General features: G+C 38.9%; 1 protein-coding gene across 8 annotated transcripts; it reads right to left on the bottom strand.

Moving 5' to 3' along the window:
• Window positions 1–48,396: 48,396 nt before the first annotated feature.
• LOC103978293 (BTB/POZ domain-containing protein At5g47800-like) lies at window positions 48,397–56,515 on the bottom strand. 8 transcript variants are annotated; one of them, XM_009394033.3, is made up of 7 exons: window positions 56,047–56,515; window positions 51,063–51,153; window positions 50,743–50,903; window positions 50,464–50,533; window positions 49,922–50,326; window positions 49,118–49,855; window positions 48,397–49,030 (listed from the first exon to the last, which is right to left on the bottom strand). In XM_009394033.3, exons 5-7 carry the CDS (start codon window positions 50,117–50,119, stop codon window positions 48,617–48,619), a joined length of 1,350 nt encoding a protein of 449 aa, XP_009392308.2. In that variant the 5' UTR covers window positions 50,120–50,326; window positions 50,464–50,533; window positions 50,743–50,903; window positions 51,063–51,153; window positions 56,047–56,515; the 3' UTR covers window positions 48,397–48,616. The 8 variants fall into 8 exon arrangements, with proteins under 8 accessions (XP_009392308.2, XP_064955456.1, XP_064955455.1 ...); XM_065099384.1 differs by having other exon boundaries at window positions 51,063–51,132; XM_065099383.1 differs by lacking the exon at window positions 51,063–51,153 and having other exon boundaries at window positions 56,047–56,146; window positions 56,225–56,515.
• Between the last annotated feature and the right edge of the window lie 15,574 nt (window positions 56,516–72,089).

Here is a 72,089-nt window from a genome sequence, read left to right as displayed (position 1 = left end):
GGGTTTCAAGCTTTGCACTTTCCGAATCAGCGTTTAGACGTAAATCTATTTTTTCGTACGATCATCATATTTCAGTTTGCATTTACGTTTTGATTTCTATCTTAACTGCAAACTGCCTTAATATCCTTGCTTAAGCTGCATCTCACCTAATCAAGTGATTTACGAATCAGCATTTAGACGTAAATCAGTTTGTTCATACGAACGTCATATTTCAGTTTGCGCTTATATTCTGGTTTTCATCATAACTGCAAACTGCCTTCATAGATTGACTTTAACGTCATCTCGCTTGATCTTAAGTTAAAGTAATCTTAGAATCAGCTTTCACACCGAAATCATTTTTATCGTTCGAACGTTTTTATCATCGAAAGATATCCGCTGCACTAATTCACCCCCCCCCCCCTCTTAGTGCTCTTGATCCTAACAATTGGTATCAGAGCGGGGTTAACTCTCGAACGGATTAAAACCCAAGAGAGGTGGCATACGTCGGAAACCAAGAGGGCCACTCTATTACACGTCCACCCATATTCAATGGGACGGACTTCACCTATTGGAAGACCCGAATGAGGATCTTTCTTATTTCTATGGATTTTGAACTTTGGAATCTTGTCGAAAATGGATTTTCAAAGTCTTCTCTTCCAATGATCGATTGGAATGAATTGGAGAAGAAGGCGTTCGCTCTTAATGCAAAGGCTATAAATGCCTTATTTTGTGCACTTGATAAAAACGAGTTCAACCGTGTTTCGGTTTGTGAAACCGCATTTAATATTTGGCACACACTCGAAGTGACTCACGAAGGCACAAGTAGAGTGAAAGAGTCAAAAATCAACCTTTTGTTACACTCTTTCAAACTTTTCCAGATGAAACCGAGTGAGAATATTGGCGACATGTTTACCCGTTTCATGGATGTCGTCAACGGTCTAAAAGGACTCGAAAAAAGTTTTTCGGATTTTGAGCTCGTAAATAAGATTCTAAGATCCCTTCCTAAGAGTTGGGATCCTAAAGTCACTGCTATTCAAGAGGCGAAAGATCTAAACAACTTCCCTCTTGAAGAACTAATCAGGTCATTAATGACCTACGAGATGACTTGCAAAGCTCATGAAGAGCAAGAAGACATCCTTCCAAAGAACAGGAAGGATATGGCACTTAAAATTTTAGAAGACCACTTGAGAGAAAATTCAAGTGATGAGGACTGTGACGATGACTTGGCACTTCTAACAAGAAAATTTTAAAAATTCATTAAAAAAAACAAGTTTAAGAATGAAACAAAAAATAAATTTGAACCCAAGAAGGACCAAGTTATTTGCTATGAGTGCAAGAAGCCGGGACACTACAAGAGTGATTGTCCCCAAGTCAAGAAGAGAACATCAAAGAAGAAGGCGCTCAAAGCAACATGGGATGACTCGAGCGCGTCCGAAGAAGAGGAGTCCAACACCGAGCAAGTTGCTCATTACGCCTTAATGGCCATCGGAGAGGAGGTAACGAATTTAATAGATGCAGATTTATCATTTGATGAATTATTAAATGCCTTCCATGACTTATTTGATGAATGCAAGATTATTAGTAAAAAATATAAATTACTAAAAAAGGAGCATGATAGTCTTACTTGTAATTTCGATAAGTTAAAAACTGAATATCATGATAGTTTAAGTTCATGCATAAAGTGCCATGATCTAGAAACTCTCCAAAAGGAAAACTTGCTACTTAAGGACACCTTGAAGAAATTCGAGGTTGGTAGCAAGTCATTGAACATGATCCTTGCAAACAAGGGTCACGTTCCCAAAAGAAGTAGAATCGGATTTGTGAGAAGTCCTCACCAAAATCCAACCACCTTCATAAAAGGCCCTATCTTACATGTTCGACACCAAAGCAAATGCAACTTTTGTTGCAAACTTGGACACAAAACGCATTATTGTCCATTCAAGAAAATTAGTCCAAACAAATTAATTTGGGTTCCTAAAGGAACCATGATAAATTCTATGCAACATGATAAACAATGTAGATCTATTTTTGAGGCACCCAAAAGCAAATGAGTACCTAAAAATCATCCTTTCTTGTAGAAACCTATACCATCGCAAGCTAGGAGCAAGAGATGGTACCTTGATAGTGGATGCTCAAGGCATATGACCGGAGATCCATCTCAATTCTCTAAGCTCACTAGCACAGACGAAGGCTATGTCACCTTCGGAGACAACAACAAGGGTAAAATCATTGGCAAAGAAACCATAGGTAACAAATCCAACTTCTTTATCGAAGATGTTTTGTTAGTTGATGGTTTAAAACATAACCTCTTGAGCATCAGTCAATTATATGATAAAGGATATATTGTCAGATTCGAGTCTAATGCTTGCATCATTGAAAAACCATACAAAAACACGTGTATGATTGCATTAAAACAAAATAACATATACACTATTGACATCAATGATTTGTGTAATGAAATGTGTTTTTCGATTTTGAATGAGGATGCTTGGCTATGACATAGAAGATTAGGTCATGCTAGCATGAAACTAATCACTCAAATATCATCTAAAGAACTTGTAAGAGGTATTCCTCATATCAAGTTCATCAAAGATAATGTATATGATGCTTGCCAATTAGGTAAACAAATTAAGGGCAGTTTCAAATTTAAGAATCAAATAAGTACCTCTAGGCCTTTACAATTGATCCATATGGACTTGTTCGGACCAATCTCTACATTAAGCCTAGGAGATAGCAAATACGCCTTCGTCATTATGGATGACTATAGCATATACACATGGACTTACTTCTTAAAATAGAAAAATGAATGCTTTAGATATTTTACCAAGTTTTGTAAACTTGTTCAAAATGAGAAGGTTTCTATGATTTCGTCAATTAGAAGTGATCATGGTGGTGAATTTCAAAACCATGATTTTCAAGAATTTTGTGAACTCAATGGATATAACCATAATTTCTCTACTCCTAGAAATCCTCAACAAAATGGAGTAGTAGAAAGAAAAAATCGAAATCTACAAGAAATGGCAAGAACCATGTTGAATGAACATAGCCTACCCAAATATTTTTGGGTCGAAGCCGTAAATACTGCATGCTATATTTTGAATAGAGTTCTAGTAAGACCCTTACTCACCAAAACTCCCTATGAGTTATGGAACAACAAAAAACCTAATGTTTCATATTTTAAAGTCTTTGGGTGTAAGTGTTTTATCTTGAATTGAAAAGATAACTTAGGAAAATTTGATGCAAAATCCGATGAAGGAATCTTTCTTGGTTATTCTTTGGTTTCTAAAGCTTTTCATATCTTCAATAAAAGAACTTTAATTATTGAAGAATCCATTCATGTTGTCTTCAATGAGATTTCTGAAATCAGGAAAAATGATTTTGATGATGATGTTAATTTTGATTCCTTGAATTTAAATGAAACCTCGTCTCCAACTAGCAACTTGGATGTATCCATTTCTGAAACATCCTTACCCAAGGATTGGAAGTATGTAGATGCTCATCCTAAGGAGCTAATCTTAGGAGACACATCAAAAGAGGTTCAAACATGTTCTTCTCTTAAAAATTTTTGTTCCAACGTCGCTTTTCTCTCGAAAATTGAACCCAAATGTGTTGACGAAGCCATGAAAGATGATTCATGGATTATCGCAATGCAAGATGAATTAAATCAATTTGAGAGAAATGAGGTGTGGAAGCTTGTTCCTAGGCCAAATAACTATTTAGTTATTGGTACTAAATGGGTTTTTAGAAACAAACAAGATGAATATGGTATCGTGGTTAGAAACAAGGCTAGATTAGTGGCCAAAGGTTTCAACCAAGAAGAAGGTATCGATTACAAAGAAACCTTCGCTCCTTGCCTACGCTAGTAGTAATAATTTTAAGTTGTTTCAAATGGATGTTAAAAGTGCTTTTCTTAATGGCTTTATTTCCGAAGAAGTCTATGTTGAACAACCTCCTGGATTTAAAAATAATAGCCTCCCTAATCATGTGTTTAAATTAACTAAAGCTCTCTATGGTTTAAAACAAGCTCCGAGGGCTTGGTATGAGAGACTTAGTTCTTTTTTTATTGAAAATAATTTCACAAAAGGCAAGGTTGATACTACATTGTTCATCAAGAATTTTGAAAATAATTTTCTCATTGTTCAGATTTATGTTGATGATATTATCTTTGGTTCTACGAATGAATCTCTTTGTGAATCTTTTGCTAAGACTATGAGTCTTGAATTCGAAATGAGTTTAATGGGAGAATTAACATTCTTCTTAGGCTTACAAATCAAACAACTAAGCAATGACATCTTTATTAGTCAAACTAAATATACTATGAATTTGCTGAAAAAGTTTAATATGAATAACTCAAAAGCTATTAACACTCCTATGAGCACCTCCACTAAGTTAGAAATTGATGAAAGTGGAGAAAACTTCGATCAAAAAACTTATAGGGGTATGATAGGAAGTTTACTTTACCTCACTGCAACTAGACCAGATATCATGTTCAGTGTAAGACTTTGTGCTAGATTTCAATCAAACCCTAAGATATCTCATCTCAAAGCAGTTAAAAGAATACTTAGATATCTTAATGGTTCCACAAATCTAGGATTATGATACCCAAAATCAGAGAATCTTGAGTTAATTGCTTATGCTGATGCGGACTTTGCTGGCTGTAGACTAGATAGAAAAAGCACATCAGGAACATGTCAATTTTTAGGACATGCCCTTGTTTCCTGGTCATCTAAGAAACAAAACTCGGTTGCACTTTCAACAACCGAAGCTGAATATATTGCAGCAAGTGCATGCTGTGCATAAGTTGTATGGATGAAAAACACCTTAGAAGATTGTAAAATTCATCTTAAAAATATTCCTATTAAATGTGATAACACAAGTGCAATATGCTTAACGAAAAATCCTATACAACACTCAAGAACAAAACATATTGATATTAGACATCACTTTATACGTGATTATGTTACTAATCATGATGTAATCATAGAATTCATTGATACTAAACATCAACTAGCTGATATTTTTACAAAACCTTTAAGTGAAGAATAATTTGATTTCATAATAAGAGAATTAGGAATGTTGACGTGTCAGAGTACATAAACTAGTTACAATTATTTTTCGGACTTTATTGAATGATCAAATCACTTGATTGTCATTACATGCCAAAATAACATGTTGGAAATTATGTGCTGAATACAAAAATTTCCAGAACAATAAGCATGATTGTATTTGAAAATCTATAGCATAGTCTTGTTCGAATGCATGAAAGTGTTCATTTCATGTTTGGATTCGCTTAACAATTGGTATCCTAAAAATCAGATTTTCTCATACATTTATATGTGAAAAATATTTTTCTGAAATGGATTTGATGAAATGATTCCTGTTTATGAATTCCATCTTGAAATATGAATGATAGTGTTTTTACTTGCAAAGATTTGCTTCACATACATATCTTGATACCTGAAGCATGATTTAATCTCTCACCGGTTTTAACTTCACTCAGTGTAAACTCACAAATAGCTGGTATCACAAATGACCTTCCTCCTTCATGCAAAAAGATTATAACAAATAAAAAGGAAGAAGTATTCAAAGTGATCTACATATCATGCTTGTATAATTGATTTCCTATCACTTACTATTGGAAAATAACATGAACCGAGTAAAGGCATGAACAATTATCACACTGATGCTTAAAATTTGCTTATATTGTTCTCCTGGTCTCACAATTACCATGTTTTTTGTTGATGACAAAGGGGGAGAAATATATGAGTATTAATGTCATGCTCGCATCACCAAGAGATGCTATGATTGCTATAATTTGCATTATGCCTTGTTTGTATCAGGTCAAGATATCAAATAAAAACTTGCATCGTAATTTTATGTATTGATATCTTACCATGTGATGAAATGCAATAATTACTAAAATATTTGAAATGTGTGCATCATGTAATGATATCAAAATCTTACTTCGCAGATTTACATGTTGATATCTTACAATATGATAAATTGCTACTATTACCATCATTCAAACTTATAATGTAAAATTTGAAAATGAATGTCAAGCCTTGATATCATCTTCAGAGAGATACATCATGATGGGAATCATGATGGGAGTATTGATAAGTTTAAATGATTTTAACTTATCAATATGTCTCTTGAATTTAAAGGTTTTGAATTCAAGAAAGACTTATCTCAAGTATGGCATATAGACAGGGGGAGTTAAGGTTAACTCCATTATCAATTGATTGTCATCATCAAAAAGGGGAAGATTGTTGAATCTCGAATTTTGATGATGAAGTCAATTGTCATTTGTTATCTAATCCATATGTTGAGATAAGTTTGCAGGATTAACTACGATAAAAGTAAGACATGCAGTAGGAGTTGCGCCGGAGTCAAGACAATGATCACGTTGGGAGTTTGAGAGTTCGACGGAAGTTCGGACAGTCGTCGGAGGTTCTGTAGGAACAAATCCGAGAAGTCCATGAGCTTGCCAAAGAAGCCCGTCGAAACTCGCCAAGTGGATCGTCGCAAGTCCAGGAGTTTGCCGGAAGTCCGCAGGAGCATCACCGAGGGTTCATCGGATGATCGACGGAAGTTCGTCGGAAGCTTGCCGGAAGAAGCGATTGACGCACCGGAGCAAGTTGCAGTATATGTCTTAGGGAATATTGTAGTTAGCACAATGATTAAGTTGGAAATGGGAGGTGATCCCATTAAATTAATCTTGGAGCAATTGGGCCCTTGAAATACCCAAATTGGGCCGAATGGATCAACCCATTCGGACCCTGATTTCTGCCAAGTGGTTGAACCGCCTAAGGCCAGGAGGTTGCACTGCCTGGGTGTCACGCCCCTAAAAATATCCATGATATTTAAATTTTTTTTTTCGCCACAACTAACCCAAGATCCAAACACACATTTGAGGTCACTAAGAAAACATTCAGATCAAAAATTTCACTTCTATAATCTATCAATTCATAACCCTGTGCAATTCATAAACATAGCACACATCACTCGATAATTTATACAATCTGAACTCAACTCATCAAAATAAAAACCACAATATAAATCCACAAGTGGGGAAATCTATGCAGTCACCACAATCATCGATTTACCATAAGTTCATATCATTACACGAATTTAATTTAACATTCCAAAACCCTATACATGAGGGATCCTTTAACTTACACAAAATCCACAGGTTTAGATTCATAGTCACATTTCATTAGATGCAACGTAGCTTATACACAACTACATATATGCTAACAAAAGTTCTGCCCAACGTCTTCTAAACTTTCCACTGCCTCAGCCCATTCTTAACATTTAAGTAGGCGATACGCTATCCTAAAAAATTTATCAACAAATGGGGTGAGCATAAAGAGCTCAGCAAGTGACTAACATATCCATATCAAAATAGTACAATTTCCAAAGAGATGCAGTTTCAAACACAAAGCAGAATATACGATTTCGTATACATAATATCATTAGGAGCAGAATCATAATTGTCCTTTTTAATCATGCATATTTGGTTCCTGACAGATGGGGCATAGAGTAATTGGAGCATATCAGAAACAAAGGAAACATATCGGAGCTTATCAATGGCATATAAAATGTTCCAAATCACATCAATGACATATGGAACATTACGAAGCAAAATCAGCAGTGAATGAAGCATTTCAGAGCATATCAAACTCATATGTCGTACAGAAGCTCAAACGTCATCCTTGATGTTGCAATCATATCATAACTATCCAGAGCACGAACAGAAATAACTCACCAAAACTCTGGATGTCATATCAAACATATAGAGGGTGTAGTGGGATCTCAGTCAGAATGTGATTCATCCATTTCTGAATGACCACCTGACAAAAGTCTCCCACGTCTGGGAGCTCCATCCACCCACGTCTAGGTGAAGTCAAAGGGGGCCGGCAGAGCATCGCAGGCTCTAAGCAATATCCCACAAAGCGGGACCCCACAAAGCGGGCAAATAAGCGCATACCAGAATATCCCACATAGCGGGACCCCACAAAGCGGGCAAATCAGCGCATACCCTTTACCATTTCTGGTAAAGGTCCAGACAATCCCACACACCAGAGTACAAGAAGGCAGTTTCAACAATAAGTAGCATATAACGGAAGCACACGCGGAACAACCAAACGTACATGTGCCTTTTCAAAAGCAATGTGATGCAAGGAACAAATCTCTCACAAAAGTATTCATTTTAGGAAAGAAATGAAAGCAAGAGTGTACAGGGATTCCAAACAATCATAATCAGCTCAATTCCAATAAGAAGATTAGGCGAATTCAAGTATCCAAAGGAAATGGAACAGAATATGCGAAATCGACCAAAGCTCGATTTCGGACAGAATTCCAATGGCACATCAAACAAATATTTCAGAATAACAATTATGCTCCAATACCCATAAGAAGGCTATGGTCGAACCATATATCAATCTATATTCGGATGGAACAGATTTCATATGAAACAGGGCTCCCAACACAGAGTTACCTCTGATTTGGTAACACAAGGTCAAAATCACAATCACTGTTTTGCAGAATTTATAAGGTCGGATTCAACAGACGATAGGGTGGGCAATTGAACTCCAAAATTTTCAAACTATATGTCAAAAGAGAGAATTTCAAGTCTAGTTTCAAATAAAATCAGTTTGGTACAAACCAGAATTTTCAACAGGGAGTTATAGGCGTTTTAGTATCGAAAGGTCAGAAATCTTGAACTCTGTTTTACAGCATCTATAGGCTCTTTTGAAACAAATTTTTGGGTAATTATTCGGTGTCCAAAATCTACAAAATCGGTGTCAAAAGAAATATATACGAGTCTAATTTCAAACAAAAATAGTTTCTGCCTGAATCCTCATTCTGTACTAAAACTTATAGCTGAAACAGTGCTTAGGAGTCAGTTTACCGAAAAAAAAACTTTCAGAATCCATGGTTTTATGTCCAAGGAGAGACATATCAGTTTCTAAATAGAAATCTTCCAATTTATTTTGAATCAACATAAAAACAGAGTCTAATACTGCTGTAGGATGCGGTTAGAACACTTGCCTTTGGAAATTTTGACCCGAAATGACAAGATTAAAGCAAGAACCCTAAAAGCCCCAATTTTCTTTCTCTTCTTCTTCTTCTTCTTCTTCTTCTTCTTCTTCTTCTTCTTCTTTCTTTCTTTCTTTCCCTGATCACCCACGAGCTGCCTCCTCTGCTTCCTTAAGAACGAAGGCAGAGAGGCTTAAGCGGTGGAATTTGTCATTTAGTGCATTTTACAGTTTAGTCCTTGTTTTTATCATATTCACGATTAGGTCCTTAGGGTTTACATATAGGTCCTCAGATTCTTTCTTTTCTCTTTTTTTTTTGAACAGATCTCCCAAATCTTACAAATAAGTTACCTCTGATTCATACTCTATTTCTTTTGTCAATTAAAATAGATGCTTACGTTATCACCAGAAATTTATACGAACATTCGGAAATGAGGGGTGTTACACTCTCCCCCCCTTAAAAGAAAAATTTAGTCCTCTAAATTTATCGTACCTCTATTCGATGAAAAGACGAGGATACACCTTTTTCATTTCCTCTTCTAGCTCCCAAGTTGTCTCTTCTCCAGAATGATGTCTCCAATTTACTTGAACCAGTGGGATGACCCGATTCCTTAGGACTTTTTCTTTCTTATCAATAATCTGAATAGGCTCTTCCACATAGGATAAATCTTTATCGAACTCCACCAGCTCATACTTAATGATGTGAGAAGGGTCATACATATACTTTCTAATCATCGAGACATGAAATATATCATGGACATGGCTCAATGCTGGTGGTAAGGCAATCCTGTAAGCGACAGAACCAACCCTCTCAAGAACCTCAAAAGGTCCAATAAATCTTGGGCTTAACTTTCCTTTCTTCCCCAACCTTATAATGCCTTTGGAAGGGGAGACTTTTAAGAATACAAAATCTCCGATTTCAAACTCAATATCTCGTCTCCTATTATCGGCATAACTCTTTTGACGACTTTGAGCAGCTTTTAACCTTTTCCTTATAACTTGAATTTTCTCGGTAGTTTCTTGTACCTGGTCCGGTGCTAACAACTTTCTGTCCCCAACTTCCTCCCAACATATAGGTGTTATGCACTTTCGCCCATATAAAGCTTCATAAGGAGCCATCTGAATACTTGAATGATAACTATTGTTATACGTGAACTCAACAAGTGAAATATTCTTATCCCATTCACCTTTCCAATCCATAACATAGGCTCTAAGCAAATCCTCAAGTGTTTGAATTGTTCTTTCTGACTGACCATCGGTCTGAGGATGATATGCAGTGCTAAACTTAACTTTAGTGCCCATAGATTCCTGTAATCTTCTCCAGAATCTAGAGAGAAATCTGGAGTCTCTATCAGAGATGATCTCCTTTGGAATACCATGAAGTCTTACTATTTCATTAACATATAAATCTGCAAGTCTATCAAGCGAATAAGTCATATTAATCGGAAGGAAATGTGCAGATTTTGTTAACCTATCAATGATAACCCAAATAGCATCATGCTTCCTCGAGGTTCTGGGTAGTCCTGAAACAAAATCCATAGTAATACATTCCCATTTCCATTCAGGTATAACTAAAGGTTGCAGCAACCCTCCAGGTCTTTGGTGTTCTACTTTGATTTGCTGACAAGTCAAACATTTTGAAACATACATTACAATTTCCTTCTTCATACCTTCCCACCAATAATGACTTTGAAGATTTCTATACATCTTAGTGCTCCCAGGATGTATGGTGTACTTCGAAGTATGACTCTCCTTTAGGATTTGATTCTTGATATCCGGTTCATTTGGTACACATACTCTCTCCCCAAATCTCAATAGGCCATCCTTTGAAACTTGAAATTGTGGCTTCAATTCTTTTTCTACTTCATTCCTCAAGTAGATTAAATATGGATCTCATAATTGTCCTTTCTTAATTTGTTGAATAAGATCAGATTGCACTTGAATGGAGGCCACAATATCATCGAGTCTTGCTCTTTCCTCAAAGCTTTCAAATCAGAATTTTCTTCTAATAACTTCCATTGCTTCACGACCAGACTAGCCATAAAACTTGTAGATTTCCTACTAAGTGCATCAGCTACCACATTGGCCTTGCCCGGGTGATAACGGATGGCACAATCGTAATCCTTCAGAAGTTCTATCCATCTTCGCTGCCTCATGTTTAGCTCTTTCTGAGTGAAAATATATTTTAGACTCTTGTGATCAGTAAAGATTTCAAACTGTCGACCATACAAATAATGTCTCCAAATCTTTAGAGCAAAAATGATTGCTGCTAATTCCAAATCATGAGTTGGATAATTCAATTCATAACCCTTAAGTTGCCTAGAAGCATAAGCAATTACTCTCCCTTCCTGCATCAAAACACATCCCAAGCCCTTTCTTGAAGCATCAGTATAAACTACAAATCCCTCACTACCACTTGGAATAGTGAGAATAGGGGCACTAGTCAATCTTCTTTTTAACTCTTGAAAGCTTTGCTCACAATCATCGCCCCATACAAATTTCATATTCTTCTTAGTGAGTTTGGTGAGAGGTTGAGCAATTCGAGAAAATCCCTCCACAAATCTCCTGTAATAACCTGCCATGCCCAAGAAACTTCTAACCTCTGTTACATTTGTTGGTACTTCTCATTCAACTACAGCTTCTATTTTCCTTGGATCAACAGATATACCCTTCCCTGAAATCACATGGCCTAAGAAAGCAACTTCATTCAACCAAAATTCACATTTGCTGAACTTCGCATACAACTTCTTTTCTCTTAGTATGGACAACACATCACTCAAGTGTTCCTCATGCTCCTGGTTACTCTTTGAATACACCAATATGTCATCAATAAATACAATTACACAGATATCCAAGAGCGGTTGAAATATCCTATTCATTAGTTCCATAAAAGCTGCAGGGGCATTTGTCAAACCAAACGGCATCACCAAGAATTCATAATGACCATATCGAGTTCTGAAAGCTGTTTTTGAAATATCCTCCTCCTTGATCTTTAGCTGATAGTAACCTGACCTCAGGTCAATCTTAGAGAATACTTGTGCACCCTGCAGTTGATCAAACAAATCATCAATTCTAGGTATGGGATATTTGTTTTTGATGGTCACCTGATTCAACTGTCTATAATCAATACAAAGCCTCAATGTTCCATCCTTCTTCTTCACTAATAGTACCGGAGCACCCCATGGGGACACACTGGGTCGTATGAAACCCTTATCTAATAATTCTTGCATTTGCTTCTTTAATTCCTCTAGCTCGAGTGGTGCCATTCTGTAGGGAGGCTTAGATATTGGGGTTGTACTGGAGACCAGATCAATAGCAAATTCACCCTCTCTATCTAGAGGTAAACCAGGCAAGTCATCTGGGAATACATCAGGGAATTCTTTGACCACTGAAATTTCATCTAGGTGGGTTTCCTGGTTTGAATGCTCCTTTACACACACCATATAACAAAAACAACCTTTCTGCATAAGACGATAAGCTTGAAGTGCTGATATCAAGCAAGGAGGCAAATCAAGCTTAATGCCCTCAAAGAAAAATATAGGCTGATCTGGTATGCAGAAAGTAATTATTTTCTTGTAACAATCAATACTGGCGTGATGAGAAGATAACCAATCCATGCCAAGTATAATATCAAAACCCTGGATCTCTAGGAGAATCAAATCAGCAAGGAGTTCGTGGTCTCCAATAGAGATCAAACAAGATGGGTAGACCAATTTTGTTGCCAATGAATCTCCAACAACAGTTGTTACATATAACATATAATCTAGGGGTTTAGGTAGAATATCCAAGTGACAAGCAAAGTATTTTGAAACAAACGATAAGTTGGAGCCGGGATCAAACAAAACTTTTGCATTTCTTTTAGAAACATGAAGAATACCTTCCACCACTGATTTAGAAGCTCTAGAATCTTGTTCAGTGATAGCGTATACTCTAGCATGGGCTGAGGGTCTAGGAGACAATGGCTCTCTTTTCCTGTTCAGTGGGCAATCTTTTATTTGATGACCTAGCTTTCCACAATTAAAACATGCTCCAGTCACCCGAAAACACCGACTTGTCTCATGATTTAACCCGCATTTTTCACATAACTGAGTCCTCCCCCATGGTTTCCTTTTCTCAAATCCAGATGTCTTAAACCTCTTGTTACTATCTTCGTATTCATTTACTCTCCTGCTTTTGCTAGTAAATTTGTCCCTTTGGTTCTTGCCAATGATTTCTTGAATTTCCTCCATGTCTCTTTCAATTTTCAAAGCTCTTTCTACCGTATCAGCATATGTTTGTAATTTTAAAGCTGACATTCGGCTTCTTATTGCCGGCCGTAATCCCCTTTCAAACCTTTTTGCCTTTCTAGATTCATCATCAGTCATATGTGTGGCAAACCTGGAGAGCTCAGTAAATTTAGATTCATACTTTGTAACCGTCATACTTCCCTGGATAAGATTCAAGAACTCCAATTCTTTTTGCTCTCTCATACATTCTGAAAAATATTTATCGTTAAACTTTTCTTGGAATAACTTCCATGTCATTGGCTCATGTTTGATTTCAAACATCCTCTTAATCATTCTCCACCAGTGTTCAGCTTCTCCCTCCAGCATAAAGGTGGCAAGAAAAACCTTTCGTTCATCAGAGTAATTTAAGGCATCAAATATTTTCTCTATCTGCATCATCCATCGTTCCGCCACCATTGGATCAGACTCACCACTGAAACTGGGAGGACTAAGCTTCTTAAACTGTCCAATTCCCAACCCCGTCTGGTTTGATGTCTCTGTCCCATCATTATTTCCTTGTTGGACAGGTTGTTGTTGTTGTTGCATCACTTGTGCCATAGTCTCCAAAGTCCGCATAATACCACTCAATTGATCAGCAGTAGATGCAACAGGAGAACCAGATGATCTCGTCATCCTCGCTTCCTAAAACATCAAAAGAACATTTTCTTCGATCAATCTCTAAATGGTAGTCAATAAACCTAAAAAAAAACATAATATTCTTAGTGATTCTCAAATCATGCTCTGATACCACCTCTGTCACGCCCCTAAAAATATCCATGATATTTAAATTTTTTTTTTCGCCACAACTAACCCAGGATCCAAACACACATTTGAGGTCACTAAGAAAACATTCAGATCAAAAATTTCACTTCTATAATCTATCAATTCATAACCCTATGCAATTCATAAACATAGCACACATCACTCGATAATTTATACAATCTGAACTCAACTCATCAAAATAAAAACCACAATATAAATCCACAAGTGGGGAAATCTATGCAGTCACCACAATCATCGATTTACCATAAGTTCATATCATTACACGAATTTAATTTAACATTCCAAAACCCTATACATGAGGGATCCTTTGACTTACACAAAATCCACAGGTTTAGATTCATAGTCACATTTCATTAGATGCAACGTAGCTTATACACAACTACATATATGCTAACAAAAGTTCTGCCCAACGTCTTCTAAACTTTCCACTGCCTCAGCCCATTCTTAACATTTAAGCAGGCGATACGCTATCCTGAAAAATTTATCAACAAATGGGGTGAGCATAAAGAGCTCAGCAAGTGACTAACATATCCATATCAAAATAGTACAATTTCCAAAGAGATGCAGTTTCAAACACAAAGCAGAATATACGATTTCGTATACATAATATCATTAGGAGCAGAATCATAATTGTCCTTTTTAATCATACATATTTGGTTCCTGATAGATGGGGCATAGAGTAATTGGAGCATATCAGAAACAAAGGAAACATATCGGAGCTTATCAATGGCATATAAAATGTTCCAAATCACATCAACGACATATGGAACATTACAAAGCAAAATCAGTAGTGAATGAAGCATTTCAGAGCATATCAAACTCATATGTCGTACAGAAGCTCAAACGTCGTCCTTGACGTTGCAATCATATCATAACTATCCAGAGCACGAACAGAAATAACTCACCAAAACTTTGGATGTCATATCAAACATATAGAGGGTGTAGTGGGATCTCAGTCAGAATGTGATTCATCCATTTCTGAATGACCACCTGACAAAAGTCTCCCACGTCTGGGAGCTCCATCCACCCACGTCTAGGTGAAGTCAAAGGGGGCCGGCAGAGCATCGCAGGCTCTAAGCAATATCCCACAAAGCGGGACCCCACAAAGCGAGCAAATAAGCGCATACCAGAATATCCCACATAGCGGGACCCCACAAAGCGGGCAAATCAGCGCATACCCTTTACCATTTCTGGCAAAGGTCCAGACAATCCCACACACCAGAGTACAAGAAGGCAGTTTCAACAATAAGTAGCATATAACGGAAGCACACGTGGAACAACCAAACGTACATGTGCCTTTTCAAAAGCAATGTGATGCAAGGAACAAATCTCTCACAAAAGTATTCATTTTAGGAAAGAAATGAAAGCAAGAGTGTACAGGGATTCCAAACAATCATAATCAGCTCAATTCCAATAAGAAGATTAGGCGAATTCAAGTATCCAAAGGAAATGGAACAAAATATGCGAAATCGACCAAAGCTCGATTTCGGACAGAATTCCAGTGGCACATCAAACAAATATTTCAGAATAACAATTATGCTCCAATACCCATAAGAAGGCTATGGTCGAACCATATATCAATCTATATTCGGATGGAACAGATTTCATATGAAACAGGGCTCCCAACACAGAGTTACCTCTGATTTGGTAACACAAGGTCAAAATCACAATCACTGTTTTGCAGAATTTATAAGGTCGGATTCAACAGACGATAGGGTGGCCAATTGAACTCCAAAATTTTCAAACTATATGTCAAAAGAGAGAATTTCAAGTCTAGTTTCAAATAAAATCAGTTTGGTACAAACCAGAATTTTCAACAGGGAGTTATAGGCGTTTTAGTATCGAAAGGTCAGAAATCTTGAACTCTGTTTTACAGCGTCTATAGGCTCTTTTGAAACAAATTTTTGGGTAAGTATTCGGTGTCCAAAATCTACAAAATCGGTGTCAAAAGAAATATATACGAGTCTAATTTCAAACAAAAATAGTTCCTGCCTGAATCCTCATTCTGTACTAAAACTTATAGCTGAAACAGTGCTTAGGAGTCAGTTTACCGAAAAAAAAACTTTCAGAATCCATGGTTTTATGTCCAAGGAGAGACATATCAGTTTCTAAATAGAAATCTTCCAATTTATTTTGAATCAACATAAAAACAGAGTCTAATACTGCTATAGGATGGGGTTAGAACACTTGCCTTTGGAAATTTTGACCCGAAATGACAAGATTAAAGCAAGAACCCTAAAAGCCCCAATTTTCTTTCTCTTCTTCTTCTTCTTCTTCTTCTTCTTCTTCTTCTTCTTCTTCTTTCTTTCTTTCTTTCTTTCCCTGATCACCCACGAGCTGCCTCCTCTGCTTCCTTAAGAACGAAGGCAGAGAGGCTTAAGCGGTGGAATTTGTCATTTGGTGCATTTTGCAGTTTAGTCCTTGTTTTTATCATATTCACGATTAGGTCCTTAGGGTTTACATATAGGTCCTCAGATTCTTTCTTTTCTCTTTTTTTTTTGAACAGATCTCCCAAATCTTACAAATAAGTTACCTCTGATTCATACTCTATTTCTTTTGTCAATTAAAATAGATGCTTACGTTATCACCAGAAATTTATACGAACATTCGGAAATGAGGGGTGTTACACTGGGCTCAGTCTCCGAGCGAGACTGGGAGGTGCAACCGCTCCAGCTAGGCGGTGGCACCGCCTGGGCTCAGTCTCCGAGCGAGACTCGGCGGTGCAACCTCCACTGACAGGAGGTGGCACCGCTTGGGCTCGGTCTCCGAGCATTGGCTGAGCGGTACAACCACCTCAGTCAGGAGGTTGCACCGCCTGAGCTCGGTCTTCGAGCTCTGGCAGGAGGTGCAACCGCCCCTGACAGGAGGTGGCACCGCCCAGAGGCTCAGTCTTCGAGCTCTGCCAAGCGGTGCAACCGCTCCAATCAGGAGGTGCAATTGCCTGATCCCGGAATTCCGGGAATTGGCAGTTTTGAGCTCTAAATTTGAACTGGGTTGGGGCCTATAAATACCCCACCCATTCAGCACTGAAAGAGCACAGAATATATACCGAAATCTTGATCTTGTTCTGTGATTTTTAGAGCTCAAAATAGTTGTAAAGGCCAAAAGTTCCTTTCCCTCTTTTCTTCCAAGTTCTGAGCTGTAAAGAGAGGAGAGAAAAATCTGTAAGGGTTGTCTCCTAAGCCCGTCAAAAGGAGTGAAACTGTAAAAGAGTGGTTGGCCTTCGCCTATTGAAGGAAGGCCTCTAGTTGACGTCGGTGACCTCGTCGGTGGAGGAAGCCAAAAGTGGAGTAGGTCAAGATTGACCGAACCACTCTAAATCTCGGTTTGCATTTACTTTGAGCATTTTATCTTTACTGCAAACCTCCTCTAAAGCTTACTGCTTTCTGCACATATACAATCGGGTTTCAAGCTTTGCACTTTCCAAATCAGCGTTTAGACGTAAATCTGTTTTTTCGTACGATCATCATATTTCAGTTTGCGTTGACGTTTTGATTTCTTTCTTAACTGCAAACTGCCTTAATATCCTTGCTTAAGCTGCATCTCGCCTAATCAAGTGATTTACGAATCAGCATTTAGACATAAATCAGTTTCTTCGTACGAACGTCATATTTCAATTTGCGCTTATATTCTGGTTTTCATCATAACTGCAAACTGCCTTCATAGATTGACTTTAACGTCATTTCGCTTGATCTTAAGTTAAAGTAATCTTAGAATCGGCTTTCACACCGAAATCATTTTTATCGTTCGAACGTTTTTATCGTCGAAAGATTTCCGCTGCACTAATTTACCCCCCCCTCTTAGTGCTCTTGATCCTAACACGGACGATCGTCGGAGGTTCTGCGAGAACAAATCTGAGAAGTCCAGGAGCTTGCCAAAGAAGCTCATTAGAACTCGCCAAGTGGATCGTCGCAAGTCCAGGAGCTTGCCGGAAGTCTGCCGAAGCATCGCCGAAGGTTCGTCGGATGTTCGCCGGAAGTTCACCGGAAGAAGCGATTGATGCACCGGAGAAAGTTGCAGTAAATGCCTTAAGAAATTCATAGTTAGCACGATGATTAAGTTAGAAATGGGAGGCGATCCCATTAACTTAATCTTGGGGCAATTGGGCCCTTGATAGACCCAAATTGGGTCGAATGGATCAGCCCATTCGGACCCAGATTACTTGGCCAGAGGTGGCACCACCTGGGTCGGTGGTGGCACTGCCCAGGGCTCAGTCTCCGAGCTCTGGCTGGGCGGTTGCACCACCTCTGACAGAGGTGCAACCGCTTGAGCTCGGTCTCTGAGCTCTGGCTGAGCGGTGCAACCGCTTGAGCTCGGTCTCCGAGCTCTGGCTGGGAGGTGCAACCGCCCCAGTCAGGCGGTGGCACCGCCTAAGCTCGGTCTCCAAGCTCTGGCAGGAGGTGCAACCGCCCCTGACAGGAGGTGGCACCGCCCAAAGGCTTAGTCTTCGAGCTCTGCCAGGCGGTGCAACCGCCCTAGTTAGGCGGTTGCACCGCCTAACCCCGAAATTCCAGGAATTGACAGTTTTGAGCTCAGAATTCAAACTGGGTTGGGGCCTATAAATACGCCACCCTTTCAGCAATGACAGAGGAACCAAAAACCACCGAAATCCTGATCTTACTTTGTGTTTTTGAGAGCTCAAAAAGTGTTGTATGAGTTAAAAGTTCTCATTCCTCTTTTCTTCCAAGTTTTGATCTGTCAAGAGAGGAAAGAAAATTCTGTAAGGGTTGTCTCCTCAGCTCGTCAAAAGGAGTGAAACTGTAAAAGGGTGGTTGGCCTTCGCCTATTGAAGGAAGGCCTCTAGTGGACGTCGGTGACCTCATCATTGGAGGAAGCCAGAAGTGGATGTAGGTCAAGATTGACCAAACCACTCTAAATCTCGGTTTGCATTTACTTTGAGCATATTATCTTTACTGCAAACCTCCTCAATAGCTTACTGCCTTCTGCACATTTACGATCGTGTTTCAAAGTTCAGTATTTTCCGAATCAATATTTAGACGTAAATCAGTTTTATCGTACGAACATCATATTTTAGTTTACGCTTACATTCTAATTTCCATCACAACTGCAAACTGCCTTCATAGACTTGCTTTAACTGCATCTTGCTTGATCACAAGTTAAAGTGATTTACGAATCGGCTTTTCTACCGAAATCGCTCTTATCGTACAAACGTAGTTTTAATCGTCGAAAGTTTTTCGCTGCACTAACTCACCCCCCCCCCCCTCTTAGTGCTCTTGATCCTAACATTTATGATTTGGAATGATGCATGCAATACTATGATTTGTTGCTAAAATGATGCATCATGAATGCTTGAGTATCATGTATAATATGCCCATAGTGATGATTTATTTTTGGTATCATGCATGAAGTAAGGATGAAATGTAAGGTTTTGAAATTGTGCATATTTTAATTTGAAACTATAACAATGCACAAATATACTGAAATAAGATTGATACTTTATCTTTATCATGATTTAAAAATTGTTGTAAAGGAAAAAAGAATTACAAAATTATTTTCTTCCCTTATTTTTGACAATGACAAAGGGGGAGAAAGAACTAGCTTACATGTTCTAAAATGATGCAAAATTTGCTAGTTTGCATAGTTCAAAATTAGTTAGCTTGCTTGATGTAAAACTTTCTATCTTATTAGCTTGCATATCTAAAACTTGCTAGCTTGCCCAACTCAAAAGAGAAGGAAAAATTACTAGCTTACACATCCCAGGTAGAAGCAAAATTGCTAGCTTGCACTTCTCAAAAGAAAAGAAAGAACTTGCTATCTTGAACATTACCAAAAATTGCTAGCTTGCCTATCTTAAGAAGTAAAAGTGTAAACTTTACAATCTTGCACATCTTTAAAATTAACGATGATTTGGTGATTAGGGATGTTGTAAAGTGATAAACAATTTGCTAGTTTGTAAGTTATAAAATTTACATATCTCTAAAACTTGCTAATTACACTTCTCTTTTTTATTGATGACAAAGGGGGAGAAGTTATATTAATGATCATGCATGGAATGATGTATTAAAATTTTGATTATGCATGATTTTATAATCATATATTATAAATATTAATGATGAAATATTGCTTTGACTTGAATTCAATTTGAATTCAAGGTTCTATCAATATGGCATATTGATAGGGAGAGTTAAGATTAACTCCCTCATCAATTGGTTGTCATCATCAAAAAGTGGGAGATTGTTGAATCTCGGATTTTGATGATGAAACTAATTGATAGTGTTTATGATTTGATCTATGTTTTGAGTGACGTAGGAAGCTTCGATCAGGGAGAGACAATTAAACCAGGAAGAATCATGTTGGGCTAGAGAGAAATATGTCAGAAGATTGAACGTCGAGCCGAAGGATCGGTCGATATATCGACAGAAGGCCTCGGGCGATGGGTTCGGGCATCAGGCCAAGAAGAGCAAAAATTACACTAAGGAAATCGGAGTTGCAGAGGTCAACTGGCCGATTGGGCAATAGGCCGCAAGATAGGATGATGCGCCGAAGAATCGGACGAAGCGTCGATAAACCAATGACATGCCAAACAACATTTGATTTAAGCCTTATAATAATTATCTAGATCAAAGTAGGTTTTAAGTGTACAAGATTAACTACGATGGCAAAGCATAAAACATAATGAAGTCCCGGAGTCAAGAATGAAATTTCGTTGAGAGTTTGAGAGTTCATCAGAAGTCCGAATGTTCATCGGAAGTTCTATCGGAATTGACTAAGAATTCTAGGAGCTTGCTAGAGAAGCTCATCGGAACTCGCCAAAAAGATCATCGTGAAGTCCAGGAGCTTGCCAGGAGTCCATTGGAACATTGCCGAGAGATCATCAGAAGATCACTAGAAGCTCGCTAGAAGAAACCTAGACTTACTGACTTATTTAGCTTAGTAAATGTCTTAAAATTCGTAGTAAGCACATAATTGGGTTGGAATTGGGCTAACTCAATTAGAGGTCAATTGGGCCAAGTTTGGGCTATGTTGGGCCAAGTGAAAAAGCCCAAACAATGACCCAATAAGTGGAACCAACATGGCATAGTCTCCGAGATTATGTCAAGCGGTGGTACCCCCAGTCTGGGTGGTGGTACCCCTAGTCTGGGTGATAGTATCGCCCAGACTCAGTCTTTGAGACTATCAAGTAGTGGTATCGCCTAGTGTCAAGCTGCAGGCGATGGTATCACCTAATGCAAGCGGTGGTACCGGCCATACCTTGAAATTTCGGGGATTTGAATTTTGGATCCAAGTTTTAAAGCCATTTGGGGTCTATAAATACCCCAGCTATTCTTGCATGGCGCATTAAGAAATGTAATCAAAAACTCTATGTTTCCAAAATTGAAAACTCTTGTAAAGTGTAGAGTCCCTCCTCCTAAAGTTTAGAAATCATTTTAAGGGAGAGTATGAGGGAAGCTTTATAAAAAGAGGTCGTAAAGGTTCCCTCCTAAACCTATCAAAAGGAGAATCAAGTTGTAAGAGTAGTTGATCTTCGCCCATTGAAGGAAATCATTAGTGGATATCGGTGGCCTCGACGGAAAAGGAATTAGCGGAGTGGATGTAGGTCACGACGATTAAACCACTATAAAAATCTAGTTTATATTTATTTTTACTATTTACCTTTATTACAAATAGAATTCTTACTTTTACTACACTTATGCATGCTTTTAAGTTAAGCATTTCCGAGATCGAATTTGATTGAACAAAAAAATTTCAAACCGATATTTTTAACCACTTTACTAATTCATCCCTCCCTTGTAGTGTCGACTAGTTCCTAACACAAAGCTAGATTTTGCATGCAATTGGTGTGATTAACCGGTTTCTCTCTAATTTTAGAAAAGAATATTAGGCAATAGTTAAATAAATTTCATATATCTTAAAAGTACTTCACTGTAAAACCTATGTTAGTTGACTACATAAATGTAAATATGATTGGTGAGTTTGACTTAAAAAGTCTATCTCCTTTTCAACAGAATAGTCAAAACTATAAAAATATATTTTTTTATATTCAAAACTCCCAAGAATAAAAAGTATCTATAAGAGTTGGGACTCAAGCAAGATAAGCTTATTTTACAATAAGTCAAAATGCTATGCATCTCATTAAAAATCTAATTTTTATTTAGGGTCCAAGCATATTGATATCAAATATCATTGAATTTGAGATATACTAGAAATAAGTTATTACATCTTAAGAAAATTCATATTAATAAAAATGGATTAGATATGATGATTAAATCATTGACTTCAAGAAAAACATATTACTTATAGAGAAACAGAGGTAAAAAAAAACTCTCCACATGGGTGTCGGGTGGTCTCTCCGAAGACATAAATGGTGTGACCTATAGAGTTAATTAAAAATCTGAACCCTAACCTAATAAGAGATTAGATGAGAAAAAAAAATTTGGTCATCATATATAAGGAAGAAAAAAAGACTTTCATATGAGAATAAAAAAGATTCAATTCGTTTATATCAAATTATTATGATTTATATATCTCATGATTGAAAATATATTACTATAAGAAACAAGTGGAACAGATAAGATTAGGATGACATGCAAAAATCGAGAAATGGTCCAAATAAGGTAGACTCTCTTCTCCCTTCTCAAGGAACAGACGAGAGAGGCATCAGCAATCGGAGGAGGGAGATCTGCTCTCCTTCCTCTTGCGCGAACAGAGGAGGGAGATCTGCTCTCTTTCTTCCAAGATCGAAGAAGGAGCTCCCCTCTTCCCTCTTCTCATCGGTGAAAGGGGGCCCGGCAACTTGAGCGAGGTTGCCTTGCTGAGGCCCTCTGCTCTCCTTCTTCCTCTCCTCAAGAGGAAAAGAGGCACGGGCGTTCCTCTTCTTCTTGTCGCTGGCGACGCCGTCCTTGGAGGGGAGGTGCTTCTCAGTCTTGTGCTTCTTCTCGGTGGGGGGCCTTCTCCGCCTTCCTCTCCTTCTCCTCTGTCGGCTTCTCGGCGGCAGGCTTCTTCTCCGTAGGCTTCTTCTCGGCCTTGGAGGCAATTAGGGAGTAGGCTTTCGGAAAGCAGGGAGGAGTTGCGTGCGCAGCAGAGAAGCGGCAACTTGAGCGAGATCGCTTTGCGGAGGCGAGGCTGCGACCAGGGAGATCGGGTACGCTCTGCTCTTTCAAGATCGAAAACCTTCTGCGATCGGCCACCTCCTTTTTCATCTCCATCGGCGAAGGGAGGAAGCGGATTTCACCATTGCTGCTGGGCGACGGTGGCGGCGGCTCTCCCAGACTGCTCGAGAAGAGAACGGCAACGGGAAGGCTGTGATCGGTGGCGGCGGCTCTTCCAGATCCCTTCTTCTCGGAGGAGGGGTTTGATTCCAGCGGTCGGTGGTTCTTGCGAGTAGAGACTCTTCTTCTTTGTGGAATAGAAGAGAGGGTTCGCGTAGGGATTCTGCGCAGGCCCCTGCTCGCCATCTTCCCCTTCTCACCGGAGGAACAAAGCAGAAGAGGAACTGCTGAGGCTGGTGGCTCTGCCTCTCTATTTCGGGTGCCCTTCTTCTCAGAGGAGGTGTTAGGTGGAACAGCGGAGGAGCTTCCATCTGTGCGCAGTCCTCTGTTCTTCTTCTCGGTGGAACAGAGCCCCTTATTTCTCTTCTCAAACAGAGGAGAAGAGACAGATCGGCATCCAGCACGAACAGAGGAGGAGAGGTCTCTCATCACCCTCCCTCTTCTTCCTGTTCTCGCCTCTCTACCAGCGGGAACAGAGATTGCTATAGGAATAGAGATTGTAACAGAAAAAGTAAACAAACTCAAGAAGTTTGTTTCCGCAGCCCTTTGCTCTCCGTCGAACAGAGGAAAAGAGGCTTCTCCCTTCTATTTTTTCTTCAGGCGAAAGAGATAGGAAGGAACGGGATCTCTTCTTCCTCTTCTCGCCTCTCTGCCAGCGGGAATAGAAGAGAAGGAAACTGCACGTTGTTCTCCTCCTATTCTGCTCGGTGGAACAGAGAAGAGTTTCTTTAGGGGGCAGCAACTGCATGCAGCCTCTCTACTCTCCTTCTTCCCCTTCTAATAGAGTGTGCAGCCAGAGACATGGCAATAATGGTCCATGGGGTTGGCGACGGTGGCGAGAGGATAGACTCGACGGCGAGGCCCCGTGACCTTACCTCTCAAGTTGCTCCTTCGTTATCTTCTTTCCGACAAGATGTTCTTTCGACGAAGCAGCATCGAAACAGGTCGTGCTCTAGATCACGATCAAATGCTCTGATTTCTAGTGACCCTCAGCCTTGGACTTGTCTCTTCAAGGCTCCAGTTGAAAGTCCGGATCTCAGGTTGGATTTCTTCGCTCCAGAAGTTCAGGCTGATAAGAAGATTGCTGTATATGAAACTACTGATTCTGTAGAGCTGATTAGGACATGGTCTATAGCGATTGTTGGCTATGTGGTAGGACTCAAAACATCCTATTTCTCATTATCCGCATTTATCAAAACTAGATGGGGAACATCAGCATTTGATATTCATATGCTAGAAAATGATTTTTTTTGTTTGCAAGCTATACACTGAAGAAGATTTACAATGGGTTCTTGAAGGGTTCTGGACTATTCGTGACTGATTCTACGACGTTAGTCTCCTGATGTTCGTTTGGAATTAAACAGCATACAGTCTATTCCTTTATGGGTATCCTTTCAAGGTCTTCCTCTACATCTTTGGAGTCGACATTTTATTGCAAAGTTATGCAGCACCTTGGGACAACCACTCTATATTGACAAAGCAACAGCTACGCAAACGAGATTAGCATTTGCCCGAGCATGTGTACTGATTTCTCCTTACGAAGATCTCCCAAATGAGGTTTTTATCGTGATCTTGATGGGAACACTCGTAAAGTACATATCTCATATTCTTGGAAGCCACAATGATGTCAGAGTTGCTTATCTTTTGGTTATACAAATGGAGCTTGTCAGCAAACTCCGAAACCGATTAATAAGATCTACCAACCACGTCAGGTGTCTCAGTAACAAGGTGCGCCTCCTTCAGTGGTAGTAGAACTGGTGGTGACAAATACGATTGAGAATTCTGACTCGTAGGTACAACACCGTGGACAGGACAAATCATAAACTTTATCTCTCGCAATTATGACAGAGCCTTCCACAACGGAAGTTTCCTATGGTACTCGTGGACAGGAGAAGCAGAAGTTAGGAACTTCATCTCTTCCTATATTATCGGATCAGTCCACAATAGGAACTTAAATATCCACTCATCGCGACAACCAGGACTTTGTATCTCAACAAACTCAAGCACCAATAAACCTCGCCAACAAGGATATTTTACCACAACAAACTCAGGCCCCAACAATCCTCGTTAACAAAGATACTCTGCCTCAACTATCTGATGCCCCAACAAGCCACACAAAATAGGATATTACGCCTTAACAATCTTATCACACTTCAAAAAATCATGTCAACCAGGACTACTTGACCAAGGTACAAAGTTTAAACATTTGATAGTTGTGGATGAAGTGGATAAATATAGGAATAAAGCCTTAAAAGGTAAGGATATTATGTGGGAGGAAAATGCAAAATCTAAGAATAAGAAAAAGGATAGTATTATCTATTCAAAGTTGTAAGATAAATACCATTTGTTTTACTTCTGAAGAAGATAATCTGCTGGAATGTTCGTGGACTTAATAAGCTTGAAAAATGTCGGGAGCCCAACAGAATAATCAAGTCTGTCGCATATGATATTGCTATTCTCGTGAAAACGAAAATTAAACAATCATGCGTTCTTGCTAAAAAAAAATTAATATGGCCAGACGCAGAACTGTTTACCAATGACTCTAGTGAAACATTTAGTAGAATATGGGTCTTATGGCATCTTAACTCCATTAATGCTTAGTTTATTTTTGTTACTGATCAATTCATTCATCTTAAGGTGGAGGACAAAAAGGTGGAGGACAAAAAGAATGACTATCAATTCAATTTTATTGGTATATATGCTTCAAACAGTATGCAAGAAAGAAATATACTATGGACCGATCTGACTAACATTACAAATAACTGTCTTAATATGCCTTGGATTGTTCTTGGTGACTTTAAAACTGTTCTATGCACAAATTAAAAAGTGGGGGTTAGATAGCTTTCCGAAAGTCAGCTTCAAAGTTTTAATGATCACATAGACACTGTCGCATTGATTGATATGAAATCTGTGGGTAATTGGCTCTCTTGGAGCAATCAAGATGCTGCTAATAGAAAAATAATGGCTCGACTCGACAGTTGTTTGATCAGTCAAGAATGGTTAACGGTTTACCCTTATTCACTTCTTGAGTATGATGCACCATTGTTTTCTGATTATTCTTTAATGTATATACATGCAAACAAAGCAACACCCAAAGGCAAGAAACCATTTAGATTCTTTAACATGTGTACTCATCCTCAGTTCCTTGATATTATCAGATCAGTTTGGAATGTTAATATGCATGGTTCGCCACCTTACATCTTATGTCAAAAGCTTAAAGTCTGCAAATCAGCACTTAAAGGAGTGGAATACAAACACCTTTGAAAATTACCACCCGGGTTCAAATTTGCAGAACGGAACTAATGGAAATACAACATGAGCTACAACTTCAGCCCCAAGATGAGAATCTTATCTACAAAGAGACAGAAGCCAGAAATAACTTCATGAAAGCCTTAAAGTAGGAGGAAAGTTTTGCAAAGCAAAAGTCTCGATAGCATTGGCTTACTCTAGGAGATTCTAATACTAAGTTTTTCTATGCTTCCATTGCTACTCGAAGGGCCGTTAATCGCATCAGAAAATGCAAAGACAAATATGGTAATCTTATTGAGAACTTAGATGAGGTTAAAGCATACACTAAGCGATTTTTTTATTCCTTACTCAATCAAGCGGGACAACCTAATAACATTCATGTGGAGCCAACTAGAAAGCTTGATTCGAATGCTATTTCAATCCTAAGTGCCCCAGTTACAGATAATGAAATTTAAGAATTGTCTTTAAGTCACCGAAGCACAAAAGCCCTAGTCTAGATGGATTTCCAATTGAATTTTACCAAACTACATAGTCTATTATTGGAAACGATGTGATAAAGGCTTGCCAACATTTGTTCTCTTCAGGTCATATTCTTAGAGAGATGAATTGCACTTTTATTTCTTCAATTCCCAAGAATACTGGTACTGATTCACTAGAGAACTATCGACCCATATCATTATGTAACTTTATTTACAAGATCATCTTCAAAGTGTTGGCAGATAGAATGCAAAAGGTAATGCACAAGATCATTAGTCGAAATCAGGCAGCTTTCATCAAAGGGAGAAGTATACATCATAATATTCTACTTGCTAATGACTTGGTCAAGGATCTGCACTCAAATACAAGAGGGACGAAAATCTATTTTAAAGCTGATTTACGGAAAGCCTTTGATTTAGTTAATAGAAAATTTATCTATAAGATGCTCATCGATATGAACTTCCCACAACAATGGATTAATTGGATTCAAAGTTTCTTGGAAACTCTAAAATTTTCGATACTCGTTAATTAATAACTCACCTATTGGTTTTTTTGGGAGCACGAATGACATCCGATAAGGTGATCCACTCTCAACATATCTCTTTACTATTGCAATGGAAGGACTTTGCTGTATGTTGGAACAGGTAGTCTCGAATGGCAGCATTAAGGTACCTAATGCTGGTTCTATTCACATATCACACATAACTTTTGCAGACGATTTACTTATCTTTCTCTAGGAACCTGGCTACTATTCTTAACGACTTTGGCATGATTTCTGGCCTTCAGTTAAATCATTTGAAAAGTAAAGTCTATATGGGTCCTTGCATTGAGGACAAGGACTTTATTGCACATACTCTAGGGGTTAGTGAGGGAAGTCTGCTAGTTCCTTATCTGGGTCTCCCACTTATGTCCACTAGTATTCATAAAACCCACTATTAGCTTATCCTATAAAAAATAAAGAATAGAATTTCTTCCTGGAAAAATAGGCTTCTATCAAAAGCAAGACGACTTGAACTCATCCGTTCGGTGTTGTACTCTTACTCTATATATTGGTCTAATACTTTTCTTCTACCTGTTGGACTTCTCCAATATATTGAACGGTTATTAATGAACTTCTTCTGGAATGGCACAAATGAGAAGGCAATGCATATGGTAAATTGGGACAGTATCTGCAAACCGAAAGATGAAGGGGGGCTGAACCTAAGAAATATCAGAGATTAGAATAAAGCATGTTTGGTACATCAATCGTGGGATCTTTTGCAAAATAAAAGTTCTTTATGGTCACATTGAGTTTCTGCTAGGTATCTTTCAAAGGAATCAATTTGGGAAGTTTCAACAAGAACATATCACTCTACAGCATGGAAAGGAATTTTAAAGGCAAGAAATTGGCTAATCAAATACATTTCTTATGCAATCTCTTTTGGAACTAGTACTAATATGTGGTACGATCCTTGGATAAATGGGAAGAGTATATTTCAATTATATGGTGACAGAATACGAAAAGACCTTGGGGCTCCTAAAGATTGAAAAGTTTCCAAGTTCATAGTTAACGGTACCTGGTGTCCCCCTAATCCTATTTCTCTTGAAATATTATCATTTTGGCCGACTATCACAACTATTCCAATCAGAAACAACCCTTCAGATATACTTATTTGGCCTTATAACAATGGCAAATTTAGTGCCACATCTGCATGGAATCAAATCAGGCAAAGAAATAATAAGTGGATCCCAAACAGTTGGACATGGGATCGGTCGAGATCACAAAGACATTCCTTATGCACACATGGTAGGCTATTTTTAATAAACTACCTACAATAGACAACATGAAGAGAAGAGGTATCTATCATGTTAACCGATGCTCCCTTTGTATGGAATAAGAAGAAACCATTGACCACCTCTATTTTGCTTGTGACTATACTAAATGGAAATGGAAGGAGATTCTCCAGCGATTTGAACTTAATAGGCCACTGCAAACAAACTTGCATCAGGAATTAGGCGACCTCATGAAATATTTCTCAAGAAAATGTCCTCTTACATAATTGGCAAAAGTTACTTTCAGATGTGCTATTTGGTGGATGCGGAAGGAGAGATATAGCAGAATCTTTGAATGTCAATACACAAACAATGCTTAGCTCTTGATAGAGATTATTAGAGACTCAAGATCATGTATGGAGCACAATCTCAAAATGGAATACTTTACACGAAGAGAAAAAGATATTTTTGTCAAATTCAATTTTGCTATTAGCTAAAGATCATAGGCATGATATTAAATGCTGTACCCACAGGTAGTCATGGTATATCTTGATATGTTGGCTACAGTTAAGAGTTAAAGTCTATAGCATATGTAGTCATAACTATCGCATGTGTACTCAATGAGTTACCTAGCTTCGTCTATTACTTGTATAGACCTTTAACTATTTGTAGAAACTTTACACATAATCAATTTACTTTTATTTTTAAAAAAAATATCATACTCTCTAAATTAATCGATGCATATCTTTGAGATTTTTTTTTCTACTCAATTTTTTTCTCATTAATATCTTGAAACTCATTTAAATATCTATTTTGCACATGGCATTTGATATCATCTGATTAGTCTAGAGAGAGAATTTTATAATCACATTATTCTATAATGAAATATTTAGTCCGGTTTGCCCATGAATTTTCCCTTCATGTTTAAGGGTTTCTCATATAAATCTTATCTTATTATTTACTTTTTATTTTTATCACTAATTAGATTGGCTAGCACAGTTTAATTATTTATAATATATTTGGTGTTAAAATTATATCCTACTTGATTCACATAAAAGAAAAAAAAAAGATTATCACTTCCATATTCAGGGAGTCATTATCTTTTCCTAACATATATTATATTAGTAAACCATTTTAGCATATATCAGTCTGGTCATTAATAACACGTGGCTTTGGAGTGTCCAGAGGCATGCATGAGAGTAAGAAAGTATGAGAAAGAAAAAAAAAAGATATTTAGAATGAGAGTGAGTCGTCGTTAACAAAACATGAATGAGAGTGAGTAAAAGAGAGTAGCGAGGGGATTTTATAACCTCAAAATAGCTTATAATGGTCAAATGGATTACTGGGGCTAAATTAATCATATCAGATCCAGTATGAACGAAATTAAACTATTATCATGTACTTTTCAACTATCGAAATGGTGCGTACTATTTGTTTCATATAGTTTAATATGATATGATGGTATGACGATGTATAATCATGTTTACCAACATTGTATGTGTTGAATACTTAATAATGCTTCCTTTGTCTTTTTTTTTTTCTTTTTTTGGTATCACTGTAATTTATACATATCCTACCGTTATCTAATTTATTGCATTTTGTGGAGATATAATCTTTTCTTCTATTCCCAAGAGTCCATGTCTATTGACAAAAGTGCACTCCCTTAAACACATTACTTTACTTAATTCAACAATGAGTTCAACATGACAAATTATATATAATGAAGTATGATCTTTAAATATAACAAAGTCATTAAGAATCTTAGTGATAATGTGTTAGGACTCTAGCTAGGAGAATCCTAATTGAGAGGGACATTCATGTAAAATCTACCTAAGCCGACCCCTATTAAAGATGTGAAGAGGCTGGCTAGGGTTAGGAGGTTGTTTCTTAGAGAAGAATTAGGAGTTGTAAATGAATATGAGTCTTGAGTAGAAGTCCTATTAGGAGTTGGTTAAAAGTATGAGTCTTGAATAGGAGTTCTATTAGGAGTTAGGGTTTAGAAACCCTATAAATAGTCATGTATTCCTCCTCTTTTGATAAGCAATAGATGAATCTTTTATGCAGCCTTTGAGCAGCAACTTGGAGGGAGGAACCCCTATAGAGTTCCAAGGAGGCCGATCCCCTAAAGAGATCAACCCCAAGTTTAGAATCTACAAGGGTTCTATCACCTGGTATCATAGCAACGTTCTTGGCGTCTCGCTGCTCTTCCATAGCCATCCATCAATCCTCCATAACCGCCTAAAGCAATTCCCACAATTGCTTAAAAGATCGTCGTCAAATTCCGCCGTCATCTCCACCATCACGGATCATCCTTTGATCTCCCCATGAATTGCAACAGGTTCTGGTTTTCTACCTTACTGCTGCTGCAATTTAGTTATCCTTATTTAAAAATCTCAAAAAAAATTTATTCCTATATTGCTGCATAAACTTTTATCATAAAGTTTTCATCTCTACGACGAAAGATACATTGCAGAATTCCAACCGTATAGCCTCGTCTGTTTGATCTTGCTACTATGTTTTATCTATCTAAATCTCTACGAAATTTTTATGACATCTTTGACATTTCCTAACAGCAGATTTCCTTTGGTTTTGTCAAAAAAATTCTCAATATAAACCATTGATATTTTATGTCTAATCTGCTATACTTGAAAATTTACAGTAAAATTTCAGCCTCATAGCACTGTTTATTTGATCTTGATACTATGTTGTTTCTCTCAAAATCTCTACGAAATTTTTATGATAGCTTTGACACTTCCTATCAGTAGATTTCCCTTTGGTTTAATCAAAAAATTCTCAATATAAACCACTGATCTTTTATGTCCAATCTGCTATACTTAAAAATCTGTGTTGCAAAAAATTTCAACCGCATATTGTTGCCTTAACCCATCTATTTGCAATTTTTTTGAATGAAATTTCTCATACACTTCATAGATCATCTTGGCTTTCATCTAAGATTGATCTATTAAGAAATTCATCTCTAAAAACGATTTTGTGTTGCTGCAAATTTTCGTCGTAAACTGCTAAAATTTTTCGACAAGAATTCTACAATCGCAACTTGCACCAATTTTCTTGTTGTTATTCTGCCGAAATTTTCTTGATTAAATTAGACATCCTTGTGTTAGGACTCTAGCTAGGAGAGTCCTAATTGAGAGGGACATTCATGTAAAACTGTAAGGACTTTAGCTAGGAGAGTCCTAATTGAGAGGGACATTCTGTTAGGACTCTAGCTAGGAGAGTCCTAATTGAGAGGGACATTCTGTTAGGACTCTAGCTAGGAGAGTCCTAATTGAGAGGACATTCATGTAGGAGGTTTTTTCTTAGAGAAGAATTAGGAGTTGTAAGGGAATAGGAGTCTTGAGTAAGAGTCCTATTAGGAGTTGGTTAGAAGTAAGAGTCTTAAGTAGGAGTCCTATTAGGAGTTAGGGTTTAGAAGCCCTATAAATAGCCATGTATTTCTCCTCTTTTCTCAAGCAATAGATGAATCTTTTCTGCAACCTTTGAGCAGCAACTTGGAGGGAGGAACCCCTATAGAGTTCCAAGGAGGCCGATCCCCTAAAGAGATCAACCCCAAGTTTAGAATCTGCTAGGGTTCTAACACCTGGTATCAGAGCAGCGTTCTTGGCATCTCGCTGCCCTTCCACTACCATCTATCAACCCTCCACAACCGCCCAAAGCAATTCCCACAATTGCTTAAAAGATCGTCGCCAAATTCCACCGTCATCTCCACCACCGCAGATCATCCTTTGATCTCCCTGTGAATTGCAACAGGTTCTGGTTTCCTACCTTACTGCTGCTTCAATTTAGTTATCCCTATTCGAAAATCCAAAAAAAAAAAAAAATTCGTTCCTATATTGCTGCAAATTTCATCGTAAGTTGCTGAAATTTTTCGACGAGAATTCTGCTATCACAACTTACACCAATTTTCTTGCTGTTACTGCCAAAATTTTTTTGATTAAATTTGACATCCTTGCTGTCATATAAACTGAGATATTGCTGTCAATTCCCTCCTCAAATCTCTCAAATTTTTTGTGGAGATTTCGTCGAGAAACCGCTGTTTCTTCGACGTTAATTCTGCTCTTACAAGACAACACAATTATGCAGCAAACTTTCACTGATTTCTATCAAATCTATACATGCCTTTAACCCGTCAACAAAAGAGAGATCTTAACATCACAGATTTGGAGTCATATACTATGGCATCTGAGGAGGCAATCAATGCTAAATTTGAAGCCTTTGAGACACGATTGAAGGATAAGATTCGAACTCTCCTTACCGAATTCGGTTTGGGCCGACTACCAAGCCCGAAGAAATCACATCAAGGAGAGAGCTCTAATCAATCAAATCATGCCCAAAGAGATGACTTCCAAGGGAGGGGAGGTTCTATGACCGACCCCAACTATTTGCGCATGAGAGTGGACTTCCCTAGATGGGAAGAAGGAGACCCAATTGGTTGGATCTCGCGCGCGGAGCGATATTTTCGTTACCATAAAACTGCGGATGCATCCATGGTGGAAATTGCAGCTATACATCTTGAAGGGGATGCCATACAATGGTTTGACTGGTTTGAACACACTTATGGAGCCCTTTCATGGCGACAATTCAAAGAAGGACTACTGATCTGCTTCGGACCAACTTATTACGAGAACATTGACGGACAACTACCAAAGATCCGACAAACCTCCACCATTCAGGAGTACCAAACCAGGTTTGAAAGATTATCTAATCAAACTCATGATTGGTCTGAAAAACAACTATTGGGGACCTTTATTGAGGGCTTAAAGTCGGAGATCCGGGGAGAAGTTAAGGCGTGACAACCATACACGCTTATGGCAGCCATCTCTTTCGCATGACTTCAAGAAGAGCGATTGAACCATGAAGCCCGGAGGACTAGGATCACTCCACGACCTACAATACTAAAGCCCTCAGCCCCCTCTATTATCAACCGAGTCCCTGCACCGAAAAGGTTAACAAGAGAAGAACTTCGGGAGCGATCTGCGAAGGGGTTATGTTGGCATTGCGACGAGCCGTGGAGCCGTGAGCATCACTGTAAAAAAGGTAGAATTCTTATGATTGAACCAGTAGAAGAAGAGGTCATTGAACATCTAGAAGAGAGCCTTGAACATGAAGAAGAAGATATAGAAGAAGAGTCACAGCCGACCGACATTACGGTACACGCACTAGCCAGCTACCCAAATCCGCAAACGATGAAAGTTGGAGGCCTTCTCAAACAACAGCCGATCACTATTCTCATCGACACGGGTAACACTAATAACTTCCTGAATAGTAAGGTTGCTGCTCGGATGGCACTGCATATTGAAGGTTGCAGCAAGTTCGATGTAAAGGTTGCCGACGGTAGAATCCTAAAGTGCGACCAAAGATGCCCGCAGGTGAAACTATTACTACAAGACCAAGAAATTATCACCGATTTCTTCCTCCTACCAATCGATGACTATGAGGCAGTGCTTGGTATAGAATGGCTAACTACACTAGGTGATGTCTCTTAGAATTTTTATAAATTAATTATGAAATTCTATTGTAAGGGCAAACAGATCATCCTACGCGGGAAGCGCGGAAGCAACGTTACCACTGTTTCGACCCAACGAATGCAGAAAGTTTTACACAAGGTAAATGGTGGCTTTTTGATGCACCTCCAGCAGCAACCAGAGGGGAAGAAAATAGAAATTGAAGATCAAAATCTTGCCCAATTGCTTATTGAATTTGCCGACATATTTGCTGAACCGCGTGGTCTTCCTCCTTCTCGGCAACATGACCATCGAATTCCAATCCTTCCGGGCAAGCCACCAGCGAACACTCGACCATACCGATATCCTCACCTCCAGAAAGATGAAATTGAAAAGATTGTAAAGAAGATGCTTGAAACAGGGGTGATTCGGCCAAGTTGCAGCCCCTATTCCTCACCGGTGCTACTTGTATGCAAGAAGGACGAAACTTGGCGGATGTGCATCGACTACCGAGCTATAAATGGCATCACTATCAAGGACAAGTACCCAATACCAATGGTGGATGAACTTCTTGTTGAATCTCGGATTTTGATGATGAAATCAATTGATGGGTTAATTGATCTAATCCATATTATTGAGTTAAGTGTGCAGGATTAACTATGATAACCAGAAAACACAAAGCAAGAATACCGGAGTCAAGATCGATGGACGTTTAAGAGTCCGAAGAATCGTCGGAGATGTTGCCGGAACCAACCGAGAAGAAATCGGGAACCTATCGGAATTTTCGGAAGTTCGCCGAAGAGATCGTCGGAGGTTCACGGAGATCACCGAGAAGGCTCGGCTACTCGTTAAAGTCATCACAAGATCGGGAGCTTGATGGGAGTCCGTCGGAAGAAGTTCGTCGGAAAGCTCGCCGAAACAAGACTCGACGTTCGCGGTTGAAAGCTTGCTTAGGATGTGTTTTTGTTATGTAGTTCACTTGTAATTAGGATTAGGATTAAGAGATAATCCTATATCCTGGTTAGGGGTCAACTGGGCCCAAAGTCAGATATGGTTTGGGCTAAAATTAAGCCAAACCAGTGAAATCGGAGAGCCAGGCGGTGGCACCGCCTGGCTGGGCGGTAGCACCGCCCAGCACCCGAGAGCTGGGTGGTGACACCTCCCAGGCTGGGCGGTTGCACCTCCCAACACCCGAACGCTGGGCGGTGACACCGCTTGGCTGGGCGGTGGCACCGCCAGCATCGGGAACCCAAAGAGAATTCAAATTTTGGAGCCCAAAATTTGAATCCTCTTGAGGCCTATAAATACCCCTCAAATCTCAGCTGAGATAACAACTTTTGAGAAGCATTTTGATTGAGAGAAAAGTCTTAGAAAGTCTTAGCAAGTCTTGTTTTCAATTTGCTAGAGAGTTCTCCTCCTTCTTTCTTATTGAAAATTTGTAAACGGTTGAGCTGTTTGTAAAAGGTTGTAAGAGGGGTATTTACCCTTCCATTTCAAGAGATTTGCTAGTGGAAGGTGGGAGCCTCATCGAAGAGGGGCCTCGCAAGTGGATGTAGGTCATTTGACCGAACCACTCTAAAATCGGCGTAATCTCTAGTTTGCATTTCATATTTGCTGTTTACATAACTGCAAACCTTCTTACATGCTTTAGTTCCTTATTACCTTTGCTGCGCAACTTCAAGAATACGCTTTCAAGTTAAGTCTTTCAAGTTCCGTTCTTATCATACGAAAGATTTTTCTAAAACCGAAGTTTTAATCCGCTGCACTAATTCACCCCCCCCCTCTTAGTGCCGCTCCGATCCTAACACTTCTTGATGAATTGAAAGGAGCTCAAGTCTTCACGAAGTTGGACCTCCGATCCGGTTACCACCAAATTCGGGTATGTGACGATGACATTCCAAAAACTGCATTTCGCACACATGATGGCCATTATGAATTCTTGGTAATGCCTTTTGGACTCACTAATGCTCCTTCAACCTTTCAAACTCTCATGAACGATATTTTTCGTAGCTTTCTTCGTAAATTTGTGCTGGTATTTTTCGATGATATTCTCATTTACAGCCCTTCTCTTGAGACTCACTTTCAGCATTTACGGATTATTTTGACAATCCTTCGGGAGAATACTCTTTTTGTTAAGCAACTAAAGTGCAGCTTTCTCCAGCAAAAAATAGAATATCTTGGGCATATCATATCAGAGGAAGGTGTGGCAGTAGACCCCTTCAAAATTGGAGCAATGGAAAATTGGCTGACCCCGAGGAACATAAAATTGCTACATGGCTTTCTGGGTTTAACAGGCTACTACTGCAAGTTCGTGAAAAACTATGGAGAGATCAGTGCACCACTTACTTCCTTTTTGAAAAAAGATGTCTTCCAATGGTCGGATAGAGCCTCCGTTGCCTTCGACAAACTTAAGGCAACCATGACGACGACGCCGGTGCTAACACTACCAGATTTCAACCGACCCTTCATTATTGAGGCCGACGCATCTGGAGTTGGAATTGGAGCAATTCTCATGCAAGATGGTCGACCACTCTCATACACTAGCAAGGCATTATCTCCCTCCCATCAAAATAAGTCAACATATGATAAGGAGATGCTCGCCATTGTGTGCGCAGCAACGAGGTGGAGACCCTACTTGATTGGTCGACGATTTCAAATTAAAACCGACCATAAAAGCCTCAAGTACTTTTTGGAGCGAAAGATATCATCCCCTGAGCAGCAAAACTGGGTAACAAAACTTCTTGGATTTGATTATGAAATAACTTACAAAAAGGGGAAAGAGAATGTTCTTGCAGATGCGCTTTCGCAACTACTCGAGCAAGCTGAAGTTTTGGCCATTTCACTTCCGACCAGCGACTTCCTTGAGGATATTAAGATGGAATGGCAGGAAGATTCAGAGACTAGTAAGATTATAAAAAAATTAGAGGAAGCACCAAGCTCTGTAGCTTATTACAATTGGGACTCAAAAGAATTACACTATAAGAGTACTAAATTGAAAAGGAGTATGGCATATCACTCACAAACCGACGGCCAGACAGAAGTTGTAAATAGGTGCTTGGAGATAGCCCAAAGCCTCCCACCAAATATGACTACCCAAGGAGGACTTCAGACTTAGCCAAGTGCCATTATTGATCGACGGATTATGACTCGATGACGACGATCCACTACTAAATTGCTAATACAGTGGGCAAACCTACTAACAGAAGATGCCACTTTGGAGAACTATGATGACTTGAAGATCAAATTCCCAAAATTCATGAATCGTCAGCCTCAAGGACAAGGCTGATTTGAAGAGGGCGGGTTTGTTAGGACTCTAGTTAGGAGAGTCCTAATTGAGAGGGACATTCATGTAAAACTGTTTGGACTTTAACTAGGAGAGTCCTAATTGAGAGGGACATTCTGTTAGGACTCTAGCTAGGAGAGTCCTAATTGAGAGGGACATTCTGTTAGGACTCTAGTTAGGAGAGTCCTAATTGAGAGGGACATTCATGTAGGAGGTTTTTTCTTAGAGAAGAATTAGGAGTTGTAAGGGAATATGAGTCTTGAGTAGGAGTCCTATTAGTAGTTGGTTAGAAGTAAGAGTCTTAAGTAGGAGTCCTATTAGGAGTTAGGATTTAGAAACCCTATAAATAGCCATGTATTCCTCCTCTTTTCTTAAGCAATAGATGAATCTTTTCTACAGCCTTTGAGCAGCAACTTGGAGGGAGGAACCCCTATAGAGTTCCAAGGAGGCCGATCCCCTAAAGAGATCAACCCCAAGTTTAAAATCTGCAATAGTTCTAACACCTTGCTGTCATATAAACTGTGATTTTGCTATCAATTCCCTCCTCAATTCTCTCAAGTTTTTGGTGGAAATTACATCGAGAAACCGTTGTTTCTTCGACGATAATTCTACTCTTATAAGACAGTACATACTTGCTGCAACTTCCACTTATTTCTATCAAACCTTTGCTACCATCTACCACAGATCCAAAACTTTCATCCATAGCCCTAAATCTCCACTAAACCACACCCTCAAACTGCATCCAAAATAGTCACAAAACAAGCTTAAACCGCAGCCTACATCTACCAATCCACCAACACTTTCGACCATCATCTCTCTCCACCTATACACGCCTTTAACCCGACAACAAATGAGAGATCATAATATCATAGATTTGGAGGCATATACTATGGTTTCTGAGGAGGCAATCAATGCTAAATTCGAAGCATTTGAGGCACGAATGGAGAATACAATTTAGACACTCTTTACTGAACTCAGATTGGGCCGACCACTAAGCCGGAAGAAATCACATCAAGGAGAGGCCTACTCAAACCCGCAAACGATGAAAGTTGGAGGCCTTCTCAAACAACAACCGATCACTGTTCTCATCAACACGGGTAGTACTACTAACTTCCTAAATAGTAAGCTTGCTGTTCGGATAGCATTACCTATCGAGAATTACTGTAGGTTTGATGTTAAGGTCACCGACGGACGGATTTTGAATTATGATCGTAGGCGCCCGTAGGAGAAACTATTGCTGTAGGACCAAGAGATAATTACAGATTTCTTCTGTCTCCCTCTTAATAATCATGAGGCCATGCTCAGAATTAAATAGTTGACGACATTAGTTGATATTTTCTGGAATTTTATAAAACTAATTATGAAATTTTATAATAAGGAGAAACGGGTGACATTGCACGGGAAACGTGGGGGCGATATAACAACGATTTGCACACAACAAATAGAGAAGGTTTTGCATAAAGCATGCATCGGCTTTTTGGTATAACTTGAGCAGCAAACTAAGTAAGGGAGAGCCAACAGAATTTGAAGATCCAAATCTACTTCCTTTGCTTGCTGAATTTTCAAATATATTTGACGAACCGCACAACCTACCTCTTACTCGTCGGCATGATCATTATATAACGATTCTTCCAAGTAAATCTTCAGCAAATACTCAGTCATATCAGTATCCATATCTCCAGAAGGATGAAATAGAAAGGATTGTAAAAGGGATGCTCGAAACAAGAGCTATTCGGCCAAGTTACAACCTTTACTTTTCACCGGTGCTACTTGTACGCAAGGACGGAACAAGGCGAATATGTGTTGATTACCGAGCTCTCAATGACATAACCATCAAGGATAAATACCTCATTCCAATAGTAGATGAATTGCTAGATGAAAGGGAGCACAAATCTTCACAAAGCTGGACCTTTGATCCAGGTATCATCAAATATGAGCGTGCGAAAAAGACATACCAAAAACCACCTTTTGAACACACAACAACCACTACGAATTTTTGCTTTCTTCAATAGAAGGTGGAATATCTTGGGCATATCATATCAGAGGAAGGTGTGGCAGTAGACCCCTTCAAAATTGGAGCAATGTAAAACTGGCCGACCTCGAGAAACATAAAATTGCTACATGGCTTTCTGGCTTTAACAGGCTACTACCGCAAGTTCATGAAAAACTATGGAAAGATTAATGCACCACTTACTTCCTTATGAAAAAAGATGTCTTCCAATAGTTGGAAAGAGCCTTTGCTTCCTTCAATAAACTTAACGCAGCCATGACGACGACGCCGGTGCTAACACTACCAGATTTCAATCGACCCTTCATTATTGAGGCCGACGCATCTGGAGTCGGAATTGGAGCAATTCTCATGTAAGATGGTCGACCACTCGCATACACTAGCAAGACATTATCTCCCTCCCATCAAAATAAGTCAATATATGATAAGGAGATGCTCGCCATTGTGCGCATAGCAACGAGGTTGATACCCTACTTGATTGGTCGACGATTTCAAATTAAAACCGACCATAAAAGCCTCAAGTACTTTTTGGAGTGAAAGATATCATCCCATGAGCAGCAAAAATGGCTACCCGAGCAAGCTAAAGTTTTGACCGTTTCACTTCCAACCAGCGACTTCCTTGAGGATATTAAGATTGAATGGCAGGAAGATTCAGAGACTAGTAAGATTATAAAAAATTTGGAGGAAGCACCAAGCTCTGTGGCTCATTACAATTGGGACTCAAAAAAATTACACTATAAGGGACGCATTGTGCTTATGATAAATTCTACTTGCATCTTCACGAGTAGATTTTGGACAAAGTTATTCTATATGCAGAGTACTAAATTGAAAATGAGTATGACATATCACCCACAAATCGACGGCTAGACAAAAGTTGTAAATAGGTGCTTGGAGACAGCCCAAAGCCACCCGCCAAATATGACTATCCAAGGAGAACTCCAGACCCAGCCAAGTACCATTATTGATCGATGGATCATGACTCGACGACGATGACCCACTACTAAAGTGCTAATACAGTGGATGAACCTACCAATAGAAGATGTCACTTGGGAGAACTATGATGACTTGAAGATCAAATTCTCAAAATTCATAAATCGTCTACCTCGAGGACAAGGCTGATTTGAAGAGGGCGGGTTTGTTAGGACTCTAGCTAGGAGAGTCCTAATTGAGAGGGACATTCATGTAAAACCTACCTAAGCCGACCCATATTAAAGAGGTGAAGAGACCGGCTAGGGTTAGGAGGTTGTTTCTTAGAGAAGAATTATGAGTTGTAAAGGAATAGAAGTCTTTAGTAGAAGTCCTATTAGGAGTTGGTTAAAAGTAAGAGTCTTGAATAAGAGTCCTATTATGAGTTAGGGTTTAGAAACCCTATAAATAGCCATGTATTCCTTCTCTTTTGATAAGCAATAGATGAATCTTCTCTGCAGCCTTTGAGCAGCAACTTGGAGGGAGGAACCCCTATAGAGTTCCAAGGAGGCCGATCCCCTAAAGAGATCAACCCCAAGTTTAGAATCTGCAAGGGTTCTATCACAATGTGTGAAGGAAATTTAGTGGTTGAGGGAGCATCATCTCTTTGGTGTTTGCTATGACTTATGTATAAAGCATAGTTCAGGTTGTAGAGAATCTAACAAGTTTAGTAAAGAAATTAATATTATTTTTACTAGGACCAAATAATCTGATAATTGCAATAATGAACAATAGGAAATTTGATCAGTAAATCACAACTGCATTAGTTAATATTCAATATAAAAAATATTATATAAATTTGGCTACCCAAATGAAACACATGAAGAAAGAACTTTGCACAAGGAATAGTGAGTTAATAGGCTAGATAGCGAAAAGACTTTGGGGCTCCCAAAGATTGGAAGGTTTCCGAGTTCATTGCTAACGGTACCTGGTGTCTCCCTAATCCTATTTCTCCTGAAATGTTATCACTTTGGTCGACTATCACAGCTATTCCAATCAGGAACAACTCTTTAGATATACTTATTTGGCTTAATGAAATGGTAAATTTAGTGTCACATCCGCATGGAATCAAATCAGGCAAATAAATAACAAGTTGATCCCAAGCAGTTGGACATGGGATCGATCGGGATCACAGAGACATTCCCTATGTACATGGCAGACCCTTCTTAATAAACTACCCACAATAGATAATATGAAGAGAAGAGGTATCTATAATGTTAATCGATGCTCCCTTTGTATGCAACAAGAAGAAACTATTAACCACCTCTATTTTGCTTATGACTATACTAAATGGATATGAAAGGAGATTCTCTAGCGAGTTGAACTCAATAGGCTGTCGCAACCAAACTTGCATCAAGAATTAGGCGACTTCATGCAATGTTTCTCAAGAAAAGGGCCTCTTACATAACTGGCAAAGATTACTTTCAGATGTGCTATTTGGTGGATGTGGAAAGAGAGATGTAGCAGAATCTTTGAGTGTCAACACACAAACAATGCTCAGCTCTTGACAGAGATTATTAGAGATTCAAGATCATGCATGGAGCACGATCTCAAAATGCAGCATTTTACACGAAGAGAAAAAGATATTTTATCAAATTCAATTTTGCTATTAGCTAAAGATCTTGGGCATGATGTTAAATGTTGTGCCCATAGGTAGTCTTGGCATATCTTAATATGTTGGCTACAGTTAGGAGTTAAAGTCTATAGCATATGTAGTCATAACTACCGCATGTGTACTTAATGAGTTACTTGGCTTCGTCTATGACTTGTATCGACAAAGTTATTTGTAGAAACTTTACGTATAATCAATTTACTTTTACTTGTCAAAAAAAAAAATTATAGGCTTGATAGTACAAAACAATACAATTAATATGTAGCGACGACCAGATCTAGGGCGACGGTACTGTAGCGACGACGACACAGTAGCGGTGACCAGATTTAGGGCGACCTAACTCCTGCAGCGTCGGCTTTCTCCCACGGGCGATGGGCGGCGGCACTCTAGCGACGATCAGATCTCTCTAGGGCGACGGTACTGTAGCGGTGATAGGATTTCCTTCAGCGTCGGCTGTTTCCCAAGGGCGACAGTACTATAGCGGCTATCAGATCTCCCTAGGGCGATCTGACTCCTGTAGCGTTAGCTTTCTCCCACGGGCGACGGTACTGTAGCAGTGATCTGATCTCCCTAGGGTGATGCTACTATAGTGGTGATCGGATCTCCTGTAGCGTCGGCTTCTCCCAAAGGGCAACGATACTGTAGCGGCGACCAGATCTCCCTAGGGCGACAGTACTGTAGCGGCGATCTGATATACTACAGCGGTGGCTTTTCCCTATGGCGACAATTCTATAGCGGCGACTAGAAGAGGGATCAAACATGGCAACGACGGCCCCTAGGGCTGGCGATGGTGGCGGGAGGGTTGATACGATGGCAAGACTCCCTACCGTTACCCCTCAAGTTGCTCCTCCACCATATCCTCTCCAGAGAGAAACTCCTTCGACGAAGCAGCATCGAAGCAAGTCGCGCTCTAGATCACTGTAGCCTGCTCTCATTTCTTGTGACCCTCGGCCTTGGACTAGCCTCTTCAAGGCTCCAGTTAGAAGTCCCGATCTAAGCTTGGAATTCTTTACTCCATAAGTTCAGGCTGATAAGAAGATTGTTGTATACGAGACTGCTGATTTAGTAGAGCTTATTGAGACATGTGGCGATTGTTGGCTTTGTGGTAGGTCTCAAAACATCTTATTTTCCACTATCCTCATTTATCAAAACTCGATGGGGAATATCGTCATTTGATCTTCATATGCTGGAGAACAGATTCTTTGTTTGCAAGATATACTCTGAAGAAGATTTGTAACGGGTCCTCGAAGGATTCTGGACTATTCGCGGCCATCTAATGATTCTACGACACTGGTCTCCTGATGTCCATTTGGAGTTAGATAGCCTACAGTCTATTCCATTATGGGTATCCTTTCAAGGTCTTCCTCTACATCTTTGGAGTCGACGTTTTATTGCAAAGTTATGCAGCACTTTGGGACAGCCACTCTACATCGACAAAGAAATAGCAGCTCAGACGAGATTAGCATTTGCACGAGCATGTGTACTGGTTTCTTCCGACGAAGATCTTCCTAATGAGGTTTTCTATCATGATCTTGATGAGAACACTCGGAAGATACATGTCTCATATTCCTAGAAGCTACAACGATGTCAGCGTTCCTTATCTTTTGGTCATGCAAATGGAGCTTGTTAGCAAACTCCAAAACCGATCACAAAGGTCTATCGACCACGTCAAACACCTCAGCAACAAAGCGAGTCTTCTCTAATGGCAGTAGCACCGATGGTGGCGAAGACTATTAAGCATTCCGACTCGCAAGGACAGTACCGCGAACAGAAGGACAAATCCAAAACTTTACCTCTTCCTATAATGTTTGAGCCTTCCACAACAGAAGTTTCCCATGGTACTAGTGGACAGGAGAAGCACAAGTCAGGAACTTCATCTCTTCAATATCAATGGATATGTCCACAATAGCTCAACGAACTCAGGCCCAAACAAATCTCGTTAGTATGGATATTATTCTTCCTCAACAAACTCAGGCCGCAACAAACATCACCAACAAGGATATTTTGTCTCAACAAACTCATGCCCCAACAAACCTCTCTAGCCAGGCTGCTCCAACAAGTACTAACCAGAATATTGTGTCATAACAATCTTATCATGCTTCAACAAACTCTGCCAATCAAGACCACATGATTCAAGGTATTTTAAAGTTTAAACATCTACAAGCTGTAGATGAAGTGGATAAATATAGGAATAAAGCCATAAAAGGTAAGGATATTGTATGGGAGGAAAATACAAAACTAAAGGATAAGATAAAGGATGGTACAATCCATCCAAAGTTGTAGGATGAATATCTTACCACCTTTTTCATTTGTTTATTACTAATGAAGATAACATGCTGGAATGTTCGTGGAATTAATAAGCCTGAGAAATGTTGGGAGCTCAATAGAATAATCAAGTCTGCCATATGTGATATTGTTATTTTAGTGGAAACGAAAATTAAACAATCGTGCGTTCAAGCTCAAAAGAATTTAATATGGCCGGACGCAGAACTGTTTACCAATGACTCAAATGAAACTTTTGGTAGAATATGGGACTTATGACATCCTAACTCTATTAATGCTTGGTTTATTTCTACTACTGATCAAATGCTTTAAACAGTATGCAAGAAAGAAATACACTGTGGTATGATCTAACTAACATTGCAGATGGCTGTCTTAATGTACCTTGGATTGTTCTTGGTGACTTTAATACTATTCGGTACACAAATGAAAAGTGGGGGGTAGACAGCTTTCAGAAAGTCAGCTTCAGAGTTTTAATGATTACATAGATACTGCTGCATTGACTGATATGAAATCTGTGGGTAATTGGCTCTCCTGGAGTAATCAAGGTGCTGCTAACAGAAAAATAATGGCTCGACTCGATAGATGTCTGATTAATCAAGAATGGTTAATAGTTTACCCTGATTCACTTCTTGAGTATGATGCTTCATTGTTTTCTGATCATTCTTTAATGTACATACATGCAGATAAAACAACACTAAAAGGCAAAAAACCGTTTAGATTCTTTAACATGTGGAGTACTCATCCTCAGTTCCTTGATGTTATCAGATCAGCTTGGAATGTTAATGTGCATGGAAACCCCCCTTACATCTTATGTCAAAAACTCAAAGCCTGCAAAGCAGCACTTAAGGAGTGGAATACAAATACCTTTGGCAATATTACCACCCGAGTTCAATTTTACAGAAAGGAACTAATAGCAATGCAACATGAGCTGTAACTTCAGCCCCATGATGAGAATATTATCGACAAAGAGACAGAAGCTAGAAATAACTTCATGCAAGCCTTAAAGTAGGAGGAAAGTTTTGCAAAACAAAAGTCTCGAAAGCATTGGCTTACTTAAGGAGATTTCAATACTAAGTTTTTTTATGCTTCTATTGCTACTCGAAGAGCCGTTAACCACATCAAGAAATGCAAAGACAAAGATAACAATCTTATTGAGAATTTAGATGAGGTTAAAGCATACACTAAGCAATTTTTTTATTCCTTACTCAACCAAGAGGGGCAACCTAATAATAGAAGGCTTATTGAGAATTTAGATGTGGAGCCAACTAGACAGCTTGATTCGAATGCTATTTCTATCCTCAATACCCCAATTACAGATGACGAAATAGTAAGAGTTGTCTTTAAGTCACTAAAGCACAAAACCCCTGGTCCAGATGGATTTCCTGCTGAATTTTACCAAATTACATGGTCTATTATTGGTAATGATGTGATTAAAGCTTGTCAACACTTTTTCTCTTCAGGGCATATTCTTAGATAGATGAATTGCACTTTTATTTCTTTAATTCCTAAGAATGCAGAGGCTGATTCACTAGAGAACTATCGACCCATATCTTTATGTAACTTTATTTACAAGATCATCTCAAAACTGTTAGCAGATAGATTGCAAAAGGTAATACACAAGATAATTAGTCCAAATCAGGCTGCTTTTATCAAAGGGAGAAGTATACATCATAATATTCTGCTTGCTAATGACTTGGTCAAGGATATGCACTCAAAAGCAAAAGGGACAAAAATCTGTTTTGAAGCTTATCTACGAAAAGCCTTTGACTCAATTAATAGGAACTTTATCTATAAGATGCTCTACAGTATGAATTTCCCTCAGCAATGGGTTAATTGGATTCAATGTTGCTTAGAAACTCCAAAGTTTTCAATACTCTTCAACGGCTCACCTATTGGTTTTTTTGGGAGCAAGAATGACATCCGACAAGGCGATCCACTCTCTCTATATCTCTTTACTATTGTAATGGAAGGACTTAGCTATATATTGAAATATGCGGTCTCTGATGGTAGTATTAAGGTACCCCATGCTGGCCCTATTCATATATCACATATAATCTTTGCAGATGATCTTCTTATCTTTCTTTAGAATGATTTAACTTCAGTAAGAAACCTAGCTACTATTATGAATGATTTTGGTATAGTTTCTGGCTTTCAGTTAAATTATGCGAAAAGTAAAGTCTACATGAGCTCTTGCATTGAGGACAAAGATGTTATTGCACATACCTTAGGGGTTAGTGAAGGAAATCTGCCAGTTACATATCTTGGTCTCCCACTCATATCCACTGGCATTCACAAAACCCACTGTCAGCCTATCCTGCAAAAAATAAAGAATAGAATTTTCTCCTGAAAAAATAGGCTTCTTTCAAAAGCAAGACGACTTGAACTCATCCATTCGGTGTTGTACTCTTACTCTATATATTGGTCTAATGCATTTCTTCTTCCTATCAGACTTCTCCAAGATATTGAACGGTTATTAATAAACTTCTTCTGGAATGACACAAATGATAAGACAATGCATATGGTAAATTGGGACAGCATCTGCAAACCGAAAGATGAAGGGGGGCTGAACCTGAGAAATACTAGAGATTGGAATAAAGTATGTTTGGTAAAGCAATTGTGGGACCTTTTATAAAACAAATGTTCCTTATGGTCACAATGGATTTTTGCTAGGTATCTTTCAAAGGAATTGATTTGGGAAATTTCAACAAGAACATACCACTCTACAGCTTGGAAAGGAATTTTAAAGGCAAGGAATTGGCTAATCAAATACATTTCTTACGCAATCTCTACTGGAACTAATACTAATATGTGGTACGATCCTTGGGTGAATGAGAAAAGTATATTTCAATTATATGGTGACAGAATACGAAAAGACCTTGGGGCTCCTAAAGATTGGAAGGTTTCCGAGTTCATTGCTAATGGTACCTAGTGTCTCCCTACTCCTATTTCTCCTAAAATGTTATCATTTTGGCCGACTATCACAGCTATTCCAATCAGGAACAACCCTTCAGATGTACTTATTTGGCTTTATGACAATGACAAATTTAGTGCCACGTCTGCATGGAATCAAATTAGGCAAAGAAATAACAAGTGGCTCCCAAGTAATTGGACATGGGATCGACCGGGATCACAGAGACATTCCTTATATACATGGCAGGCCCTTCTGAATAAACTACCTACAATAGATAATATGAAAAAAAGAGATATCCATCATGTTAACCAATGCTCCCTTTGCATGCAACAAGAAGAAACTATTGACCATCTGCTTGTAACTATACTAAATGGATATGGAAGGAGATTCTCCAGCGATTCGAACTTAATAGAATGCCGCAACCAAACTTGCATCAAGAATTAGGTGACCTCATGCAATGTTTTTCAAGAAAAGGGCCTCTTACACAATTGACAAAGGTTATATTCAGATGTGTTATTTGGTGGATGTGGAAGGAAAGATATAGCAGAATCTTTAAGTGTCAACACACAAACAATGCTCAGCTCTTGACAAAGATTATTAGAGACTCAAGATCATGTATGGAGAACAATCTCAAAATGGAGCACCTTACACGAAGAGAAAAAGATATTTTTATCAAATTCAATTTTACTATTAGCTAAACATCTTGGGCATAATGTTAAAAGCTATACCCACAGGAAATCTTGACATATCTAGACTTTAAATTTTATTTATTTACCACAGTTAAGAGTTATAGTCTACAGCATGTGTAGTCATAACTACCGCATGAGTACTCTACGAGTTACCTAGCTTCGTCTATAACTTGTATAGACAAAGCTATTTATAGAAACTTTACACAAAATCAATTTACTTTTACTTATAAAAAAAATAATACAATTAATATGTAACCCTCACGATTGAATCAATTTCTTAATGTAGCGTAGATTCTTTTGTTTCTAAAAAAAAATATATAACCTTATTTATGTGTTTTATATAGCTTAGATGGACCTAATTGTTTTATTGCTTCTGTTACCATTATTGTTCTATAGGAGATAGATATGGAGCATCAATCAACCAGTAAAGTAATCACACCCACCAATGAAGGATGTCGGAGATCTGTATCCAAAGGTTAAAAAAAAATCATGAACACCATTTCAAATATCAATAAATGATAACTCAGAGAGAGAGAGAGAGAGAGGAGGGTGGCGTTGGGGTGGCGCTGTTGGGGGCGCGGCCATACCAATCACATTCTTTATCCTTTTTCAATTTGGTGTGCTCCTTACTTGGTTTTGTTGTCGCACTTGTCCCCGAGTCCTTCAGCCTTCTTCTTCCTCTCATCCTTTGCAATCTTGGGTTCAGATGGTGATGGTGCCACCGTTGTGTTGTCTGTTCTTGCACCCATAGCAGGTTCTTCACGTCGATGCCCTCCTTCCAATCCATGCCTAAACCTTCTTGCCTCATCCTGAGCTGCCATGGCGTCTGAAAACTCATTCAAGGTTGAGATTGCAGGAGCTCCTTTGCTACCGCCAGCTCCGCCAACTCTCTCTTGCTCAATGAACAGGAGCTGCACTATGGTGCGCAAAGGCAGCTGGTCGTTGGCTATAGCGTTTGCTCGTGCTTCAGGTGACAGTTTCCGGCAGTCGATCAACCTGCAGAGCCTCTTCCTCTCTGCCTTGCTCAACTCTGCGTGCTCCTAAATCAATATATACGGAGTTCAAGTTCAATAATAACCACGATGAAAGATCGATCTCTACTTTTGCTTTTGCATAATGTAGCTTACCTTGAGGTAAGTATCAATAGCTTGATACAGCCCATCGTGCTCCTCCCGTGCCATTTCAGGCAACGACTCTGCTAGTTCAATGAACTTTGAGACTGGTAAAGTACTATCGCTTGCAATGATCTGCAGGTAGTCGTCGTAGATCCTCCCCACCTTGGTCATGGACATGATCATCCTCTCGGTCTCTTCTCGAGGCATATGTCGGCGAAATTGCAACAGGAAACTCTCGAGGACCGCCGCCACCGTGCTGATATCATGAGACCGGGGATCGGTAGTTGATGGAATTAGCAGATCACTTGCAGTGGTTTCATCCAGTTGGCGACCTGATCGTCTTATAAGCTCAGCTTTGGTAGACGTAGAGGCGCCGACATAACAAGCAATCTTGAGAAGCCGGAACAAGAAACTGGCTGACACTGATCCTGGCTCAGTCGGGATCATGCTAACAATGGCCTCGAGCACCCGTTGGTGCTTGTTTAGGATGTCATCAGTTCGAGCTGAGGAGCTCTGAGCTTGTTCTTGGAACTCCAGTGGGCTCGGGAGGTGTTTGAATGCGTAGACATGGAGCGCTTCTCCGATGAGTGCTGGCGGGAACTTCTTGGTGGATCGGATGGTGGAAATGATCGACCGGAAGATATCGAGGTCGAGCTCAGATACATCCTCCGTCCACCAGTCCTTGGGGGCTGCACTGCGTTGCTGCTTCTTCGTGTAGCCTGGCCTTGTGTAGCTATAGGACCATGCGACCTGGAGAAGAGAACCGTGACCATGAAGCACAAGAGAACTGCTAGATGCAGAATTCAGAACGCAAACCTGCGAGGGGTGGATGAGTATCTTCTCAATGACCGAGTTCATGCACGGCTGCATTCTTCGATGGTCATCCGACCACCCAGAGTGTCTCCAAAGGGACTGGAGCGTCATGATCGAGTCCTTCCACCCTAGGAGGATGCATGACTCGAAGAACAGATCGAGCTTTGCGATGAAGTTTCCTTTGGCAACCGACTCGGTCATCCGTAGGAACTTGGCTGCAGAGATTGCTGCCACAAAGTTATGAGCACTGAGATTGATGGTGATTCCATAGCAGAACTTGGCGCAGAGTTCAAAAGCTTCTTCCCCTCCCGGGATATCGTGAAGAGCTATCGGAATTGGCTGGCCAGTTTCGTTGTCGGCGTTGGAACAGAGGCGTTGTATGAGGCCGCACTTTAGTAGGAGCGGAAACTACAGTTAAAATGCCCTGAAATCAAAAGCTTTGCACTAATTGGAGCCTGAAGGCATGTACTATTTACCATGACGTATAAATCTATCTGCATGTCTGGGCATGCGTAAGACATACACACACAGAGCTGGGAGTGTACCTTGTGCAAGAGGTATTTAGTGTTATTGACATGAATAATGAGGTCTGTTGGTACATCTGACAACACTGACCTGCAAAAAAAATGTTGGGAACTTCATGAGAACTTAAAATTGCAAATCTGATCAGCTATAAGGAACTACTGTTTGTAACATTCTGATCAAAGCTTTGCTCAAAAGATCCCAGCAAAACTTCTAGCTGAAGGTCAGCAACAACATTCTGACCAAGTTTTACTTGGAAAGAACTATTCCTTGTCATTTTTGTTAGTCTGCAATGTCAACACCTTCATATACACCTTACAGCTTCTTCTGTGTAAAATGTGTCTGGCTTTGTTCCCAGTTTCATGTACTTCATACTTGCTGTGGTTCTTCCCTTCCACCAATGGCATGCATGAGATCTTCTTCTCCTCTTGATCAGCGATTTCGTCTTCCCTCAAACTCTAACCTGCATGAAATAAAGACTTCGGGTCACATCTCAAGATGAATGCTTGTTTTGCTTGCTCGGCAGGTAGAAAACGAGCTATATAACTCGACATCTGACATTAAGCAACAGAGTTTGCAAACATATGGTGGAGGAAGAAGAAGTAGTGGAGAAGAGGATCACATGTAGTTCTGTTGAGGTAGAATTGATTGCCAGATCTCACATCTTATATATCTGCACTCCTTTCTGGTTTCTGATACCCATTAATGAAATGCTGCTTAGAAGAGACACAAAAATTTACTCCTAAAGAACCAGTTTTAACGTTTGTGCTACTTTTAATATAGGTGGAGGTCTACAGCAGAAAGTCACTAAATTAGCGAGGTACGATTTATGACATATTACTCTGAGGACAATAGCATAGGCATCAAAATGTGTGTTAGGTCTAATTTATGCGTCCTGTTTGTTTGTCAGAAATGGAAGCTGAAGACATGAAGTTATTTTTATATTCAAAGTCCAATGTATTCATGTATTTTTCCTGCTGAGAAAGAATAGTATCCGATCTTTGCGATTCATTTGTTGCCAAAACGCAGAGAACATGAAATTCATAAAAGAGAGTAAAGCTGGAAGCCATAGCCTGCCAAAAAATTCATGAAAACGAGGAAGTCATAATTTTTACTGTTAGAGCTAGCCCTAAAAAATTTACCAAAGGTTAATTTTGACAACACAATAAAGATAATAAAGCGAAAAAGATAAAAGCGACAAGAACACCAGATTTACGTAGTTCGGTCAATTGACTTTGACCTACATCCACGGACGAAAGAGAAGTAAATCACTACTATAAAAGGGACAATTACAAATGCCTTAGGAAGATGTTCCTAGGACATAAAACTCCGAAAATTACTGAACAAGAAAAACCTAAAGCAACCAATTAGGTTTTCTTGTGGTGCTACTTGTGATGCCTCTGACTTCAAAGCCCAGACCCCTATTTATAGTTCCAATAGGAGATAACAAGCTTGATTTTCCCAATGTGGGACTATGGGACTTGCCAAACTAATAAATCTCCACCTTGGCATGTCCCAACAAAACTTGCTCCACCTTCTTCATAAAAGCCCCAATGGGCAATCACCAATAATAAACACCAACCAAGTCCAAGCACTGCTTGAACTTATAAACTAGAAGAGGCTTCGTAAACATATCAGCTGGATTGTCCTTCGTATGAATTTTCTGAACAAGGACCTTTCCCTCAACAATGATATCCCATTTGCATCCAACAATTTTCTTACCCGAAGGTGGCTTCACAAGATCCCAAGTTCTATTCTGATGGAGAGATTTTATTTCTTCATTCATCGCAATCAACCACTTAGCGGAATTATCATAAGAAATTGTATCTAAGTAGGAAGTAGGCTCACCAACTTCACTTGTTTCTTCTGCAACATCCAAAGCATATGCAACCAAATTTGCATATCTTTGTGGTGGTTGAATATCTCTTCATGGTCTATCCTTGGCTATGGAATATTGCTCTTTCTCTAGATCATCTGCGTCAGTAGACTCGGGAACACCTACTGACATTCTTTGAGTAAAAGAGTTTGACTTAAAAGAATCTGAACTACCAATCTCAAGCTCCACCTACTTCTGCGTACTATCATTTGTACAACTAGTAGAATCTTCTTTAGAAGATAACATAGATAATTCATCAAAAGTAACATCTCTACTGATTACAAATTTTGGGGATTTGGGATCAGAACACCATAATCTGTATCCTTTCACCCTAGAAGCATACCTAAGGAAAATACACTTTTTAGCTCGAGGCTCTAATTTTCCTTCATTTACATGCATATATGCTGGACACCCAAAAATTTTTAAATCAGAGTAATCAGCAAGAGTACCTGACCAAACTTCCTCCGGAGTTTTAAAGTTAAGTGCAACAGAAGGAGCACGGTTGACAACGTAATAGGCCATATTAATTGCCTCTGCTCAAAAGTCCTTTGTCAACCCTGCATTTGAGATCATACACCTTGCTCTCTCCAAGAGTATTTTGTTCATATGTTCGGCTACATCATTTTGCTGAGGCATCATCCTAATAGTGCGATGCCGAATGATTCCTTTATTTTTGTAGAATTCATTAAAGCCACATTCACAAAATTTCATGTCATTATCTATTCGAAGCCACTTAATCCGTTTACTTATTTGTTTCTCAATCAAAGCCTTCCATTATTTAAAGGTTAGAAAAACATCATTTTTATGCTTCAGAAAATAAACCCAAACTTTTTTGGAATAATCGTCAATGAAAGTCAACATATACCTAGCACCACCCGTAGATTGAACATGAGCTGAACCCTAAAGGTCTGAATGAATATAGTCAAGAGTACCTTTTGTTTTGTAAACTGTTGGAGAATTGAAGCTGACTCTTTTCTGCTTTCCAAAAATGTAGTGTTCACAAAAATCCAGTGGCCCAATACTTTGTCCACAAAGTAGACCCCTTTTGCTCAATATGCTCAAACCTTTTTCGCTCATATGACTCAAACGCATATGCCATAATTTGGTGATGTCAGAATCAGACAATGATGATGACGAGACTGCAACTGAGCCTGTGACAGTAGTTTCCTACAGAATATATAAGCTACCAGACCTACAAGCTTTCATAACAACAAGAGCACTTCTAGAAATTTTCATAACTCTACCTTCAGTTATGTATTTACACCCAAGGGCCTCTAGAGTGCCTAAAGAGATGAGATTCTTTTTTAAATCAGGAACATATCTAACATTAGTGAGCGTCCTCACAATACCATCATGCATTTTAATTCAGATTGTTCCTCTACCAACAATATCACATGCTGCATTATTGCCCATCAAAACAATTCCACCATTACAAGATTCATATGTGGAAAACAAATTCCTATTGGGACACATGTGATAAGAACAATCCGAATCTAAAATCCATTCATTTTTAGACATCGTCCTGTCATCAGTAGCAAAGAAAATATTTTCAACATTCTCATCAGATGCTACACTAGCTTCAGTGGACTCAGTAGTTTTCTCAACAAGTTTTCCCTTTTACTTTAATTTATTTTTTAATTTAAAGCAATCAGTCTTAATGTGCCCCATTTTATGACAATATTTGTATTCCAAATTTCTATGTCTGGATTTAGATCTAGATTTAGATCTACTACTGTCAAATTCTCTTTTATCCATTCTCCCCCTAACAACCAGACCTTCAGCCTGATTTCCTCTACTTTCCCTAGTGATATTCATGTCTATCTGCTGTTTCTTTTCCAGAAATCAAAGTATCACAGAAATGCTTAAAAGATTGGGGAAGAGAACACAAGAGTAATAGGGCCTTATCCTCGTCATCAATTTTTGCATTTATATTCTCCATTGTCCTCTTCATGTACAAGGCTTCTCCATTGTTCTCTTCATGTACAAGGCTTTAAGCTTGTCCCACATGCTCTTAGTCGTAGTCTCCGTAGCTACCTCCCGTAGAATGATGCTTGATCGGGCCTTCTTATCCATTGTTGCAAGATCTTCCTTTGATGTATCATCTGGAATGTTCTCAACTCCCTGTAGTGCCAAATCAACTCCATCTTGAACCAGAATGGTCTCTATCTTGAGTTACCACATGCCAAAGTTGACATTTCTATTGAATTTCTCACCATATTTACATGGTTCGGTCAATTGACTTTGACCTACATCCACGGACGAAAGAGGAGTAAATCATTACTATAAAAGGGACAATTACAAATGCCTTAAGAAGATGTTCCTAGGCCATAAAACACTGAAAATTACTGAACAAGAAAAACCTAAAGCAACCAATTAGGTTTTCTTGTGGTGCTACTTGTGATGCCCCTGACTTCAAAACCGAGACCCTTATTTATAGTTCCAATAGAAGATAACAAACCTGATTTTCCCGATGTGGGACTATGAGACTTGCCAAACTAACATATATCATGTTGGCCATATCAGTGGCAAAGTCTAGCTATTTGAACCCCATTATATGGGACTTTTTTAGGGAGACAACATCCAAGGATTAGGATTTCTGAGGACCTCAGGATCCCCATAGAACTGGCCTTTCTTTTAGTCCTCTCACATCTTTTCTTTGGATTGCAGGGCCTACAGAAAGAATCAAGAACATACAATAACCTAAAGCAACCGTCTCTTATCAAAACCTTTCATTCACCAAGTTCCAACAATAAAAGTTCAGCTGGAAAGTACAACCATATCAGCTCAAGCCACACAGTTTCAGCACATATAAAAAGGAGGAGAGTGTGAACTAGTCCTAGATGCTAATCGAGGAACAGGGAGCACCGCCTCCAGCCAATTATTGTCCTCTGCACTTTGGATGGAGTAAGTAGTTCATGACTTCAACTTCCATCCACCAAGATCTCATCTAACTTTTCTGGGCCACTAGTCCTTAATGTGCAGCAGCATTTTTGTTTAATGGATATTAAGCCAATGAGCTCATGATAACATGCATTTCGGTGGCAGTTCATCATGGACGAGCCTAGATGCCTTAGGTTTCTGCCTTCTCCTCCACTGGAAAGTTTTGGATGTACAGAGATGCAGTTTTGGGGGTTACAATTTCAATAAACAAGAATTACTGAACATGATCTATTGCTTGAAATGAAAAAAAAAGGTTCATACTGAACTGTTGCAAAATATTGGATGTATAGAAAAATAGCAGTTTTTTTGGAGTATAAAAATGATACAGAAGAAGTAACGGACATTGGAAGAAGCAGAGCAAAGTGATGCTTATTACGAACATGAAGATCAATTTTTTTTCTATGGGAAAGGAAGAAAAGACACTAGAAAATTCTTGAAAACATTGCTGGTGATGATGCTGTTGGTATATATACTTCACTCATATCTACCACTTATTTTTAAAGGTAATCAATCTATCAAAAGAATTAGCAATTCAGTGGTGAAGGGGCCTGAATTTTATGCTCAAAAGAACATAATTACTCTAAGATTGGAGAATCAGGCTGAGGTAGGTTTAGCACAAGACAGAGTAACAACCACATGGATGACAAGAATCGGAAAGCTGCCACTGAAGTGCTGCAAGAACTCACAGCTGCATGGCTCAGTTGCCTCTCACTAATGTTGTGCCAGCATCAGCAACAACATATCAATATAGCAATTGTGCAACATGAAGCATGTTAGTAATCAAACATACCAGTGTTAGGAAACCAATAATGGATTCGCATGGCATGCTTCTCACTGGAGAGAGAGAAGCAGCTCTTGGGACCTGTGTGTCGTGTGTCCGAATAGCTCCGCTAAAGAACAGAGAAATAGGTGATGATAATACATAAGAGTTCTGGAAGTGAAGAGCTTTCCTTTTGTCAGAACCACACCTGTGAGAGTGTCAACATATCATGGACATTTTAGAGAGAGAGAGAGAGAGAGAGAGAGAGAGAGAGAGATGGACTGGATTTGGGGTTAATGTTTGGTGTCTCAACGAGCTCATTCTCAAGAATAGAGACTAGCTTTGGGTTTTATGTTTGGTGTGCTGCCAGCGGAGAAATTTCCTTTCTTTTGTCACAACCACAACTTGCATAGATTCCTTTCAATTGAGTTGAGATGTCAATATGTCATGGACTTGAGAGAGAGAGAGAGAGAGAGAGAGAGTAGGTGGGATGTGGGGACTGAAGAGTACTGCCAAAGAAGAGATCCCCTCAATTCCCAAGATATGCCCCATATATATATATATATATATATATACTTTTCAGATCTTGCTTGGCATGTAATTACCACGGGATAAGTTTTGGCTGCTGTAGTCAACCCAGTAATGCAGCATCTGCAATCCACAACACGATGGTCAGCTGCTTGAAGCAGCAAAAGCAGGATCTGGTGGCCATGGTTGCATCACTGACATGACACAGCAGCATCATGGTTTTGTTGAAGCAGCAAAATAGCAGGGCACCTTGTGGCCTCTGTTCCATCATTGGAACGAGCTACATCGAGATGTCACCACATTTAGCAAGCGTTTTATTGTGGCAGGAGGCCACAAACCATGTAGTGATGTGAATGATCAGCTCATTGAAGGAGGCCCCCCTGCCTTGGGTGCTCCATGATTGAAGCCTGGTAGTGGGAGCTACTCCATAAAGGGGTGGAAGAAGGAAGATCCACGTGAACGCTTTGCCACGGTCTTCTCCCTCCCACTAACTAGGTACATACTGTGTGCATTCTGCTCTCTCTCGGTCTCTCTCTGTCTCTCTCTCATCCTGATCTCGCTGTCGAGCATGTGCCGCCCACCGCACCACTCATTCCTCCAGCACGCCTCTATTGCTCGACCACAAGGAGGTACCCGTGATTCCTCTGCTTGAGGTTGTCTGCTGGCTCGTACCATCTCACTTCACCTTGTCTGCACTGAACCACCAGTTAGTGCCTCCCTTATCGTCTGCATTCCCACTTGGTAGCAGCTCATCATGCTCATGTGATCAGCTCCTTCATGGGCAGCCAACTCAGTCCTGTTAGAGCTTGCATCTTGGTTTATGGGATCATAAATGATCATGTATACTGTTCTTTAACATGTTCTTTTCCAGGGATAAGTCAGATTGATGCCATTGGTTCCCGTACAGTTGGAAGCATTGAGGGCAGCCATTGAAGCTTGGGAGAAATGCTGAGATACGGTGGTAGAACAGGCATGCATGACAGGCAAATACTTGGCGTTCAAGTGGATGACGCTTCCTGCCAATGTGATGTTGTCACATGAACACCCACTTAGAACAGGTGGAAGTCATCTTTGAGGAGAAAATTGCTTCCAGTTACCTAATTGTACTGCTGATTAAAGTTTTTTGGGTCCAAAAGTTTCCTCGTTGCTTAACTGAAGTGGAGTGGGTGCAGGGTCAGCTCAATCTATACTGCTGCAAGCAGGGTTTCTTGGCATGATAGTTCCGGATGGTTGGAGATGAAAGTTTTCTTTTTTTAATTCTTGAAAGGAATTAAGATTTATAAATGAATTATATATATATATATATATATATATATAAGGATTGGATTATTCTATAAATAATTCATATATTGATATAAAGAAAAATAAAAGGTAGAGAAATATTTTTGGAGTTATATGAGAATGTATATACAATGAAATTTGTATTGATACAAGTAAGGAGTATTGAACTATCTTGTGACGATTTTTCCGAGTTTATATTTTCTTGGGTTTTTCTCTAATAGAAATCTCTTCTCTCCTCTTCTAGGATCTTTATTTATTGTTCTAGGACATTACCCAATAGTTTTTTTTTTATAAGTAAAAGTAAATTGACTTTGTGTAAAGTTTCTACAAATAGTTTTGTTTATACAAGTTATAGACGAAGCTAGGTAACTCGTAGAGTACTCATGCGGTAGTTATGACTACACATGCTGTAGACTATAACTCTTAACTGTGGCCAACAAATAAAATTTATAGTCCAGATATGCCAAGATTTTCTGTGGGTATAGCTTTTAATATCATGCCCAAGATCTTTAGCTAATAGCAAAATTGAATTTGATAAAAATATCTTTTTCTAATTGTGTAAGGTACTCCATTTTGAGATCATTCTCCATACATGATCTTGAGTCTCTAATAATCTCTATCAAGAGTTGAGCTTTGTTTGTGTGTTGACACTCAAAGATTCTGCAACATCTTTCCTTCCACATCTACCAAATAGCGCATCTGAATATAACCTTTGTCAATTGTGTAAGAGACCCTTTTCTTGAAAAACATTGCATGAGGTCACCTAATTCTTAATGCAAGTTTGGATGTGGCATTCTATTGAGTTCGAATCGCTGGAGAATCTCTTTCCATATTAATTTAATATAGTCACAAGCAAAATAGAGATGGTACATTACCCAATAGTTGTTAGGATTGGTGAATATTTGGAAGTCATATGTAGATTCAGATTAATTGGATGAGTCCTAACCAGATTCAAACTCATTGATGGATTATAATTAAGATTTAGACTAGTGATTCAAGTAGAAAGATATGTCCTTAGTGAACTAGAAATTATTCCTATAAATACATTGTGTATCTCATGATTTTGATGAAAATGAACAAATATTGATGAAGACACTTTGGGTACTATTGAAATATTCTATAGTAGATTTAGAAAGGACTAAGAAAAAAATTTTCCAATATGTATAAGAGAGTAAACAAGAGATTATTATATGTTTTTTTATATAATAAAAATTTAGTCTTTTTTCCCATGGATCTAGACATGGAATGTCTAACTATTTAGATGTGTTGACTTTTTAGTATGTTATTTAGTTGTTGATGTTGGAATTTATTTTTATTTAAAAAAAATTTTTCCAACAAAAAACGCAGAAGTTCTACTTATTTGTAACCACCATGTCTTACTGATAGCCTTCTCTCCTTGTTGCCACTGTGACCAGATCATGTCAATTACTTTGATGGCAGCAAAAGTATATGAGAGAGATGGACGGCGAAGGGGAAGGTAGGGCTAGTTGAAACGTAGAACAAACTCCTCCATCGAAATGATCAAAGAAGAAGATGTGATGTCATATACATCTCTTCCTTTGATTTCGTAAGGTTGTCCCTAATTAATTCAGACAAGCCGGAGCCAACTACACACTCAAATGGTTTGAGTGAGAAGAATTCCTGCGGTGTCTCTCTCATAAGGTTGTCTCGATTGAACGGGTATGGCAATATTAGATCATAAGAATTCAGAAGTTATAATATTTGAAACCAGTATTGTTACTGTTATGACACTAAGAGCGAAGGAGGGGTGAATTAAGAGCGAAGGAGGGGTGAATTAGTATTTTCATAAATTTATAATTTTAAAAATTTATTTGATGAAAATCGATATCGAAAGTATATTTGATTTTGAGTATGAATAAGTGTAATAAATAATTAAATTAGAAAGCAATAGCAATGAAGAGCATAAAGAAAATACACATAAAATTTATAGTGGTTTGGTCGTCACGACCTATGTCTACTTATGATTTCTCCTCCGTCGAAGTTATCGGTTTTTACTAATGATCTTCTTTCAATTGGCAAAGATCAACCAATTTTTTCTTTTCACATGTTTAGGAGAGAACCTTTACAAATCTCACACCTCCCTTAGAATGAGCTCTAAACTTTAAAGAGGAGAAGGAGAACACTCAATTCTTTCCAAGTGTTTACAACTTAGAATCATAAGCCCTTTCGTTCACTTTTCTTACTATCTCAACTAAGAATGAGTGGGGTATTTATATAAAAAAATATTAAAAAAATAAGATTAGCTTATTAAAAAAGATTTGATAACTCAAATATAAATGAAAGTTTGGAAATGACATACAATTAATTTATTTTATGGTGGGGAATTTATAGACTCTAAATAGATTAAAAAATAAAGCCATAAAGTCTTATCCCTGGGTTTTTAGGGTACTAGTAGTACTACCATCAGTGTTGGGCTGTACCACACTACCTACAACACTAAGAACTGACGGTACCACTACCTAGTTTGGTCGGTACTACTACCTAACACCCTAGAAGAGCATGTACTAGTGGTACTATCACCAATCTAGGAAGTACCACCGTCAGTCTAGGCAATACTATCGCTTGACACTAGTAGTACCACTATATAGTCTTTTAGAAAACGTATACTTATACGTTCTAGCTCATAGGCAATTCCACCACCTAGTTGTTAGAACTCTTGCAGATTCTAAACTTGAGGTTGATCTCTTTAGGGGATCGACCTCCTTGGAACTCTATAGGGGTTGCTCCCTCCAAGTTACCGCTCAAAGGCTACAGAAAAGATTCATCTATTACTTATGAAAAGAGAAGGAATACATAGTTATTTATAGGGCTTCTAAACCCTAACTCCTAATAGGACTCCTACTTAAGACTCTTACTTCTAACCAACTCCTAATAGGACTCTTACTCAAGACTCTTATTCCCTTACAACTCCTAATTCTTCTCTAAGAAAAAACCTCCTACATGAACGTCCCTCTCAATTAGGACTCTCCTAGCTAGAGTCTTAACAGAATGTCCCTCTCAATTAGGACTCTCCTAGCTAGAGTCCTAACAGACCTGCCCTCTTCAAATCAGCCTTGTCCTCAAGGCTGAGATTCCATGAACTTAGGGAACCGGGTCTTCAGCTCCTTATATGGTTCCCATGTGGCGTCTTCAAGTGGTAGATTATTCCAATGCACTAGTACTTCAGTAGAGGGATGTCGGCGACGCATCACGATCCTGCGATCGAGGATGGCTTGTGGTTGGGCTTGAATAATTCCATCCTCAGTTGTGTTGGGCAGTTGGATCTGGGGTGACTCGTGTTCTCCCAACTTAGGCTTTAGGCATGATATGTGGAAGACAGGGTGAATTTTGGCATTCTCAAGTAATTTAAGTATATACGCCATGGCTTCAATACGCTCTGTGATCTGATAGGGCCCATAAAAACGTGGGGATAGCTTCATGGAGGCTCGAGTGTTGATAAAGAGTTGCTTGTATGGTTGTAGGCGAAGATAAACCCCATCTCCCACTGAAAATTCTCTTTCACTTCGTCGTGTGTCGGCTTGCTGCTTCATTCTGGCTTGAGCGGTAGAGAGATTATTTTTTAACAGTTGTAAAAGTTTGTCCCTATCAATTAATTCTTGGTCAACCTGATCTACCTTGGCCGAGCCAATTACATACTTTGGAATCACAAGGGCTGGTCGACCATACAATGCTTCATAAAGGGCATAATTTGTAGATAAATGATATGTAGTATTATACCACCATTCGGCCCAGGGAAGCCATTTCGCCCACTCTTTTGGTCGGTCGCTAGCGAAACATCGGAGATACGTCTCTAAGCACCTATTTACCACCTCTGTTTGGTCGTTAGTTTGTGGATGATACGTTGTGCTCATCTTGAGTTTGGTGCCTTGTAACTGAAATAACTCGGTCCAAAATTTACTAGTGAAGATCCTGTCACGATCACTTACGATGGACCTTGGCATCCCATGCAGTTTAACAATATTTTCTATGAAAATCTGGGTAATACTAGCAGTAGTGTAGGGATTTCTCACAACACAAAAATGAGTATATTTCGTAAGTCGATCAACCACCACGAGAATCGTGCTTTTACCTTTAGAACATGGCAGCCCTTTAATGAAGTCCATGGAGATGTCAATCCACACTGAGTCTGGTATGGGTAGTAGTTGTAGTTTCCCTGGATTTGCCACAGTTTCACCCTTGTGCTGTTGACATACATCACATTGTGCCACATATTCAGCAATAATTTTTTTCATCCCTCTCCAATAAAAATTTTGCTTCACTCTTTTGTAGGTTCTTAGGAATCCAGAGTGCCCTGCTGAAGGTATGGAGTGCATTTCATGCAAGATGATTGTGATGCAAGGGGAGTCAGGTATAAGCACAATGCGACCTTTGTAGCGTAGATCCCTCGAATCCCAAGTGTAGTGGGCTATTGCAGTTGGATCCTCCTCCAATTTTTTTATAATGTTGCTGATCTCTGGATCCTTCTTCCATTCTTCCCTAATGTCCTCGAGGAGACCGGTGGTAGGAAGGGAGATGGCTTAAACCTTAGCTTGTTCAGGTAGCCGTGAGAGTGCATCTACAACAACATTTTCTTTCCCCTTTTTGTAAATAATTTCATAATCAAATCCAAGAAGTTTGGTTACCCATTTTTGCTGCTCAGGGGATGATATCTTTTGCTCCAAAAAGTACTTGAGGCTTTTATGATCAGTTTTAATTTGAAATCATCGGCCGATCAGGTAGGGTCTCCACCTCGTTACTGCGTGTACAATGGCGAGCATCTCCTTATCATATACTAACATGTTTTGATGGGAGGGAGATAATGCCTTACTAGTGTATGCGAGTGGTCGACCATTTTGCATGAGAACGGCTCTAATTCTGACTCCAGATGCGTCGGCCTCAATGATGAAGGGTCTATTGAAATCTGGTAGCGCAAGCACCGGCGTCGTTGTCATGGCTGCTTTAAGTTTGTCGAAGGCAACAGAGGCTTTGTCCAACCATTGGAAAGCATCTTTTTTCAGTAAAGAAGTGAGTGGTGCATTGATCTTCCCATAGTCCTTAACAAATTTTCGGTAGTAGCCCGTTAGTCCAAGGAACCCCCGTAGTAATTTCACGTTTGTAGGTTTCGGCCAGCCTTGCATTGCCTCAATTTTTGTTAGGTCTACCACCACTCCTTCTTCTGATATTATATGCCCAAGGTACTCTACTTTTTGCTGGAGAAAGCTGCACTTTGGTTGCTTAACAAAAAGAGTATTCTCCTGAAGGATCGTCAAAATAATCCGTAAATGCTAAAAGTGAGTCTCAAGAGAAGGGCTATAAACGAGAATATCATCAAAAAATATCAACACAAATTTACGAAGAAAGCTCCAAAATATATCATTCATGAGACTTTGAAAGGTTGAAGGAGCATTAGTGAGTCCAAAAGGCATTACCAAGAATTCATAATGGTCATCATGTGTGCGAAATGCAGTTTTTGGAATGTCATCGTCACATACCCGAATTTGATGGTAACCGGATCGGAGGTCCAACTTCGTGAAGACTCGAGCTCCTTTCAATTCATCAAGAAGTTCATCCACCACTAGTATTGGGTACTTGTCCTTGACGGTGATGCCATTTAAAGCTCGGTAGTCGATGCACATCCACCAAGTTTTGTCCTTCTTGCGTACAGGTAGCACCGGTGAGGAATAGGGGCTGCAACTTGGCCGAATCACCCCTGTTTCAAGCATCTCCTTTACGATCTTTTCAATTTCATTTTTCTGGAGGTGAGGATATCGGTACGGTCGAGTGTTCACTGGTGGCTTGCCCGGAAGGATTGGAATTCGATGGTCATGTTGCCGAGAAGGAGGAAGACCGCGTGGTTCAGCAAATATGTCGGTAAATTCAGTAAGAAATTGGGCAAGATTTTGATCTTCAATTTCTATTTTCTTCTCTTTTGGTTGTGGCTGGAGATGCATAAAAAAGCCACCATTTACCTTGTGTAAAATTTTCTCCATTCGTTGGGTCGAAACAGTGGTAACGTTGCTTCCGTGCTTCCCGTGTAGGATGATCTATTTGCCCTTACAGTAGAATTTCATAATTAATTTAGAAAAGTTCCAAGAGAGATCACCTAGTGTAGTCATCCATTCTATACCAAGCACTGCCTCATAGTCATCGATTAGTAGGAGGAAGAAATCGGTGATAATTTCTTGGTCTTGCAGTAATAGTTTCACCTACGGGCATCTTTGGTCATGCTTTAGGATTCTGCCGTCGGCAACCTTTACATCGAACTTGCTGCAACCTTCAATATGCAATGTCATCCGAGCAGCAACCTTACTATTCAGGAAGTTATTAGTGCTACCCGTGTCGATGAGAACAGTGATCGGCTGTTGTTTGAGAAGGCCTCCAACTTTCATCGTTTGCGGATTTGAGTAGTCGGCTAGTGCGTGTACCGTAATGTCGGTCGGTTGTGGCTCTTCTTCCATATCTTCTTCTTCATCTTCAAAGCTCTTTTCTAGATGTTCAATGACCTCTTCTTCTACTAGTTCAATCATAAGAAGTCTATCTTTTTTACAGCGATGCTCGCGGCTCCACGGCTCGTCGCAATGCCAACATAACCCCTTCGCAGATCGCTCCTGAAGTTCTTCTCTTGTTAACCTTTTTGGTGCAGGGACTCGGTTGATAGTCGGGGTCTGAGGGCTTTAGTATTGTAGGTCGTGGAGTGATCCTAGTCCTCCGGGCTTCATGGTTCAATCGCTCCTCTTGAAGTCGTGCGAAAGAGATGGTTGCCATAAGGGTGTATGGTTGTCGCGCCTTAACTTCTCCCCGGATCTCCGGCTTTAAGCCCTCAATAAAGGTCCCGAATAGTTGTTTTTTAGACCAATCACGAGTTTGATTAGATAACCTTTCAAACCTGGTTTGGTACTCTTGAATGATGGAGGTTTGTCGGATCTTTGCTAGTTGTCCGTCAATGTTCTCGTAATAAGTTGGTCCGAAGCGGATCAGTAGTCCTTCTTTGAATTGTCACCATGAAAGGACTCCATAAGTGTGTTCAAACCAGTTAAACCATTGTATGGCATCCCCTTCAAGATGTATAGCTGCAATTTCCACCATGGATGCATCCACAGTTTTATGATACCTAAAATATCGCTCCGCGCGCGAGATCCAACCAATTGGGTCTCCTTCTTCCCATCTAGGGAAGTCCACTCTCATGCGCGTATAGTTAGGGTCGGTCATAGAGCCTCCCCTCTCTTTGAAGTCATCTCTTTGGGTATAATGTGATTGGTTAGAGCTCTCTCCTTGATGTGATTTTTTCGGGCTTGGTGGTCAGCCCAAACTGAATTTGGTAAGGAGAGTCCGAATCTTATCCTCCATTCGTGCCTCAAAGGCTTCAAATTTAGCATTGATTACCTCCTCAGATGCCATAGTATATGACTCCAAATCCGTGATGTTAAGATCTCTCTTTTGTTGACGGGTTAAAGGCATATATAGGTTTGATAGAAATCAGTGAAAGTTTGCTGCAGAATTATGTTGTCTTGTAAGAGCAGAATTATCATCGAAGAAACAACGGTTTCTCGATGAAATCTCCACAAAAAATTTGAGAGATTTGAGGAGGGAATTGACAGCAATATCTCAGTTTATATGACAGTAAGGATGTCTAATTTAATCAAGAAAATCTCGGCAGTAACAGCAAGAGAATTGGTGTAAGTTGCGATAGCAGAATTCTCGTCGAAAAATTTCAGCAACTTACGATGCAAATTTGCAGCAATACAGGAACAAATTTTTTTTTTTTTTTGGATTTTCGAATAGGGATAACTAAATTGTAGTAGTAGTAAGGTAGGAAACCAGAACCTGTTGTAATTCACGGGGAGATAAAAGGATGATCTGCGGTGGTGGAGATGACGGTGGAATTTAGCGACGATCTTTTAAGCAATTGTGGGAATTGCTTTGGGTGGTTGTGGAGGGTTGATGGATGGCTGTGGAAGGGCAGCAAGACACCAAGAACGCTGCTCTGATACCAGGTGTTAGAACCCTTGCAGATTCTAAACTTGGGGTTGATCTCTTTAGGGGATCGGTCTCCTTGGAACTCTATAGGGGTTCCTCCCTCCAAGTTGCTGCTCAAAGGCTGCAGAAAAGATTCATCTATTGCTTATGAAAAGAGAAGGAATACATGGCTATTTATAGGGCTTCTAAACCTTAACTCCTAATAGGACTCCTACTTAAGACTCTTACTTCTAACCAACTCCTAATAGGACTCCTACTCAAGACTCCTATTCCCTTACAACTCCTAATTCTTCTCTAAGAAAAAACTTTCTACATGAATGTCCCTCTCAATTAGGACTCTCCTAGCTAGAGTCCTAACACTAGTCTGGCGGTGCCACCGTCTGACCCAACTGTGTTTCATTGAATGTGCCTCCCAATAGGCCCAAATCAACCCCGATTCATGTCCAATGGATTCCTAATTGAGTTAGTATGATTATAGCCAAAACTAACTCAATTAAGACTTAAACTACGATGAGTAAGACACAACCGATTACAATTATGAATCCTTTATTGTCTGACATATCATTAGTTCATCCAGCGCTTTGTTTAAAATTTCAACACATCATCCGAACCTTCAGCGTATTGTCCGATCCATCGGCATGTTGACTCCCACAACATCCGATCTTGGCACAATGTCCGATTCTTCCGGCCCAATGCCTGATCTCTGACTCCGACCCAATGTTTGATTCTCTTGCTTCAATCGATTTTTCTTTTCATGATCGAAGATAGTCTTGCATTACTTTTCTCAAACAAAAATTAGATCACAAACCCATCAATTGATTTCATCATCAAAATTCGGGATTCAATAATCTCTTCCTTTTTAATGATGATAACCAATTGATGAAGGAGTTTAACTAAACTCTCCCTATCTATATGTCATATTAAAATAAACTTAAATTGAGAAAAACGATAATCTTCTATTTATAATATATTTGAATTCAAGTCAAAATAATTTTAATTATGAATCATAGTGATCATATACAACATATCATATCAAAGTAATTATTACTTACTTTATATGCATATCATTATATACATCTATTAGGATCGAGTCGACACTAAGAGAGAGGGGTGAATTAGTGCAGTGATAAAATCTAGTCTGTTTATAAAACTTCGTACGATGAAAAATGTATCGAAAAGATGTTTGACTTGAAAGCTCGTTCATAAACATAGTGAAAGCAGTAAGCAAGTAAGGCAGTTTCCAATAAAGGTAAATAGAAATAATAGAAATGTAAACCAAGTTTTATGGTAGTTCGGTCATCGTGACCTACATCCACTCCTGAATCCTCTTCACTCGAGGCTACCAGAGTCCACTACCGATCTTCTTTCAATGGGCGAAGGTTAACTACCCTTACAACTCGATTCTCCTTTTGACAGGCTCAGGAGAGAACCTTTACACCCCCACTACCTCTTCTCTTAAACTTCACCAACACTTAGAACTTGAGAGGAGTTCTCACAATATTACAATAGCATTTTTCTTTCTTTTTGCTCCCAATTCTTATGTAATCTGAGTAGGGATGAGAGGGATATTTATAGACCCTAAATGGATTCAAATATAGAGCCTACAAGTGTCTCATCCCTAGTTTTCGGGGTACTGGTGGTACCACCGCCTATGCAGGTGGTACTACTGCTTATAGCACTGACACTAGCAGTATCATAGCCTAGTTTAGCAATACCACCACTTGACACTAGGCGGTTCCACCACCTAATATGATGGTACTACTGCTTGACATAGTCTTGGAGACTATCTCGGAGACTAAGCCACTAGCGATGCCACCACCTGAAGTGGCAATGCCACCGCTTGACCTAACTTTTGGGTCATTGAATGGCCCTTTCTCTTGGCCCAAAATAGCCTCACTTTGGGCCCAATTGGCCCATAATTGAGTTCGCTTAATTATATTCTAAACCAACTCAATTACGATCTAAACTAACTCGATCTAGATAAATTATTACTAAGCACAAATCATCTATTGTCCGGCATGTCATTGATTCTTCCGGCGCTTCATCTGATCCTTCGGCGCATCGTCCTCTCCTTCGGTGTATTGCCCAATCGGTATGTTGACACTTGCAACTTCCGATCTCCTTGGCGTAACATCCGATCTTTTGGTCCGATGTCCAAATTTATGACACAAAGCCTTCTATTGACACATCGACCGATCCTTCAGCCCGACGTCCAATCTTCTAACATGTTCAACTCCGGCTTAATATCTAATTTCTCCTACTTTAATCAATTTGTCTCTCCTGATCGAAGCTAGTACAATGTCACTCAAAACACAGATTAGATCATAACATTATCAATTAGTTTAATCATCAAAATTTGAGATTCAACAATCTCCCCTTTTTTTACGATGACAACCAATTGATGATGGAGTTAAACTTAACTCCCCCTATCAATATGCCATAATTGAGATGAACCTTGAATTCAAATGAAATTGAAGTCTAAGCAAAGTTAATCATGAATATTTCATCATTACATCATTATCATAAGTTGAAGTATTACATGCATAATACCAAATCATCATGTATATTTTTAAAATATAAAATCATCATTACATGCATGATTCCAAATCATCATTCATAATTACATCATACCATGCATGATCATCATGATATCTTCTCCCACTTTGTCATCAACAAAAAGGAGAAGTACAACTATCAATATTTTAGAGGTATAAGCTTAACAATTTAGCAAGCTTCCTATCACTTTAGAACATGCAAGCTAGTGAGTTCTTTCTTCTCTTTTGAGAAGTGTAAGCTAGCAATTTTTTGCTTCCTTTGCAATATTTAAGCTAGCAATCTTCCTTTGCAAAGCGCAAGCTAGCAATAATTTTATATCATTTTACAACATGCAAGCTAGCAACAATTTTGAGTTTTATAAGTTTGTAAATTTTGCTCGATGTGCAAGTTAGCATATTTGCTTTTCTTTACGATATTCAAGCTAGCAAGTTTTTTCTTATCTTTTGAGAAGTGCAAGCTAACAATTTTTTGCTTCATTTGCAATGTTCAAGCTAGCAATTTTTGCTTCCTTTACAAAGCACAAGCTAGTAATTTTTCTCCCCCTTTATCATTGTAAAAAAGAAGAGAAGAATACAATGTTGTAATTCTTTTCCCTTTACATCAATTTTCAAATCATGATAAAGATAAAGTATCAATCTTATTTCAATATGGCATATTGAAACAAGGTATCATTTTAGAAAATAATATTTGTTAACTTTCACATCATTTCATCAAAAAAATCATAAGTATTGCATGCATCATTCCAAATCATAATATCAAATTATATTACATCCTACTATGTTCATAACTTCTTATTTGTATGCATCAACATAATATCATGAGTATTTCATATATAATTTCATATCATCACATGAAGAATATCAAGAAAAATTAATTGGGTGATGAGATATGCACTTCATGAATACAAGGGAGTTATGAATTAAATTTCAAATTGTGAATATCAAAAAATCAAAAGAAAAATTATGATTCTTTTTGGATGACTCAAATAGTGAAAAGAAGAATCATAGTAAATGATCTTGATTCATAAAAAATCTCATGTTATAATTTCAAGAATTCATAAGAAAAATCATGATTCATTTAAATAATTTTCTGTTTTAGTAAATAGCAAAAAGAACCATGGGAGTTCAAAAACAAGATCTTGATTTATAAAAAGTTCTTAAGTATCAAATATCGAGAAATCAAGATCATGATTTCAATAAAGCTTCTCTTTAATACATAGCAAATATAATCATAGGAAAAGAAATCTCAAGTATCAAGTGAAAGATTTGGATTAAATTTATTCAAATTTAAATTGACAAATCATCAAAATCACTTTCAAGAGATTCATAAAAAAATATAAATATATTCATTACTAAGAATTATTGTTAAAAATTTAAAAGCTTTAGAGATATTTTCAAGAGACATGCATTCTCCAATTTTTCTTTTTAACTTAAGTGATTTGATTTCATATAAGCATGCCCAAATTTTTTAAGCCAAATCAAAACATGCATCATCATTTAAATTCGAAAGTGCAAATCTTATCATAGAAATCATCAAGATCGATAAATCACAAAAATCATTATTACTTCAAATCATCATGCATAATTAAATCATCAAGCACGATTTCATTAATCATAAAACATTTTCTATCAAAATGATTAAGTGAATCTAACTCTTCATACTTAGTCTTCCATACAAAAGCCATGCATCATCATTTATAATGGAAAAGCAATATGGAAATCATTAAGATACACATTATTGCTTCTTAAAATATGCATATAATTAATCTTATTTGGTATACAAGTATTACATTTAATTTTAACATTTTTATTCCTTTATCATAAAACATGTAATTGTCATGATAATTTTTTTTAACAATTTATATATAATTTTTCTAAACTAACAACTCATGAAATGCATCAAGTTATTTCAAAATATGACAAATACATTTCGGGTGAGTTACATACCTCATTGTGAAAGGCCATATCGTCTTTGTTGATTTGCTCCTCGTCTTCGGATGTGCTTGATTCGTCCTTGAGTGCTTCCTTCTTCTTTGGCAACTTCTTCTTCAGTTTTATATGCTTCTCTTTGGAGTGCCCCAGCTGTTAGGATTGAGTTGACACTAAGAGGGGGGTGAATTAGTGCAGCGGATAAAAATATTGGTTTTAAAAATCTTTCATTTCGATTAAATTTGATATCCGACAAAGCCCATATTTTTATACTAGTTCGGTCATCGTGACCTATATCCACTCCACCGATTCCTCTTCCATCGAGGCCACTGGCATCCACTAACGATCTTCCTTCAATGGGTGAAGAACAATTACCCTTATAACTTGATTCTCCTTTTGATAGGTCCAGGAGAGAACTTTTACAACCCCCTTTACTCCTCTCTTAAAGAAGACTAACACTTAGAGCTTGAGAGGAGTTCTCACAAGATTATAATAGCATTTTTGTTTCTTTTGCTCTCAATTCATGTGTATGTTAACTAGGGATGAGAGGGATATTTATATATCTTAAGTGGATTCAAACTTGAACCCTAAAAGTTTCTCATCCCAGGTTTTTAGGGTCCTGACGGTACCACCGCTTGTGTTGGGTGCTACCAATGCTTGCAACACTGACACTAGACGGTACCACCGCCTAGTATGGCGATTCCACTGCCTGACACCCTGTCACTAGGCGGTACCACTATATAGTTTGGTGGTACCACTGTATTATAGTTTGGTAGTACCACTGCCTGATAGTCTCTCAGAGATTGTGCCATGACGGTTTCACTTGTTAAGTCATTGTTTGAGCCTTTTCACTTAGCACAACATAGCCCAAACTTGGGTCTAATTGACCCCTAATTGAGTTGGCCCAATTTCAACCCAATTATATTCTAACTACGAATTTTAAGGCATGCACTAAGCAAATCAAGTCTGGTTAGTTTAGGTTTCTTCTAGCGAGCTTATAGCGATCTTCTAGCGAACTTCCGACGATCTCTCGGCAATGTTCCAATGGACTCCCGGCAAGCTCATGGACTGCACGATGATCTTCTTAGCGAGTTCTGATGAGCTTCTTTGGCAAGCTCCTGGACTTCTCGGTCAATTCTGATAGAACTTTCGATGAACGTACTGACTTCCGATGAACTCTCAAACTCCCAACGAAGTCTTATTCTTGACTCGGGACTTCATTTTGCTTTATACCTTGATCACTATCGTAGTAATCCTATACACTTAAAACCTACTTCGATCTAGATAATTATTACAATGCTTAATTCAAATTGTCCGGCATGTCATTGGTTCATTGACGTTTCATCCGATTCTTTGGTGCATCGTCCTCTCTTTCGGCCTATTGCCTAATCGGTCAATTGACCTCCGTAACTCTAATTTTCTTAGTGTAATTTTTGCTCTTCTTGGTCCGATGCCTGAACCCATGGCCTGAAGCCTTCTACCAATATGTCAACCGGTCTTCCGGCTCGACGTCCAATCTTCTGACATGTTCCTCTCTGACCAAAATGATTCTTCCTACTTTAATTGTCTCTTCTTGATCGAAGCTTCTTGAGTCACTTAAAACGTAGATCAAATCATAAACACTACCAATTAGTTTCATCATCAAAATATGAGATTCAACAATCTCCCCCTTTTTGATGATGATAATCAATTGATTACAGAGTTAACCGTAACTCCGCCTATCAATATGCCGTATTAATAGAACTCTTAGATTTAAAATTCCAAGCAACATGTCATCATAAAATCATGAATAACATCATCATA

The sequence above is a fragment of the Musa acuminata genome, chromosome BXJ2-3 (assembly GCF_036884655.1).
Source record: "Musa acuminata AAA Group cultivar baxijiao chromosome BXJ2-3, Cavendish_Baxijiao_AAA, whole genome shotgun sequence".
Classification (NCBI taxonomy): Eukaryota; Viridiplantae; Streptophyta; class Magnoliopsida; order Zingiberales; family Musaceae; genus Musa; species Musa acuminata.
Note: the sequence above shows the minus strand (reverse complement) of the source record. Positions and strands in the feature narration are given on the sequence as shown.

What these genes read in the sequence shown, in the direction of transcription:
- LOC103978293 (XM_009394036.3), bottom strand. Translation starts at nt 50,813, where the DNA reads ATGAAGTACATGAAACTGGGAACAAAGCCAGACACATTTTACACAGAA. An exon ending in TACACAGAAGAAGCTGTAAG is followed by an intron (nt 50,534 to 50,754) that starts GTGTATATGAAG and finishes TTTTTTTTGCAG; the next exon opens with GTCAGTGTTGTCAGATGTAC. An exon ending in CTAAATACCTCTTGCACAAG is followed by an intron (nt 50,327 to 50,463) that starts GTACACTCCCAG and finishes TTTTAACTGTAG; the next exon opens with TTTCCGCTCCTACTAAAGTG.